Below are 70,249 nucleotides of genomic sequence, written 5' to 3'. Positions count from 1 at the left end.
ATCTACTCTGGCTCTAACAGTCGATTGGATGGATTGCACTAGAAAGGATCTATCAGAGGTTACAAAGATTGAGTACTTCTCACTCAAGTGAGTGTAGTCACTCTTATGATCTAACACTCTTAACAACCTCTAGAAAATTATAGAATTGAGCTCACACGAAAAGCAAATGTGTAAGATTGAAGATCACTTGAGACTTAGGAATTATAAACTTCAGAATTTTGGCTTCTTGTTCCCTTTCAGCATATTGACCTTCTTCTATAATCCCCATTGTTCGAGCTGACTATTGGACATAACCTTTGAGGATCGCTCATCCAATCTACCCGTTGGACTTGAATGTTGCTAGAAGATCTGATTGCTTTAGAGTTGCCAAGATTGAAGTCTCTCGTTGATTCTATTGCCCATACAGCAGGTAGAGTTTCCATAAGAAGAGTGCTTCACTTGAAAAGAATGTTTTGCCTTACGTAGATTAATTAATCCAAATCTTACTATATTCTTGCAGCATTTCTTCCTACAACTCCAACAAGGGCTTCTTCTTATGATATGCTTGAATTGGATTCACTATCTAAGTTCATTGCCTCCTGGATATCAATCACAAAGGATTTGATATGATATATTTTCCTTCTTGGATAAATCTCATATATGTAGTGAGGAATCCACCAAATTACTAGCTGTTAGCATAAGGTCCGATCACTATTCTTGTTCTTGTCGAGATTGGATCTTAAAGAATAGGATCTCCACTCCATTTTAAAGTCTGACAAGTAATGTCTGATGATTCTCCATCAGAGTTTCCACTTGGAATTTCTTATCATCAAAATTGAAGAAAGTTTTGTTAATCATCAAAACTAATAAGTGAATTTTTTTCAACACAATCAGTTAACATTTCCTGTTGAGAAAAGAGTCCGCATGATTTACTTGGGCATCATTTTCAGCAATTGTTGTGTAAAATAAAGGTGGTATTACGTAATAACCGTTTAGGTTTGATTGCATAAGAAGTATTTGACAACAGCGAAGGACAATCTTATAGTAGTGCCATGTAGCAAATATGTGCGATTTATTTATAAGATGCAGCAATGTGTACAAGAACCAATATATTGAGCATTAAGGCATGGCTACTGCAATAATAAACATATAAAGGGCAAATCACATGTCATTCCAGAAACTTATATACGAGTAAAAGGATGAAAGAAAAATCATCTTTACATAAGTGACTAGGCACAATAGTTTCAACAAGTTTCAGATTCCCAGTAAAGATGGTACCCATTAGGAGCAAGTTATACATGAGACACTGATATTGCATAAAAATATAGCAAGTTAGAAAAGAGAGCGATGGTGATCTATTCAATTTAGACCGAATCATTTAGTAGAGTATCTTGCCAATGTCAGCATTAGAAACATGTTGCAAAATAGAGCATGCTACATGATAAACTTTTTGAGAAACAAGAGTGCATGCCAATTTACTCCTCACATTGTAAAGGCTACCTCACACTAATAAGGGCTAAATGATATCCCTATTTAATGTCCTTTCTGAAAGGTAAAAGCATCAATAATAGGCTAGCAAGGGTGGGTGCAAACATATATATAAGAAGAGCGGAAAAAAACTAAAGCCATATTCAAAACAATTCCCAAAACTAAAAGGGAGTTCAACTACAGGACAAATCATGAAAAAAATATGGTTTCAAATTAATAGAGCAATTAAGTCAGATTTTGAGAGGTGATATCACTTTTTTAAAAAAATTTATTTGCCCCACAAAGTTGTCAATAGTCACGGGAAAATATCTTCTAGGATATAACAAAGCCTCAAAATGAGAATATTAGATAGCAATTTTAGTATTTCTCTAGGCTCTCTCTAGGAAATAATTGAAAAAATGGCTATAGTTTTGGAAAGAAGACTAAAATAATGATCTCATTTTTATTTTTCATTTGGAAAACTTACACACACACGCGCGCGCGCACATCAGTCTTAAAGAACATAACCAACTTTTTGTAAAAGGTTGTAAACTGAACGAATGTATCCTTTCGGAAAAAAGTTACAGAATGAACAAAGGTGTTCATTCGAAAGAAATTGAAAAATGAACAAATGTAACCCTTCAGAAAGGTTGCAAACCGAACGAGTATCATTTTCAAAAGTTGTTTTGAAAAGACACAAATATAAAAATTTGAAATAAATTATTATTATTATTATTATTATTATTATTATTATTATTATTATAAAATTTCGAATTTTCATAATTTCCAAAAATTCTCAATAAACAAAAATAACCTTTGAACTAATTAAGTTAATAAGACAACTGTACGAAATAAAATAAAAACAAAGGTGTTAGTGCCAATTAAACATCTCACATGCAAGCATGCAAAGTGCTAAGTGTGCCTAATAATTGCGTATGGTGGGGTTTAGCCCACACCCAATCTTTTCTTTGGATACACCAAAAAAGCCTCACGCTCATTAACTGACCTCCTCCTCTCACATTTTTTTTTTTTTTTTGTGAGACAAGGAAACACACATTGTTTTACAAATAAACTTCCAACACCATATCACCCGACGTTTACATCCCAGGAGTTGGTAATGACCAACGGGTGGTTGGTACGTAGATTCAATATCTAATATATAGAATGCAAACCAAATTCTACAGGAGTTCTATATTCATAAAGTGGCAGGCTTCAACCAAGACAAGCAGATATGCTCAGAAGCAAACATGGTACCAGGAACCATGTTTCAGCATTTTCAAATCATATTTTATGAACGTTGAAAACCAACCGAGTGAGACTCTTATTTAAAAAGTTTGTAAGAATTTATGCGATTGGGGTAGATGATGAACCTGACCTAGCTAGCTCCTACTAATAACGCATTATATAATGCTCAAACACAAAGTCGTCTAGTATGCCAGTGATTGCAACAACATCTGAAGGAAGGATACGCTTTTAAATTCGAGCAGACAGTTCAATCAAATCACACGATTTTGGTCTCGCCAAAAGGGAAGCAAAGAAACGTCAACTCTGTATATTTGCTTCGACCGCATCCTAAACGTCATCGACGAAGGAAACCCCTTTGTTGCTTCCCATGCTTACGCAATGAACAATGACTTCCATTAGTTTGTGTTATCTCCTCTATCGTCTTTAACTCAACCCTAACTATTACACAGCAAAAGCATTAGATTGTTGCATTTGAAGGTTGTTTCTTGAAGAAGCAAAAATTAGCTACAAGTAACCATGTCGCTGAGACTTTTCCATAGACTCGACACCGCCAAGACACAGTACTACCACTTCAAGGCCGTCATCGTGGCAGGTAATTAACTTGTGTGTTTTGCTTCACAATCCCAGTGATTGATGCACGCAACATGGGTTGTTTTATTTCAGGAATCCGTTTTAGTTAGTGATTCTGCATTTCTTATATTTGATTATCTCTCTTTCGGAAAAAGCATCATTCTTTTTCGTCAATCTGATTCCCAATTTCTGTCTGTTATTCTTGACAAAGGAATGGGGTTATTCACCGATGCGTACCATCTCTTCTCTATCGCACCGACCATGAGACTGCTCGGACACATATACTACGACAAATCCCCTGGCCACCGAATCCCACATAAAGTCGAATCAGCCATGCTGGCTGTTGCTCTCCTTGGCACAGCGATTGGTCAACTCATCTTCGGCAGGCTCGGCGATCTTGTAGGGAGGAGGCGCTTGTATGGCCTCGCCTTGATACTTATGATGGCTGGCTCCATCGGGTGTGGATTCTCCATAGGCACTTCAAAAGGCTACGTTCTAGCGAGTCTAGGGTTTTTCAGGTGATCGTAGCAGTAGAACTCACCGTGTGTCGCTTTGTAAAATCAGTCTGCTCAATTTTTCTCAGTTTTCATAACACCCGAATATCACTCTTTAATTCTTTTTAGGTTCTTGCTTGGGGTAGCGATCAGAGGAGATTACCCGCTCTCAGCGACCATCATGTTTGAGTATGCTAACAAGAGGATGCGTGGAGCATTCATGGCAGCCGTCTTCTCAATGCAAGGGTTTGGGATTCTGGCGAGCTCGGTTGTGACAACGGCAGTGTGCAAGATATTTAGCCGAGTACCAGAAGAAGCTGATATTGCCTGGAGGCTGATATTGATGCTAGGTGTTATTCCAGCCGTGATGACGTTTTACTGGCGGATGAAGATGCCTGAAACGGCAAGGTAATTACGCGTCTGGTTTTGCTTAATTTATTGTTTAAGTCGTTTAGTTAAGTCATTGGTTTATTTTCTTGAGAAAAAGTGGTTTGGTCTATGGTCTTTACTGCTATGATCAAGCATGACTTTCTTTGGTTGCTGGGATTTGTATTGATCCTTCTGGAGACATTGTCCCCAGAATCTCTTAGGAACAATTCCTGGGTGCTGTCGAATAGGATAACCGAAAGAATGAAACCAGAGTTTGGCTGGTCGTGCCAAATAATTCGTGTCAATTGAAAACTCTAGATTTGCGTTGAATATGCTAAAAAGGGTGATGCATCTAAACTCATGTTTATTCATGCAAGTTTCGAAATATTTGCTAGTCTCAACTTCCATAGACATGTCAAAATCGAGCAATAATTTGGTGTTCCCTTAAGAAAACAACGGTGCCGAATGGGTTTTGTAAATTATGTGCATTATTTTAATAGTAAGAGAACTTCTATAATGACTCATATCTAAATTTGTACGAGATAGACAAAGTTAATCCTTATGATATATCTTTTGGGTCTTATTAGGTACACCGCTTTAGTGGAGAAAATATCCTCCAAGCTAACCAGGACATGGAACTAGTCCTAGACATGTCACATTGCCAAATCGCCGAGGGCCATTTCTTACAGCCGAGCAAGTCATCCTACCTTCTCTTCTCCAAGCAATTCATCCTCCGGCATGGCCGCAACCTCCTTGCCTGCTCCACCACATGGTTCCTCCTCGACATCGTCTTCTACGGCTACCCCCTCCTCCAATCCAAGATCTACCTCAAGTCGCAGCACGGCAAAGACACGAACGAAGACACCGCCTTTGATGCCGCCTTTAAGGTCGCAAGATTACAGGTCATCGTGGCATGCTCCGCCATGATCCCTGGGTGCATCGTCGCCTTCTTCCTCATTGACCGCGTCGGGCGGCTCATCATCCAAGCTGTCGGGTTCGTCTTCATGGCCATCGTTTATTTCTCCATCGGAGTGCCATATGACGGATATTGGGAACACCACCCCAAAGCGCTGCTCATCCTGTTCGCACTGACATCCTTCTTCGCCAACTGCGGGCCCAACACAGCCACCTTCGTCTTGCCGGCCGAGCTGTTCCCCGCACGTTTCAGGACGACATGCCACGGGATCGCCGGGGCTGCAGGAAAGGCCGGGGAGATAATCGGCGTCGTGGGGTTGTTGATGCCCTCATTGGGGACGGGAGTTACATTGATCATATGGGGTGGGATTTGCGTGATGGGGATGGCGGCAACCAGCATGTTCGCGAAGGAGACTAAGGGAACATCGCTTGACGAGAATGAATGAAGATTAGTTTGTTCTAGGCGAGTGATTCCCTACTTCTTGAGTATATATGACGTACTAATATATAATTGATATGTTTATGAAGTAATTCTGTAATTTTATCTTTATATGTACTCTGACTATAATATTCACTCTTATTAATTCACTCAACTTTAATTTGAGTTTAGACACCATGAACACTTAGTATTTATTTACTCTTTGACTCTAAAATCAACATGGTATATGTACATGTCTAGTTTTTTCTTCTCTATCACATACTTACGCACCATCCAAATTTTAAGATAAGTTTTGAAACTTAATTGCATTTTCCAATAACTTTAGAATTCAATTGCACTTTCACGCCAAGTTTTAAGGTTTTTAGTGCATATTATTTCTTAATAAAATTAACATAAGAAGAGGGGAGTTTTAATTTCTCATTGATGAAAATAGGTTTTCAGAAGTTGAGAGATATTACATCGAATTAAATCTTGAGCCATGGGAATTCAATAATTAAAAAGATATTTTATTAAAACGGAACTCAGGGCATTCGTACTTTATAAGCAATTTAATAAAAAAGGTCGTTGCTCTCATAATATACTTAATTGATATTTTGAAACATGTTTAATAAATGCCTGGCGCATTCCTCGATAAGGCCTTAATTAGAATTCAAAACTTGAGCAAATTTGTTCGTGGTTTTAACTTTCGCTTGGTTTTGATAGGAAAAGAAACCATTTGAAATGATGCCCCGTAGACCCTCAGGCGTTCCAGTATTCCTCTTCCTCCTGATGTGCAAGATATTTCCCCGAATTTACCCTTCGTCACCGGAAGATCCGACACCGAAGGAAGCTGATATCGCCTGGAAGTTAATATTGATGTCGGGTGCTATTCCTGCCGTGATAACATATTTCTGGCGGATGCCGATGCCTGAAATTGCAAGCTACGTCGTAGCTTGCTTTTTTAATAGATTGTTTAAATTGATTAATTCGTGTCATTTCCAAGAATTTGAATTTTTGTTGAACATGCTAAAAAGGATTGGATGGTGTAATTTGCGATTATTTGCTAGTATTAGCTTTAATAGATTAGTCAAAATCGCATAGCGATCAGTCCCTCCCTAGATAAAAACACCAGTCTCGATTCATGTGACTTTCTATAATTTGCTAGTATTAGCTTTCATAGACTACTTTAAATTGCATCGTGATCAGTCCTTCCCTTGATTAAAACACTTTTCTCGCTTCATGTGACTTTCAATAATTTTCTGCAATCGTATGAGATAAACAGAGTCAATCATTAGGACGTATCTTTTGGATCTAATTAGGCACACCCCTTTGGTGGAGCAAACCCGAAACTCAATCAAAAACAGAAAGAAGGAAAGCAGAAGGGGGAAGGTCTGAGGAAGTCAGTGATTCCCGGGTCCGCAGCTGGGGAAGAAGCCGAAGGTGCGAAGAGAGCATGTTCTTCCTCCACCAAGGTCGCGACCTCCTTGCCTACTCTGCCGCATGGTTCCTCCTCGATATCATCTTCCACAGTAGCAACCTCTTCGAATCCAAGATCTACAACGAGTACCTCCACGGCGAAGATGCTGGCAAGGCAGTAACAGAATTTGAGGCCGCCATCAAGGTCGCTAGCTTTTAAGCCATCGTAGCATGCTACTCCACGATTCCTGGCTACTTCGCCGCAGTCTTCCTCATTGACCGCGTCGGGCAGGTCCAGACCCAAGCAATCGGGTTTGTCTTCATGGCTATCCTTTACTTCTGCATTAAAGTGCCATATGACAAATATTGGAAGGACCAAACTGGCATGCCGTTCATGTTCCTGTACGGCCTAAGCTTCTTCTTTGCCAACCGTGGGCCCAACACGACCACGTTCATCGTGCTAGCCAAGCTGTTCCTTGCACGATTCAGGACAACGTTCCATGGGATCGCCGGGGCTGCAGGGAAGGTTGGGGTGACGATCGGCGCCGTGGTGTTCTTGATTACCTCACAGACAAGGGGGATGGGAGTTACGTTGATCATATTGGTTGGGATTTGCTTGGTGGGGATGGCGGTGAGTCGGTGACCATTGTTCACGAGGGAAACTATGGGGAGATCGCTTGAGGAGAATGAGAATCAGTCAGTTCAAGGCAAGTGCTTTCCATGTTCTTGATTACATAGTTATTATAGGGTTTTTCTTGTAATTATATTTTTATCAATACCCCGACTTTTTTTTTTTTGTCGATCTTATTCTATTCCCACTCTAACTCTCACACTTAGATTTTTACCCCGCCTCTTTGTAGAGCGTGAGAGTCGAAATCCACTCTTGAAATGAAATCATCCCCACCCTAACTCCCTTAGAGAATATGGGGATTCGAACTCAGGTGGGAATTCGAACCTCCTACCTCCCATTTCCATGTTGGAAAGGTGGCCACTGGTGCAAACCCCGTCTTTAAAAACCTCTTTTGTGCGTACATATAATGCAACCTTAATTATGGTTTACTATAAATACTCAGTTGTTATTCTCTCTCTAAATCTAAAGATCAATATGGTATCCGAGTAGAAATAGGCATCAAATTCTTTGACATCTCCATTTTCTATCTCAATAATGTGTAATGCATCCCCATTTTTTCTTCTTCGCTGCCACCTCTTTACCCATCATCTAAATTTTGTCAAACTTTGAATTTTTAGATTAGGTTTCCTACTTACAGTATTTGTCTTTGATTATGAAAGCTTTCTAGTTACTGTCTTTAAGCTTTGTACTTTGTCTGTACACTTCTTGATCACCATTAAGAAGTTTATGAACGTAAAAGTCATCTGTTTTGACTCAAGGAATGAAGTTCCTTGCAATTTCCTTATTTGTTCTCAATTCACTGCACGCAATATTCTAGCACTTCTGGTTTGAGAAAGTTCTTGAGACTTCAAAGCATAAATCCATATGCTCTTGATTGGACTTTAATCATTGAAGCCATTGGGTTTCTGAATATCGCAACTTGACAAAAACACACACAACACCTATATGGTTACTTGTGTCAGACTAAATTCAAGTAAGATTTCGACAAAGGAAAAGGAAATGCATAATTGTAAATTGAAAAATGACACGAAAAGGGGGAGAATTCTAATTTCTGGTTAACGAAAATTAATTTTCAGATGTTGAGAGATGCCACTTGCATTGAATCAAATCTCGAAAACTTGGATTGCAAAAGTGGTGGAAATATAACAGTTTATATGGATTCCGTTAGGAAGTCATATCATGGCACTCGTATTTGGTAAGTAGCTCCATTGACACACACACAAACAAAAAAAAAAGGTAATTATCCTTACAATATACTCAATCAATATTTCAAAAATCGACTATATTCTCATTAAATAATAAACAAATACCCGGGACACTTCTCAATGAGGCCTCAATAAAAACCTTAAATGGTGCACAATTTTGTGTTGTTTTTTCTTTTACTTAGTTTGGATAGGATAAGATGCCATCTTATTAATGCCACATAGACCCTCAAGTTAAGATAGCATTTTATCTGGATTTGAATCAAAATAGAATAACAAATTACATTATCCAATGTTTGATGACGTCATCCAGACCGAATATATATGAATAAAATACTAGATAAAAATCTAGGATAGGAATGGAATAAACTCAAATTGGATAAAAAAATTGAAAATAACTTAGGGTGTGCATTATAACTATTTTGTTTCTGGTCAGATTTATTTTTATGTTCCCGAAAACGGGTTCAAGTAGCAATCCATTACCATAATTTCATTTTTCTATTTCTAGAACAAATTTTATGTCCAAAAATAGGTTTGAAATAGAAATGCAAAGTGAATTTTTTTACTTTTCTTATTTTTACAAATAGCAACTCTTCTAATCGCTTACCCTCATTACTAGCCAACTACTCACTTGCCGCCGCTTGCCTCCCGCCACCACCGCCACCCTAGAAGAAGAAATTTTTTGTCTTTGTAACGAATTTCTATATGGAGGGCAGAAATTTTATGTCATTATCAAACGAGTATTTTTGTTTAGAAACTTGTTCAAGCAATAAAATTTGAAAAATCTATATTAAAAACAAAATAGCTATTGTTTGCGCCCTTAACAAACTCTACTATCTTTCAACAATAAAGTGACGAATTGCTTTGCTGGCCATTACACGAGATCCAGCACCGCAATAGCCAATCGTCGTCACTTGCGACCACTGTGTAATCGTCAGATCATCATTGCCGGCTAGCTGATTGTGTTCTGACGACTTAGGGTAAAATGTAGTCTGAAGATGATCATCGCGCAGGGTTTGCACATATCATTGTCGACCCCAAACTTCCTTGCGTGGCTCCCAAGCTGGCTGTTCACCTGCTGGTCAGCAAAGAACGGCCAGCACACCATCACCTTCCTATCGACCACAATCTCGACCATCAAGTACCACCAATGCGGGTCAAGAATGTCACAACGGCGTCCTGGTGCAAACCTTCTCTTGCGAGCCCACTCTACGATACACCCCCTCTCCGACGTCGCCTCCCTCAGCTCCTCCGAGACGATGCCGCCGCCTTCTTTCGCATGGAGTTGGGCCACATGACCCACAAGAAGCACCCCTTGCTGTTCACGAAGCTCTACCAGAACTTTGTGAAGTCATGCCTGCTGAGGGTCGTGATGCTCCTGAAGGTCAGGAAAATGACCGACTTTGCAGGTTTTTTGTCGAGCCACGAGATGCAACTACGGTCGATCTTCTAGGTTGGTTGTCGAGAAGTGGGTTTAAATTTGGGAAATGGCAGGGTCCTCTGATTGATCGAAACTATTGAGGATGAGGGCTCAGGCGATTTGGAGGGTCTGAATCGTCACATATTCAAAGCCGGTCAAGTTGGCAACTTGGCAGAAATGACGGATTATTTTCTAAGATCTAATACTATTTTCCAAGGACAGGACATTTTCATTGATTTTCAATTCCATCCTAAATTATATCAAATAGGAGTTTTTATAATCCGAATGATATTTGATGATTATAATCTGATTTTATCCTATCCTATTCAATCTAAATTCCCAAACACAGAATCGAGCTTTCCTGAGTTTGTCTTCATTCTAAGTGTCCCTCTTCCCCATTTTGGGCCCCACGAGTTCTTCACTACGATGTAATACAAGCCCTTAGATGAACCGTGTCCAATGGCTGCCACCCCATGATCCAACTCCCTACCGCGATGTCCATTAAAAACTCCCTACCGAGTATGAAGAAATTAATAATCTCCATGTTTATAGCATAGGCATCGCAACTGTCAAATTCAACTATAATATACAAATAAACCAAGTTTGATCGAGAAATTTTCTTTGCTTTCACCAAGCCTATACTATATATGATAATTATCCAATCAATCATAAACATATTATACAGTTGCCACTTCAGTCTTACACTTTCTAATACCGTCAATGTAGTCCTAAACTTTTGTGGAAATTTTTAATATAGTCCTTACGATTAATTACTACTAGAAATTGTTGACGCGGTGTTCAATCATTACCAGCCATTGTACATAACATGCTAAAGTGGACAACTTATGGATCATCACATTAGTGATTTCTGGTGGCAACTAATTGGAATGGCTACATTAGAATGTCGCGCAAAGATTTAAAACTACATTGAAAAATTAAAAAAATTAGAATTAAATTGGTATTTGTATAGTAAGTTTATAATTGAATTGAAAATTTTGCCTCCACAAACCGAACATATTGTGTGTCCGTGAACATTCAATGAGACGGGTTGTGCGGACCATGAGCACATCACTTCAGCATTGACTATATAGGTTTGTAGCTCATTAACATCTGTTTTTTTTTTCAAAAAGAACCTAAGGAGGACGAGCCACTTCGATGGCGACCGTCTATATTTTAAACCATTCAATACAATAGATTTCATTTGATGAAGTGGCTGCAATATACCCACCTCAGAAAGGACCCTGAACTAATGATGAACCCTGGTTTTGAGGAATACCATGACCAAATTAAGGGTGTCTAATCGGTTAAATGATGTAAGCTACAGACTAACCCCTCTGCTTCGATGGCCACGCTGAGTGCCTGCTTTGCGAGAGCCTTTAGGAGGCTCTCTTCGTTGTTCCCAGGCACATCATGGTAACCATCGATTGTCGCTACCGCCTTTTAATCTTGTGGATGGAGACGAAGATGAATTAATGTCTTCGATTATTCCCAACTGTCGCTCCATTCAACTTATACATGTTTGTGTGTTTGCAAGTATATATCTTGGTCATCTCACAGGTACCCTTCTCCATGATATAAGGGTAGTCCTCTTCCTTGTATGTTCCACCAATTAAGACGATGCATAGTCAGTAAGACCGCCGTTACACCCGTTGTCGTTTGGTTTGTCAGTCAAACAGCTCTTGCTCAGATGACGCTGTCCAGTTTCCGGTCACTATTTAGTTTATGCTCTCTACCGCCGCTACAATGGAAAATGCCCAGCAACTACCGACGATGTGCTCAGATTTCGTCTAAAATTTCGTAGAGACATGTCAGTCTAAGCATAAGAAAGTATCGAGTGAGTCATAATTTATGCTTCATTTGGAAATTTTTAACACGAGGATGTATCTTGAGTTTTGAAGTAAATCCCAATCTCGAGGAGCAATTGCATTCATCGATTAAAAGTAGGCCTCGCACATGAACCATGGTTCTTGACATGAGCGACGGCTCCTTTCTTTCTCTAATCCACAGACTTGGGTGAATCCACGACATCCTCGCGAATAAATTCATTGCGGGAATCTTCCTTCTTGAGTGACTCGATCTTGCATCCTGGACACACCCCCATGAACTCTTCCTGGGCCCAATTGGCAAAATTTATTCAAATCAATCCAAGAGTTGGTCACCTTCTTTTAAGTGTTTTCGATGTGCTTCGAGTTCTCCTTGAACGCCTCGAATCTCCACATCTTTTCCTCAGAGAGATCGAGGAGCTTATCAATGGATTTCAAATCATCCTCAGAGTAGCTCACGATAGAGATATCGCTGGCTGAGACCAAGATTGCAAAAAAAGAGAGAAACGAAGGGAGGAGCGCAAAGAGTGCAGGAGCAGCCATTGTTTCTCTATTTCCCAGAGTAGAGAAGGGAGGATCGAGTGGGTTAAACGGGATGAGGTGTAAACATAATGCGTTTTTCACGTCAAACGGAGTCTTTAAGATTAGTTCTTTTAACAGGCTTTGGATCTACTCATCATCGTATCTAATTGTGGCCTGCCAACTAACGAATGACCAATTTCAAAGAATATATTCACCTAGGACTCCCCTGTTTTGCGAGGGGTAGAGAGACCATCAAGGAATTATTTGCAGGGAGCCACAACTTCCAGTTGAGTAAGAATCATTCAACTTAACCTACCGGAAAAAGCAAACAACAAAAAACGAAAAGTTCAGCTTTCATACACGACCACACTAAAACTAATGCAGCACGCACATCATGGCACATACGATAAAGGTACTCTGCTATCTTCGCCTTGGCCACTCAGATACGCTGACTGAAGACGTCGTAACAAAAACATCAAGCAACAAGAAAAGATTAAGAACTCAGAAATGGATACCTACACGATTTTTGGAATGTCTCTGCAATTTATGGTGATCACAAGCCATCTGAATTATTAAGTGTCATATTACACAGAAATGTGAAGCGAAGTTTGCCACAACATCAAAAGTCTGCATGATGGCCCGGACTGCCTGCAGTGAAAAGATGCCAAGCCATCACCCAGAAGCAAAGCATACATCCATCTTCCAAAGATCAACCATGGAATGCAGACTCCATCCACCTTCATCCATTATAAAGAACAGGATTATGTAATGACTAAACATTCAGGTGTTTTGACCAAAAAAAAGAAAAAAACCATGCAGGTGTAATCGCGCAAGTCATACAACAGCAAAGGACAATAGCAGCGCTGTGTAGCAGAGAGATGCCATTCTTTTATAAAATACAGCAACGTGGACAAGAACCAATACAATGAGCACTAAAGGCATGGCTACTGCAATAACAAACGTATAAGGGTATATCACGATTAACTGCAGAAATTCATCAATCTGCAAAAGGATGAAAGTAAACCATCTTTAGAAATGCAATAACACTTCCACAAATTTCATTGTCCCAGAAAAGTTAGGGTAAATGATATACATCCCCATTAGGTGCAAGTTATACGTGAGACAGTGATATTGATTCAAAAAGAGCAGTTAGAGTATCTTGTGAATGTTTACATGAGAATGTAATTCAAACATAACCAGCCTACTAAAAACTAGACAACCAAAGAAAGCAACATTTTTTATGACATACTCACGATGCATGATTTTCCCACAATTAAGGCTACATAATATGAACTAATGCTACATGATAAACTTTTTGAGAAGCAAGTACACACAAATTATTATAGGTTGCCACACAGATCAGGGCTAAACGATGTCTCTACTTGACATTCTTTTTTAAGGTAAAAGGATCAATTAGGGCAGCAATGGGGTGCAAATCATATAACTAAAGAACACAAAAACACTAAAGCCATATATAAAACAGCTCCAAAGACCAAAAGGAAACTCAAATACAGGACAAATCATCAACTATGTAACCCAAGGCATTTACATCCTAAGAGTTGATAATGACCAACACATTGTCAATCTGAAGATATCGTTCAATATCAAACGTATAGATGAGAAACCAGACTCTACAGTAGTCCTACATTCATAAAATGGTAGGCTTCAACCGAAATAACGCGATCCACTTTGGAGTTCATTTCTTCCATCAAACAACAAGGATGTGTGGACTGAAGAAAGACCCCAAAAAATCCCCATGTCAATTACCCGAGCCAGATTACACTAGCCTCTAAACTGTATCACACACTTCCACTGGGATGTGAGAAGCTGTCCACATATTTCATGAGTAAAACAGGGAAAAGCTCAAATTTCTGAGCCCCAATCACCTAAGAGGAAAACCATCGACTCAAAGCAAATAAAAGCCACCAATTTCATGCAATCTACAGCCTCACAGTCCTCCCTCACTTTCATTCATCAATCAAAAACCATTTACTGCCACGTCTGAAATAGAGTACCGATGCTATAACGCCGTAGCCATCATGCCGAATGCTGAAAACCTCAATCAAACACTCATCGGATTATCTTCTTATTTAGAAAATAGAAAGCATCTAAGCGTATCCTACGCTCCTCAGTCCCCCGAATGGGAGGACTCAAAAGAAACTGCCAACCGCGACAGGCTCCGTCCTCCAAAATCTGGGATTTCACGAATCGATAACAACCAACGGGTCCACAGTCAGACACGCTGAAAAAACATCCGCATCACCGATCGGATGCCAGAGGTTCGATTCGGAGCTCGGTTCGAGAAGGAATCAAAACGCGCGAAATCGAGGCGGGAGTCGAGAGCGCGAACCTGCGAAGAGAGAAGGGGGGGATTTATTTGGTGGATTTGCTTTCCTTGTTGGAGGAGGAAGCGTAGTCGGGAGGCGAGTAGATGACGGCGGCCGCCATGGCGCCGGGAAGCACCACGTACTTGGCCAGCGCCGCGAGCTTCGCGACCAGCGGCTCTCCTCTCGTGAACAACGCCATCTCCTTCTTCTTCCTCTTCTTCTTCTTCCTTCTTCTTCTTCAAGATCGATGAAATTGACTCGATGGACTGCCGGCGCTAAAACGCAGAGGGATTTGAGGTTCGATCGGGAAAACGACCGTACGACGACGGTGCGTCGTCGTTTCTGGCTCCTGCGCCTTCGCCTGTCGCCACGTCTCGCAAGCAGCTTGCGGGCTTATATTGGGCTTTGAAAGGGCCGGGCTCATCAGGGTGCGATCCAGTTTCGAGCGTCGGCTTCTAATTTTTCTTTCTTGATAATCTGCGGTTCATGCATTTTGACTTTTGTCCAATCCAAAATACTCTTGACATTCACTCATATGTATTTTGATATACGATTTCAAGATTTAAATACTTAAGGGTACATTTTTTTTTATCAAAAACTACAAGATGAATGGAAAATATTTTCTATCAAAATTATTTTCAACAAAAACAGGTAGTTTTCATTTAATGGTGTCTCATAGGTGGTTGTCGACCTCTCAAAATAGGTCAACAACACATTTTTTAACCCATATTTTGTGGGTTTGGTTGTTATATGATGTTGTTATATTTGATAAAAGGGTCATAAAATGGATTTAGAATTGTAAAGTCCAAAATAATATAGATGTTAAATGGATTTATAAATTACATAAATTCAATCCACTTTTATGACTCTCTTTTCATTCTCTCACACCCTCACTCGATCTTACCCTCAATCATTCCATACTCTCACATCAATTTAGGTATGAGTTTTTCTAAATTGGGTTAAATATGGGAGTACTTTATTAATACAAGTTAAGTCTGATCGGATATATGTTTGGTCAAAATAGGTCACCAAATTTGTATTCCATAGAAATGGATCAAAACAATAATAGGTCAATGTTGATGGACCATTTCAACTCAATCAACTCATTTAACAAGTCTAATTGTGATGGGGAAGACATGTTAATTGTTCTCATGGGACAGTAGCTTGGCCTAAGCAATTGTTTATAAAAAACATAAGTCTTCAATTGTTAGTGGTGGCTAGGGGTGTCAAAATGGGTCATAGATCCATTTTTGGACTCATATTTTATTTAAATGGGTTACATATGGGTCAGAAATTTTTAAAAACTCAACTAAAACTAAATCATGGGTTGAAATGACCCATTTCGATCCATTTAAGCTATTAAGTGGCCCACTTAATAAAGTGTAAGGGAGTCCTCATCCTCGTCACTGGCCTAAAGCTTCCGCGATGCAAGCAATCGACCACTCACTTTCGCTACTCACCTTTGCGCCGCCTTTGTCACATTTCTCTTCTCCTCACTTAGGTCTAATTTACGTCCCGAACATGACGTTAAAAGGCTATAGAGGCCGAGAACGGGGCCTCGATAAAATATCCGCCCACAGGGCTCTTCGCCACAAACCAAACCTTGAAAGAGGGAGGTTAAGGATCCCACCTGATTCCCGAACGCCTTCCCGGATGAAATACTTTGGCGTGGTACTGGGAAATGAAAGGGGCTTCCCCAAAAAGGGGGAGGTATTTAAGTAAGTCATTTCCATCTCTATCTTCGTTTTTTTCCTCATCTCAATCTCCATCGTCTCTCTGTCCTCAATGCAGATCCCTCTCGCCTCCTGCTTTAGAGCCGCGCCTCCAGGACCCCCATTTGAGGCGGACCGAAATGCTTGATTAAGGAACGAGCTAGATTCATGGTTGTCGAAGCCTCAAACAGGTTTACTAGTAAGTCGGGGTGTTCCTTCGAGTCCGAGTTCGGAGCCTTCCATTTTTTATCGATGAGTCGTTCTCTTCTCATTTCATCAGTAAAGATAGGAAGACCGCTTCTGATTGTCAACATTGTCTCTACCGTCGCTCCTTCAAGATCCCGTTTGTCGGGTTCTTCCTTACCGCAATTAGCGAGCCCAGTGTGATTTCTTGTTCCGGTTGCAGATTTCGCCTCTGCATTAAGATTTCACATTTTTATCTCATCTGGGTTTTTGCCTGTTGCTGAATGGGTGTTCAGAGGAGTGTTCTAAATTGGCGTATAGTGAGAGATTTTAAGCTTTGAGTTGAAATTTGAAGCTAGTTTGAGAAAAAAACATGTTGTGACATATAATTTGCTATATCCTTTGAATGGAATTGAAGATGGAAAATGATGGATGCTTATACTGGTGACATGTAATAGTGGAAGTTGGAAATTTACTTCCATCTCAATTACCGCCTTTTTCAAGTTTGAGATTCGGCCTTCTATCGTATAACATAGTTTCGGGAGTGTAAATCTAAGCATGTTTTATAAATATATATTTAATTGGTTGAATTCTTTATAAATATTTCAATTTATAGGTTTTTTTTTTTTTACATTATTTTTTTATAATTTTTAATTTTTAAAATTTTCTTTTTTAACTTAATTTGAGTTTTTTTATCCAATTAGCATAAATCAAAAAAGTGGGCATGGGTTTTCCTAAAATATTAATGGGTTTTAGCAAAATACAGATCGGGTTTAGTGTGAGTCATTAAATTTACTTTATATGAATATATATTAAAACGGGTTAGATTGGTTAAATATAGGTCGGGTCATTTTCGACCCAACTCAAATCTAACTAGATTCACCCATTTGATGGGTCAAGTGGTGGCAACAGTGATGACTATACAATTGTGGTGGGGGGCTACTGCACGGTCGAGATTGGCTGTCGTTTTGGCAGCAAGGGGGAGGCACACTTAATAGGGCCGTGACTTCTCATCCAATGATGCCTTTTGCGTAGCTATTGGTTTTACGTTACTTCCATGATCCTCAACTCGTGTTCCATCATCCACGAGGGGCATTTGAGTTGTATGACCTGGAGCTCAACCAATTACTGCAGGAGGCCTGTACAACCGCATGGAAAGAGAGTTACGAGTTTGGTGGCCTGGTGGAGCTACGAAGCTGGTGTCGGCCCTTAGACCCTCGATATCTGAATACTAAATAGTTATAACTCAAATTTAACGTTGCGTTTACTAAAACAAGACTCCTATAATAATGGGCAATTGCTAATGTCGGTTGTTGCCTTTTTCCTAATTCTTTTTCTTATAATACAAACATCGATTTGCATATCCTAATGAATAGGAAAAGTATCGAAGAAATTATAAATTTATTGCATTTATGTCAATTCTAACTTGAACTTTTTAATTATACTAGTTGAATCATAAACTTTTTAACAACTTATCAATGTGGTCCATCTAGTTAATTCTTACTGGAAATCGCAAACATGGATGTTAGCCATCTCACGTGGTATGACGAGCGTTGATGCAAACAAATTTACAATTTTTTAATATTACTATCTGAATTTTTTTAGCATCTTCTTTGTTTGTTCATTTTTTTTTAACAACTCTAGGCCAATAAAGGCTCCAAATGTAGGTGAGGACCACAATGCCCTTTCCTAAATTTAGGCGAGGGTGTCACAGTCTTATCCTTGATTTTGGCAAGAGCCCCACACCCTCATGTATTGTTGGCGAGGGGATGAAGGCCCTTGCTCATGGTCGATTGGGAGGGCCCTTTCCCAAACCCTGCTGGTCCACAATTGGGGAAAAAAAAACAGTAGAAAAGAAAAAATTATTAAAATTTGGAACAAATTTAAAAAAAGTTATCAACTTCATTGCCGGACTTGTCACTTAAAATAGTCAACATCCATGTTAGTAATTTTCATTTAAAATTGGTCGAATTGATTATATTGGCAAATATTCAAAAAGCTTAGGATTCAATTGGAATATTTGAAATGTTAAATACTCAATGACACAAATATAATAAGTTTACAACTTTTCTTTTTTTGGGTACTTTACCGCCGAAAAAATCAACGTCTTTATAGCGTGCATGTCAAACACCATAGAAACTGAGGGAAATGTTTTTCCGAGGATTGCTCCTCCATCACACGATTCACACCGTACCTGATCGAATCGTTCATCACGCTCTTGATAATTTCAATCAAAACTTGGTCGCCCAACTTCTGTACTACATGCCTCCCACCGAACTCCAGATCTCAGGCGACGACAACACCACTGTACGAGCCTAACATGAGAAGGCCGTCAATTAAGGAAAAGAGCAGCGCCTCCATTTTCCCTTCTCCCCACATGCTCGATCCCCAAACGGTCGCTCAAGACGATGAATCGGTCGACGCGTGCATGATGGTTTTTGCCTTCATACCTGTGCAGGTTTGATTTTGGACCGGGCAACACGGCGATGAATATGTCTTTCGACGTCTCATGATGATCAGGCTCGATTTTCCATCCAGGTCGCATATTTGAACGTTCTTATTACGTCGTTTCGATGGTACATCGTGTTTGCGATACATTGATTGGTCGCCTAGGTTTTTTTATTAAATGCTGAAGCAACGCCACGGCATAGGACGTGTGAAACATGTCCAGATGTCCGATTTTGTATTTGGTTTTTAGACATATAGTGGTGGACATCGTTGCCGCAGAGAGTGGTCCTAGTCTATTCCGTATGCGTGCTATTTAATGGCGTTCTTCGTTTGACCTCCAAAATTGGGCCTCTTATCGCAAGGAACAAGATTGATTTGGACAGCATAGAGTAATAGAACAACTGTTTTGTAAGAACTAATTGTCTCTCCAACCGCATTCTTGCTTAGACACTATGTGGCTTTATCTTTTTCTTTATTAATATCACGGCGCATGCTTCGCTACCGAATAAGCTAATTGGATATAAAGGAAAATGAATTATTCAAAAAAAAAAAAAAAAACATAGAATTGGGGTTAATGCCAATGGAGTATCGACACGCATGACCTGAAAGGTCAGTATAGTTGATCAAGGCGTAAGGGATTTGCAGCTCGGATGCCAGAGATCGCCCGCTTAGATCCTAATAACTGCATGGCAAGGGCCAGAGGTCTAGGCTTTACCAGTTCTGTTCATAAGCCTTAAGTGGCGTTCCATTAGCAATCCGCAATTAATCTGGCCTCTGTGCTCGTGTCCTAAGATTACGATAAAGAAAACAAAAATCATCGACATGATCACATGAATATAGTTAATCAGATACCTAAGTGTGGTATTTCATATCATATTTTTAAAAGGCATTGATTGGGCACATGAAATAATCATCTCGGACATCGTCTCTATCCTCCACCAACGTGACCGCATCTGATTCAGTGTTGGGTTTTTTTTCCTTGGGCACCCCCACTTGACTGGATTCGCAGCTCCACATGAATCTGCAATGTCCCAAGAAATAAAAATTGGGGACAGCATCACCTCACATGTAAATTTAAAAACTCGATAGCTAATGGTCTTTGCTCTCCTTTGCCCTCAGATCTGGTCCCCCCGGGGACCTTCTCCTTCTTCTCCAAAGGACCTTTGACGGGTAGCTTTTCGAATTGGCAATAATGAAATTGGATTTTGCCATACCAACGAAAGCTGCTTTGATTTTAGTACTTTCTTGCTCTGCCCATTTTTTCCCTTTCTTTATTGTTCTTAACCTGGTAAAGCCCCCAAAAGAGATGGGAGTTCCTTTTGGATCAGGCAAGGAGTGGTTGCTTCCTTCCAAATCGCCTCGTGAAGGGGCAGATTGCAGAGGCGTTTTGCTGTTTCTGTCCGTGGTCCACAGGCATCGATGGGGTAACTACAACCGGTGAAAACAATCTGACTTCATTGTTTTGTGTAATTTGAAGTCGCCAAAGAAAAGTAAGAGGTTGACCGCGGAACAAATAACTAATTGCATACTTTTGATAAAGATTTTACTGGGTCTATTTCTTCTTGATCTTTTCAAGGGGTGCCTCCAAACATATCTTAGGATGGTGGCTAAATGTGGATGATATCAACGTTTATAATTTATCATTCGACAAAGCGAACGGCTTTCAAGAAATGATATGAAAAGGATCGCAATTCATTATTTAAAAGGATAAATGAGAAGAAAATGAATTTCCATAGTAAAGCAAATCAAAGCAATAAGGCCAAATCCAAAAAAAAAATGAGAATCGAAATGATTAAACACACACTTATTTAGTAAAAACCAACTTGTTAAATGAAAAAAAAAAATTTGACGACCGAACAATGAATGTCACATCATCATTAATGATGAGGATATCCGGGTCGAAACGGGTTGAAAAAAAGAATTGCTCCTTTGAATTTTGAGCAAATAGCATGGATGGAGATCGGCCGTCCCTCCAGATTGAAAAGACAAACCGTGGAAGAAGAAGGCCACACTCCATTCCTCATTGGTGCATTGCGCCGAGACTCTTGTGTTTTAGTGGACCCTGTGTTTGTCTCCTTGTGATGACCTCAAAAGCTCTCCGAAACGAGCGGGTCCGGGGGGACCCTAGAGGCCGACAGCTGGCCCTCGACCATTGGCCAGATCGCGAGGGGTCGGCTCCTACTCGTAGCTTTGCAGAAAACGAAGTGGAAAGACCAGGTCGGAGGCGACGAGGGTCCTGTCCAGATTTCATTTTCGTGGTAGATTTGGGCGGGGCGGGGGCGGGGGTAGCTGTCAAAGATGTTAGTTAAAATCGCAAAGTACAAAAGGCTTGACTCGCTTCATCCAATTAAAACAAGTTTCGAAGAACCACGTCACTAACCTTTCGTCTTCTTGATTGATTGGACTGTTTGGAAGTTCTTGGGCTCCCACTCTCTCTTTCTCTCTCCATAACGTGCACCGCTGAAACCATTATTATAGTTTTTTTCCGTTCACTTAGCCACCACCACATCTTTCATCAACTTCTGCAACAGTATTTCAAATTTGATCCTCCCTCTTTGATGAATTCCTGAATTTCTTGTGGTTGTTTTGCTCCTGGGTCGTCCAGAATCAGTCCCAAAATTCATCATTTTCCTGTGTTTGGCTTGAAAAAAGGATAGATGGCCTGGTTTCAAGAGAGGTAACTGAGCTGGCGAGCGAGTTCGGTTTGACTGTGAGTCAGTGTGTGGGGTTTGCAGCGGCCTAGTTGAAGGGTGGTTGGGCGGGCAAAGGTTGGATCTTTCGGTTTCTCCCCCCGAGCACTTATAATTTTCTCAATCTGGCAAGAAATAATTATTAAATCTCGCTCTCAAATCTCAATTTCGGAACTCTTCTCTCCGTCCATCACTACAATACCAAAATAGTCCACCGCCAGTTCATCACGTACTGAGAGAGAGCGCGAGAGATACATTCATGGAATAAATATACAAGGCAAGATCACAGAGAGCATGGAGCTGTCATTTAACCGTCACTAGTTGCTCTCTTCAAATCTGACCAAACCCTTATCTTGCTCTGCTTTGCCATGTATGAGCAGTAGCACATTCATCCTGGTTCATTCTCTTTCCGGGTCTTCCAAGAACTGACCATTGGGCTCTCAATACAGAGGTAAATACTCTTTCTTTTGTGCTTGTGTTGATTGGTTTTCCTTGGTTTCTTCATTCGTCTATCAAAGGATGTTTATCAATTGATGGGTTCTGGCAGACTATGCATTTACTTGTTTTTTGAAATGACAAAACTAGCGGTTCACTAAGAACAAGGAGGAAGATTCCAACGTATAAGTGAATATGATGTATTGATGGGTGTTGTTAGATCTGTGTCCTGATGTAATTTGTCTCGTCTCATTTCTCTTGTTTTCTGATTGGGGAATGCAGTAAAGCCTGATTGGAGATTTGGGATTTGGTTCATAAGTGATCAAGATGAAAGGAGCTGTCTGGGTGGCCATTGCTGCCACAATAGGGAACTTTTTGCAAGGATGGGATAATGCCACCATTGCAGGTAAATTTTACCGGAAAAAAATGCACTGGATTGTTTGTTTTGCCTCTTCATTTATGTCATGATTTATGATTGAGCGAGTGCGCTGATTCATATTCCTTTGTATCTTGAAGGGGCCATCATCTACATAAAGGAGGACCTCGACTTGGGAACAACAGTTGAAGGTCTTGTGGTGGCAATGTCACTCATTGGCGCCACGGTCATTACAACCTGCTCGGGAGCCATATCAGATTGGGTCGGTCGACGTCCAATGCTGATTCTATCATCACTTCTTTACTTTATCAGTGGTTTGGTAATGCTGTGGTCACCCAATGTGTATGTCCTATGCATAGCTCGGCTATTAGATGGATTTGGGATTGGTTTGGCAGTTACCCTTGTTCCAATTTATATATCCGAGACCGCACCATCAGAGATAAGGGGTCTGCTGAATACCCTTCCACAGTTCACCGGTTCTGGTGGAATGTTTTTGTCATATTGCATGATATTTGGGATGTCATTGTTGGCGTCGCCGAGCTGGAGATTGATGCTTGGGGTTCTATCTATTCCCTCGATCCTTTATTTTGTACTCACAGTTTTTTACTTGCCTGAGTCGCCAAGATGGCTTGTGAGCAAAGGGAAGATGCTTGAGGCAAAACAGGTTCTCCAAAAGCTGCGTGGGATTGAGGATGTCTCAGGTTTGTCCTTGAACTCTTCCTTTTCAGTACTAAGTATGCCTTTTCCATTTCATGTTCCATTGCTTCTCCATGGTACTTCAGCCAACAGAAGGCTGCAAATGGACTGCTAATTGGTACGATGAAGACTTAGATATATAATAGACAGAGTGAACATTACAGTGCATTTTCTCAATTAATCTTTTGCTAGGCAATGGACTAAAGAAATTCTTACAAATATTCACCATGTCACCTTATGTGAAACATATGTTTAGATGCCTGCTAGTGCTCCATCAAGTTGACGATACTCTTGGAGAGGAAAAGAGGGTTTGGCTGTCTATAATGAGTTTGTAGTGTGCCTGTAATGTATTTATACACCAAGCTTGGAATCCACATTGGCTTTGTGTAAACTAAGCAGGAAAACATAAATCTATTATCTTGTTACTAATGCTTGATGCTTTTGTTCGCGTATGTCATGAAACTTGGGCAGCACGAAAAGCAGACAATTTATTCTGGTTTTGTGTACTATCTGGCTGTTCATTGTTAGAAACAAAGTGTCGGTTTAAGTTGCTTTGCTTCTTCAGAAAATGGTAATTGCTGGTACCAACCAGTAAAGAGACGGGCATTCCTTTGGTGGGAGATGGTTGGGTTATGCAAAGAAGTTGTACATCTTTAAGTCACTAGCAGAAGATTCCAGTGAAGCTAGATTGGGAAATGCAACAGTGCAAATGTCCTTGGCATTTTGCTTTTGTCAGTTTTTATGTCAAGCATCTCTTGCTTTTGAAGTTTCTCATGGACTGTTCACTAAAGGATCTGAAGTCTTGTGGCAACTTTGGTGTAACCAGGCTGCTTCCACAGCCTTATTTTCAACTGCTTTTTATGTGGGTCCTGAATGTGTTTTTAGTTCACGAAAGTTTTTATGCATAATCTTCTGATTCACTGCAAATTTTATGGTTCCATAGGAGCAGTGTATCCAAAAAAATGAGTAATTGAAGTTACTAATTGGAGCATATGTCGGAGGCTTTTCAATTAACCTGATTAAATTAACCTGTTTCAATTAATCTGATTGAAAGGAGCAGTATATCCAAAAAAATGGTTCTTTAGCTCAACTTTTTTCCTTACAACATTGTCTCGAGTTTTCCTTTGATTTTACATGCATTAACTTTGCCATTTAGAATACTCCATTTTGAACAACTATGGTCCTAGGGACTGTATGATTTATCATCCATTACCTTGGTTATCGTATCTGTACATTGCATTTTACCTTTTGTTGTTTATTTGTGAATCATCAAGGCAGCAAATTAATGAATATTACCATCTATAACAATTGCCGTGCACTTTGAACTTTCATGACTTCTGTGACCGAGTTTGGGCTTCATAGGATCTCCTTGTTTAGTAAACTAGCCATAGAGAAAAGCTAATTTTTCTTGCTCCTGCTGAAAATCATCCCGTCTGCAGGTGAGATGGCTTTGCTAGTTGAAGGGCTTGGAATTGGGGGTGAAACATCCATTGAAGAGTATATAATAGGGCCAGCTGATGAATTTGAAGATGGCCATGACCCAGATTCTGACAAAGACAGGATCAAACTATATGGACCTGAGCAAGGCCTGTCCTGGGTCGCCAAGCCCGTTCCTGGACAGAGTTCTCTTGCCTTAGTCTCCCGTCATGGAAGCATGGCAAACCAAAACGTGCCCCTCATGGACCCACTTGTGACTCTATTTGGCAGCGTCCATGAAAAGCTCCCAGAGACAGGAAGCATGAGAAGCATGCTCTTTCCCAATTTTGGTAGCATGTTCAGTACTGCAGACCCTCATGGCAAAGAGGAAAGGTGGGACGAAGAGAGTCTGCAAAGAGAAGGCGAGGGTTATGTGTCTGAGGCTGCAGGAGGAGATTCTGATGACAACTTACATAGTCCACTAATCTCTAGGCAGGCAACAAGCATGGACAAGGACGCGGCCCATGGAAGTGCTCTAAACATGAGACGCCACAGCAGCCTCATGCAAGGAGCTGGAGAGCAAGGTGGAGCTACAGGCATTGGTGGGGGTTGGCAGTTGGCATGGAAATGGTCAGAGAGAGAAGGAGAGGATGGGAAGAAGGAAGGGGGATTCAAGAGAATTTATTTGCACGAGGAAGATGTGTCAGGATTGAGACGTGGGTCCATTGTTTCGCTTCCTGGGGCCGATGTTCCCCCAGTTGGGGAGTATGTTCAGGCTGCTGCCTTGGTTAGTCAGCCTGCTCTCTATTCAAAGGAGCTCCAGGATCAGCACCCGGTCGGGCCGGCCATGGTTCATCCTTCTCAAACCGCATCAAAGGGGCCAATCTGGGCTGCTCTTTCTGAACCAGGAGTTAAACGTGCATTGTTTGTCGGAATTGGAATTCAAATGCTTCAGCAGGTACTCATGCTGCTAAATTTTTTTTCATGGCATTTATTCTTCTAGTCTTGGCAAATCCTGGAATAACCTTGTAATGTCAGTGTGGAGTCTTCATGGATTTCCCTTATTATCTGATTACTTTCTCTCACGAGATTACAATACTCTGCATGTGGAACTGTCTTTGAAACAAGTTTTTGTCGTAAGTTGTTGCAGTCTATTTAAGGTTATGGGCAGTGATAGTTGGATTTGAGGTGCGTAAAATAGAGAATGAAATGCAGGAACGGGAAAAGTATCGTGAACCTACCTAAATACCAAAGGCTTTTCTCATACATGTCTTTATCTTTGCACTTTTCAAGCCAGAATGAAAAGAAACATTCAAAAGTTTGCCTCTCATAAACCATTCAATCTGCTTTCTCTGATTTGACTGTGTCGTGCCTGTCTCGAGTTCTCAGAAACTGGAAAAGCATTGAGTCATTATATCTGATAGTATTTTAGAATTTAGATGGTTAGAAAGGTGGAATACATTCCCCTACAAAATGACGCTTGTGTTATTTCTTGCCTCAATACCTTTCGCCAGTTAATTCTTGAACTCCCAGCACTAAGTCATTGATTGCAACTCTTACAAAGTGGCAGATCTCTCCATGGTTTTATTGGGGCATATATATTCATCTTAAGTTTATATCCAAATTCCCATGCCATGCACTTTTCTATGAAATATCCTCACTCTATTTGGTTGATGAAACACGTAGTTCTCGGGCATAAATGGGGTCCTTTATTACACTCCTCAAATTCTTGAAGATGCTGGAGTCGAAGTTCTTCTTTCGAGCATGGGCCTCAGTTCAAACTCTGCTTCGTTCCTTATCAGTGCGTTCACAACTTTGCTGATGCTTCCTTGTATAGGCGTTGGCATGAGGCTTATGGATACATCTGGAAGAAGGTATGTCCTAGTTCTACTACTGCCCGGTTCTGTTTTCACTTCCACAGCTGGAACCTCTGTTTCTTCTCTTTATAAATCAAATTTCTTGTTTTAGATAATTAAACCACCTGTTTGGCTAGTTCACATATCAGTTTTTGTCGTATCATGAACCAAACCTTGTTGAGTGTATACAGTATACTATGGGCCAATCATCACGAAAAGTATTATACAATAGATTTTGGCAACTATATTTGCTTTCATTTGTATGGTTTTTTGGAGTTGCCATTGATGACCGGTTGTCAACTTAAGGCAAGAGTTATGGGATCGAAATTTTATTGATGGAAATGTAAGCATGGCCTGGTTTTGACTTATCTGTGATACATTGGGACATTTTTGCAGGACGCTGCTGCTCACTACAATTCCTGTGCTCATCGTGACACTGGTGGTTCTGGTCATCTTTGAAATGGTGACCATAAGTACAGTCGTTAATGCCATAATTTCAACTGCTTGTGTCATAATTTACTTTTGCTGCTTCGTGATGGCATACGGGCCTGTTCCCAACATCCTCTGCTCCGAGATCTTCCCCACGAGGGTCCGTGGCCTTTGCATCGCCATCTGCGCTCTCGTTTACTGGATATGCGACATCATCGTCACCTACACTCTACCAGTGATGCTCTCTGCCTTCGGCCTGGCGGGTATCTTTGGCATATATGCGGTTGTCTGCGTAATCTCATGGGTCTTCGTCTTCTTGAAGGTCCCTGAGACCAAAGGCATGCCCCTTGAAGTCATCACGGAGTTCTTCTCCGTCGGAGCAAGACAGGTTGCGGCTGCCAAGAACGAGTGACCGAATGTTTGTTTGGCACGGTCTGGTTAACATTCTCGAGAAGCTGATCGAGTTTGTGTTCGGAAATTTTTGCAGATTATCCTTGTATTCAAGTTCCTCACCATTCCTTCCAATTCAAAAACGATTATTTGGTTTTTTCTCCTGGTGATCTTGCTCAGAAAGAAGTGAAATTCCATCATTTGAGAGCACAAAATCAAAGAAGTATACTTCTAACCAATTTCCCTTTCTTATTTACTTCCAAAGAGAACAGTCATCCACATTCATTTAATTTGTTCAAGAACTGGATGACATTCTCCAAAATAATCTTAGAAGATACACTTTTTCAATTATGCGGCAGACTCAACAAGAGCGATTCAAAGATGTTCCGGTTCGTTGCTGCCTCGATAGCAAATACGATCGTATTTAGGTACTGATTTTTTTTCAAATGATAGAGATCATAAAAAGTCCATTTCCACCTTATTTCTTAGCCTTGGAAAATTAAATAGTAATCATAAACAGTTCATTTACACCTAATTTCTTGGCCTTGGAAAATGGGAAATTTCAAATAAGGGCCCAAAGTGTCATCATTTTCTCAAAATAGGATCTGAAGTGAAGTTTGTCTCAAATAAAAAATCCAAAGTGCCATCATTTTCTCAAAAGAGGACATGAAGTGAAGTTTGAATCAAAGAATGACCCAAAGTAGTCATTTAGTTTCAAAGAAGGATCTCACTAGTCGGCCGGTGAATAGATGCATTTTTTATGTATATTCTGGTGGCCTGATTTTGGTATTTTCATCTTCTTTTTTTGGTTGCCCTGTTCATCATCTTCTTCATCCCCTATTCACTTCTTCTTGCCCAATTCAAGAACACCAGACTTGGGGAAAGGCCAGCGAGCGAGGGCTCGATGGAGGTGGGGAGGTCGACGGAAGGGATAAAGAAAGCGATGTAGGCGTCCTAGTCGTAGTTCTAGCAGAAGACGAGGTTGTCGGTGGAGTAGTGGACGAAGGTGGGGGAGGTCGCCCCTCACGGCCATCAGTAAGGTCGCCCCTTGTCGTCCTTGGGTGAGGGCTCGCCCACCTCACCGGCCACTGATAAGGGCTGGCGAGGGCCTGCAAGCCCTTGCCCACAACCAGCAAGGGCTCGACGACCCTCGCCGGCCGTAGCCAAGGCCACCCTCCCCAAATCGGCTAGGGTGGCTTGCAAGCCTCGCCCACCGTCGGAAGGGCTTAGTGGCTCTGCCTACCGCCGGCGATGGGCATCCAACCCTCGCCGGCCCTCACCAACGGCCAATGCTCGCTTCCCTTCCTAAGTCCGATGTTCTTTAGAAAAAGACAAACATGGGACGAAGAAGATGATGAACAAAGTGCCACCATTGACCCAAAATAATAATAATAATAATAATAATAATAATAAAGAACAAGACAATCGAAAATTAAAAAAAAAATTGGACAAAAATACCCTAACCAAGCTACCTGAATATGCATCGAAGATGTATCTATTCACCGGCCGGCAAATGAAATCCTTCTTTGAGACTAAATAATCACTTTGGGTCCTTATTTGAGACAGACTCCACTCCATGTCCTCTTTTGAGAAAATGAAGGCACTTTGAGTCCTTATTTGAGACAAATTTCACTTTAGGTCATCTTTTTGAAAAATGATGACTTTGGCCCTTATTCAAATTTTCCCAAAGAAAATTGAGGATGCCTTTTGTGGTGGTAAACTTTTTCAGTATTCTATCTATAAGTCTTTAGAATTTTTTTAAACTGGATGACAAAACTCCAAACATGATTGGATAGTCAAATGGACAAAGCTATTGTTATAAATCGGAAATGTTGCTTTCCTTAAAGAAACAATAGGAGATAGGAGATTAGTTTCCTATGCCTATTTGTGATGCCCCAAGACTCGAGCCTAGGTCCGATGCCCCGATGCCTATTTGTGATGCCCTAGCACTCGAGCCTAGGTCCATAAAGGCCTTGTATGGGTCCATTGTTGCCAAGTCCCAAGTGTCTATGTCCCAATCCTTGGCACTCCGGTTGAGGTCCATTAAGGCTGGACTCGAGATTTTGTTAGCACATGAATAGTGTATGTCAATTTAGGAAAATCAAAGCAAATTTGTCATACTAAACAACGGAAAATATTTTCCAACTCAATTTCAGGTTTTAGCCAAGTATTAAATAATATTGTCATTTTTCCGAAAAATAACTTCATGAAAGTTTTTTTTTTCTAAATAGGTCACATTTTTCACAAAATAAAGGGACCTTTACTTTCCCTATCTTCCTCCGCAAACAAAGCTTCGCGGGAGTCATTGGGAAATTGCTGTTGCAAAACGTGTATCGTGTATATGTCCCCACCAATCTGCGCTGATCGATGAGTTTCATTTCGTGTGAACTACGAGCACTTGAAAAGATCCCTTGGCATGAACCGTTTCTTGCACGCACAAACGGCATCGCACGCGTCAAAATCGTACCACCGGCTCCGGTCGAGCGGGCCCGACACCACCCGAAGTCCAAAGGGTCGACATTTCCGCGCACATGCATTCGGCATACCCAAAAAGTACATAGAGGAAAAGCCATCCTCGAACGCTCGGGCCGAACTCGGGTTTGAGCCCCAACCCCGAAACCCCCCCGGACGGCTTCATCGTGCGAATAAACTAAACAGTGGGGCCATGGGGGCGCCGCCGGCTCAGTCACTAATGGTGTCATTAGCCCTTTCAAAAATGCTGAAGGAGCGTTACTAAAATACTCAAACCATGATCGAAAAGGCAAAGAACGGAACCTTACTACACGAGATGCCCATGGAGTCCAAATAAGTCAACATCTTGACTCTTTGAATGTATGGATATAAATTGAATACTTGGATGGCTCCTGAGAGGAAGGAATATGGTGTTTCCCCCCTAATTTAATGGTCTTAATTACGTGATTAGGAAGCTTATGAACGGTCCGAGAGCCACCTTTAATGGGGGACAGAGAGAGAGAGAGAGACGGCATATTCCTGGGATGAGCATTTCTTAATAATATCTTGAGATAATATTTTAGTAATTTATGCCATTTCCACTAAATTTCAAAGTTCGGTCAGTGGGTTATGTGGAACTTCTGCCGTCAGAGTATTGGCAAAAATATAATATAAAATAAAATAAAAAGAAAGAAAAGATTTATTTGTTGTTTAAATTATATCTCGACCAAACCCGTTTACCTTTCACGGCACCAGGCCAAGCCAACGACCATGTGCCGCCCTGCCGTGACATTTCCTTCTTTCTAGGCACGGAAGGTACACACAGGAGCGACTCCTCGCTTTCTTTCTGGTACCACCATTAGTTCTGGTCACGATACCGACGTCGATGCACGTGGCGAGAGAACCTGATTTCGATCCCTGAAAACGCGCTTCGGTCACTCTCCGTCGCCGTCCAAGAAGGGCCGCCCCATCATCGGTAAACAAAGGGATTAAGGCTCCTAGTCAGCGACGAAACTTTGTCCGTTGTAAATTGAGAATCACGTGATATCTAGGAAGGTTCCGGTAAATTTCGATAAAGGGTTCGAGGGAGATATTATTTTTTTTTTTTTCATTTTACTATTGTTGGTCACATCAAATTACGAGGGGGTCCTCAGATGGACGAAATTCGTCAATTGGCAGTCTCCATCCCGGTGCACTTTATGGAAAAAAATGATGCAACAACCTCAGTGCTGCTGTATAAAAAATTCAAATGAGGTGGGCTTTCGCAATTTGATTTCCCCACTGAAGAAAACGTAAGGAGATGGAGTTCTCCGGGCAGAAGCCAGTAAAGGGTTGACCTGAAGCTGGGAGCACTTTTCAACACAACGCACTCGGGTCAACGGGAGCTAGGGTATTGATTGCGCGTGCGTTTAGTTAGGTATGGCATTCGAATCATTGTGACCCGGCCGTCGTCGTGGCCACAGCGGGACAGGACACATCGGAAGAGCTAAGCGTCGTTTCTGGGCAGTTCATCAAATATATGAGGAGACGTTTCATAAGCCGAGTCAAAATTTTGCCAATTTCTCCTTTATTTCAGTCAGGGAGGGTGGGGAATAAAGACAACCCACGCACATCAGCAGCAGCGGCTGAAAGTTGGTCCAAAACAGCAAAAGCAAAATCAAAGGGAAAAGGAAAGGAGCTGAAGAGCGGCAGGAAAAAAAAAGCTTGTGGGGATCAGTGGAATTGAAGCGGCTCCATCTCTCGTCTCGACAGCTTCTCTCGCTCTCTGTCCACCCAAAGGGAGAGATTCCTTGCTTCATTTGACGGACATGGACACACTCACTCCCTCTCACTCTCACTCTCTCTCTCTCTCTCCCCTTCGTTCTAATTTGACCCTCAAAAGAATTGGGTCCCACGGCTCTGTTTACTCTTTGATTGCAATAGGCCCACCTCCAAAATAACGCCAAACCTCTCTCTTTCTCCTCCCTCTCCCCCACCTATCTATGTTCACCGAGCACCCAACACTAGGAGGACACCTGGACCAGACAAGAGGCGCCAGCCCAACAATTGCAGCAGCAGCAGCCGCCGCCATCGATGGTTGCTTGTGCATCGAGACATGGACGGGCCCGGTAATGTCTACCGCCCGCCAGGAAAGGGAAGGGTCATCAATGGCAAGACCCCATCAACCGGTCCACCGATCAAAGCAGAGAAACAGAGGCAAAAGCACCTAATCTCATGAATTTTTTCATTGAAATTAAGCTTTGGGATTCAACCATTTTCCAGGCGTGATGTGATGAGTCCTGTGACCATCTCACGCTAACCTAAGGTATACTGAGATCAATGAACATCATCTTCATACTAAGAGCTAAGCAAATCTAAGAAAAAGAGGGAGGAAAGGCCTCCGCGGGGAGAGAATTCGTGTTACGGCAAAAATCTGCTGTCCTGATCTTCTCTTTGCTTCATTCTGGACTCCGCCTCGGCTGTGCCTGAGGCCGAGGCCGAGGCCGAGCTCGAGCTCGGGGTCGCGGCCGGCAAACTGCCGCACTTGTCGCACGCGGCGGCCGCGGCGACCAGAATCCGGCGGCAGGACGGGCAGGAGGAGTGCGATCCGAGCCAGGGGTCGATGCAGGACACGTGGAACGCGTGCCCGCAGTGGGGCAGCACCCGGATTTCGTCCCCGTCGGCGAACTCGAGGAGGCAGATGGTGCAGTCGGAGTACCGGTCGGCGGCGTCGGGGGTGACGGTGAGCTTGGGGAGGGAGCGGAGGACCTTCTTCTTGAGGCCCTTGTTGGCCTTGGAGGAGGGCGGCGGGGGCGGCGAGGAAGGAGGAGGGCGCCGCCGGAGGAGAGGAGGAGAGGCGGCGGAGCCAGGCGCAGCGAGCGACGGCGATGAGGCCGAGGACGCATATGAGGGCGCAGAGGAGGGCGGCGAGGATGACCACGAAGTCGGAGTCGACGGCGACGGGGTCCGGGGCGGCGGGGGGCGGTGGCGGTGGCGGCCGACGAGTTGGCGGCGCCGAGGAAGCGGTGGCGAGTCATGGGGGAGAGAGAGAAGGAGGGGATGCCGTTCGGTTTGTGTTGTCCGAAAGGATTAGGAGGAGCAGGCGGGTGTGGCTTACAACTAACAACTAACCCCCGCCCGCTGTTTTTCGGTATATGAGTTGGATTCGGTTGGCTCAGGTCGGGTCGGGTCGGGTCCCCAGGGTGGTTTGACTTCACTGGAATTACTTTCTTGTCCTCCATTTCTTGTGCTGTTGAGGGATAGTCCTTGCCTTCATGAGATATCCATGATCGTGTCCCCTCGCGGATTATGCTGTCTCTTTGCCAATTTGGCCATAGCTTGATGAGGATCCCCCTTCATGTTCTTCGGTTCAGGTGGGGTTTGGCATCACTCAGTGCACTTCCCCCTTTTCTTTTGTCTTTTTCTTTTCTTTTCCATTTCGAATTGTTAAAATTTGACTTTCATTCAATGCCAAACACCTCAAGTTAATAAGAATTACACAATTTTCTTAAATAAAAAGAAAGAGAGAGAGAGACAAACTGCTCGAAGCCACGTGAGGTATCCTCATTTTTTCTTTTTTAATTTTTAAAGTTATAAATGATTTCGAGAAGTCGCATATTTTTTTTTTTTAATTTTAAAAGTCATAAATGGTTTCGAGCAATCGCCCCTGAAAACCTCAGCCCGAGGTTTTTTCCGCCTGACCCAATCCTTTTAGGCAAAACAGTGAATCTTTTGCATTGATTTTTTGTGCTATTATCGTCAAGACAAAGTACCTAACGCAGCAAGAATGTGAGACATGTGGGCAGCGTGTCGCGTGAGTGGGCATGCATTGCATGTTACGAGCCGTCCATTTCGCAAAACAAGTTTTGCATTGGCCCGCCCGATTCGTGCAACCCGCTCCATCTCAGCAATCACATCATGCCGACCCCACATAAGGGTTCGCAACATTTAATGGTCGAGATAGAATTGAGCAACGGCGGTGGTTGAGTGCCAGCTTCCCATGCCGAGAAAAGCTTTCATGGCGAGAAAACAGGCAACATGCGAAAAGAGCCTGTCCTTCCTTTTTTCAGGAACACTCCCTCAATCAACGGACAACAGCTTCCAACCGGCATCTTTTGCCTTTGAAATCAGTCACGGAATTCGGCTCAACACATTCACCTACTTTCAGAAGGAAAAAGACGCGTCTCCAATCTGAAATCACGTGACTTCAGATCACATCTACATAAGAGCTAAAAAAGCCCCTTAATACTGCTGAACCCATCCTCTTCATCCACGCCAGAATGTCACGGGGGGGATTTACTTCTTCCCCGATTTCCATAGAGAGCAAAACTTAAAACAGGCAATACCTTATTGGCCTGACGTCCATTGTCTCACCAACCGGATAACCAGTGGTAGATTACGATGTCGATGAGTAAAACTAAAACGAACAATCAGACTTCCCATACCACATCTTCATTCAATTATGTAAGAAGCAGCTTAGAGATCCTGTTCAACGATACCCAAAATGCCGCGACAAATGGGCAGTCTTTGAATAATGGGCTTCCCTAGAAATGGATTAACATGCTTCACCAGGCACGAAACAGCCCCTTTTCCATCTGGGCAAATCTCAATTGAGCCTGGCTTAACAAATGGAACTTCAACACAACATCCAACTCAAATTCGTAAACCTGACTGCCTCCAGACCCAAATAAACAAGACAAGCAGTAAATGAAACACATTTATTAAAGAGCTGCTCATCTACTCGTTGACTAATGTAGCTCACCAGGTATCCAGCAATACAGAAAACCAAAGGATATGACTTTTGGTGTCACAAATCTTAACAAAAAAGTATAGATCCAGTTCCCACTCCTTCATAATCAAAGGTCATACCTCACATTCCACCTACCATTTGTATCTGCATTGAAGGTCCAGTTGTTTTCCCTAACCTGCAGATATGGTACCTGGAAAGGTTTCGAAGCCAGAGTCAACAACCGCACATAATTTTGAATTTCTTTGGAAGCATTAGGTTCAATGCGGAGCTGGGCCACTCCTTATGTGACCTTATACAGATTACAGAGCACTTCTAGATGCACATGCACACATCTATCTAAGGACATATACCAATAAATGGTTAATTAGAGCGGAGAGGGTGGATGGAAATATCCGACTATTGCGTTATGTTTTGTAAAGTTCACAGAGGCCTTATGTATATCATAAGAATCACTTTTCCCCACCACGCCGGACATCCACAACTCGTCCCTTACCCCTCCACTTCCAAACAAAGTAGATGCCATTGAAGCACCATCTATTTGGGTTATAAGCTCAGTTCTTAGAGCAAAAGTACTTTCTAGGTAGAGAATCAAACATACATGGCAGCATCTCTCTTAAAGACCTAGTAACACTTACAGTATCAACAACACCCAATTCTTTAATCCAAAGGGGGAAAAATTATAAATGCTAGTCCAGCATTAACTTGAAAAGAGAACCCAATCATTGTACTTAGAATGGCATGCTGCATATGAACATTTAAAGAACCCATCAACTAAACTGTTGTAGTCGTCGAGAATCATACAGACTTAATCTAACACAAGACTTTTCCATCCACCAACTACAATCTAAGATTAAGCTAAAAGGTCGCAAAAACTGAGCAACATTGGACAACCAAACAACATCAAAAAGGTACATGACTCCATGGTTCATACCTGGTCGAACATTTCAAATCCTAGCTTGAGTCTAACGTCTTGGTCCTTCTGAAAATTCAAAAGGCTCCAAGAAAATTCTGCACCTCCCCTGGACTTCCACTGTTATAATAATAAACATGAGTTGCAGTGAGAATCTGTAAAAGGCATAAAGTTCTCACATTGACTAATATAATTGCAGAGCAGAACATATGGAGCAGAAGAGCCTGATAAAACAATAGAAAACTGCTATTGCATTAAGCACTGAATTTGTTTAAAGGTGTTTAGACATCAAGAGGATAACCGATCAATCAACTAGGGAATCTTACCCCATATCTAATCACACTACACCAAAGTCATGGCAAATGTAAATAATCACGAACCTGCTTAAACTCTTTGTCGACATCACACCGTCCTTTCACGTTGAAGCTCAATAGTTTATTGGTAGTCACGGGAAACGCTTTCTTTGCACGTACATTATAGCGAAGCCTGCCATTTTTATCATATTGCACTCCTACACCGAGGCTAGCAGATATCTACAGGACAACAGTGCAGGTGAAGCAAACAAAGGTAATAAGAAGCATCCAAATGCGCCATAAGAGATGTTGAAACAGGAGAACGATAAATTCACGAGAACAAATCACTCACGTCTGGGTAGAAGTGCCGAATCATCGCGCTAAAATGGCTCGGAGCTCCCAATCTCGTGTCGAGTTCTCCATGAAGCTGACACACAACAAGGGGAGAGAACGTCAGCCCAGATCATTTAAAGCAGCAGCAACTTTTTAAGTGGCAAGCATGAATTTTTCAGGCTTCTTCTCATGCTGAAACCAACATCTTTGTCACTCACAACAGCATCAGCTGCCGCTTGAGCCAAAATCAATTAAGAGTACATTTCCACTCAAACTCAGCCTATCTTCACACTCCTTTTTTATCTTCTCCATCCTGCTCTAATTCCTTCCCGCGGGTTCATAAGACCCGGCACGCTTCGCTAATCAGACACTCGACTACCTCGCGAGACTCGCCCACTCTTGACGAACCGATTCAAGCGCGGACGTCGAAGCACCGGCAATACCCAATTGAATACTAGCCCAGAACCAGAGCAGAGAGCGAGAGAGGAGGTAGGGGAAGAGATTACACCTGCAAGAAGGTCTTGGAATCAATGAAAATCTTCTCTTTGGCGTGGATTCTGAGTGCCTTGGCGTCGCCCCAGTATCTGAGAGACGTCTCCATTCGCGAAGAAATGCGAGGTTATCGGCGGACGCGAGAGCGAAGATGATAAACCCTAACTGTACGGGGAAGTAGCCACCTGCTCGTCGCCGGCCGCCGGTCGCCGGAGAATGTGACGTCGTGTTATCGCTATCTCGCAACGCTCGGGAGTTTTCCCGTTGTCTCCACACCGGGAGGCTATATATGCCTCGCGGGGATAAACGCGCCTCGCTTGGTCCAATGCAGAGGGGACACGTGTCCGTTGGGTCACGGGCTTCTGGGCCTCCGTACGCTTCCATCTCGCACGCGACGGGCGTTCCTCTGGAGAGGGAGATTCCTATGACCGTTCGTTACGGCCGGTGACGCGTCAAATAAGACAGAAATTCATGACATATGAGCGGCTGTGACCGATGGATCGATCGCATTTTGTCATCGTCGTCACGTGCTGTATTCAACAGATGAAATGTTTTTTTCGATTCATCATAGTAAAGGATAACTCCGAGAGATATGCACGGGGTGTGTTAGGTACTTAATCAATGTCCGAGCATCGACGCTCGGCTTGATTGGTGGGTCGCGCGATTGGGATGGTCTCTTTATGTTTGGTATGTCCGGGTCTCGGGGTTAATGTGATTTTTATTTTCCTACTTTCGAAGACGTAAGAAGTTGTGCTTTTCTCCAAAAGTCATGTTGTCAAGCGTCTCAGATGTAAGAAGTTGCGCTTTTCTTAGATGATTCAAAAGTCATGTATCAATACCACGCATATCTTACCGAAAAATAAATGGATATCTCATCTATAAAAGATTGTGCTATTTATAGAACACAAGCAAACCCATGTGCATTGTTCTACTTTTGAAAACACCGCTATCCATCTCAGATAGATCACGTGCCGAAAATGACCAAATTGCCCTAACTTTAGAAAAGGAAAATCTCCAATCCTCCCCCAACGTAAATTCTAGCCTGCTTTCCAACCCACCATATGTGCAAGAACTTCGGCCTCCTCTGTCCACCCCAACCCACCGTCGTCAAGCGCACTTGTGGCGGTCGAGTGGAGCCATCGGCCAGAACTTGGCTAACCAGTGACCACAGGGCGGTTGGGTTAGAATTTTCCAATCAAGGTTTTGCTTTGGAGGGCTGGGAAATTTAGAAGATGGGCAGGGGTAATTTGGAAAGAAAATTGGTGATTTTGAGAATATATCTAAGTTGTCAACTAATGACGGAAGCAATGTAGTGTCCAACATGAAAGCAAACGATGCAAAATGGTATTATAAATAGTAGAGGAAGGAAAGTTGTTGATTTTGACCGATCTACTTTTGAATAGAGCAAGTAATAAAAGGAGAACCAAAAGGAACGTTTGCAGTAAGAACACAGAAGACGTTCTACAGTAAAGAAACTTTATGAGTTAAAATTCCCTAGATCACAACAAAATTTCTCCACTGTTCTTAAATATCGCCGATGAGGCCCAAGCGCACAGAGAAAGGTAAGTCTCCCACCTACTTACTATGGATGTCGAGGAGAAGACATACTGATGAGTGATGGACATAGTTGCAACGGGGATGATCATAATTCATCGATAAAGTCCAGAAGATCATCAACCTCCTGTCTCAGTGCAGTTATCTTGTTCTGCTGCGAAGCTATCCGGTTCTCAATTTCCCGTCCCGAAACCTTCTTCTCATAACACTCTACCACGGTTGTGTGCTTAACCATCAGCTTATCTTGCAACTCTTTTTCCTTGACCACCAGTTCTTCGACCTACATCAAGAAAATCAGAACATATTCCTTTTAATGCGACCAGACAGTTTTCCCTCAAGAAACACACTGGACATTCTTCGTTTAATAGAATACAACTATGACCATGTATATACAGGACAGCTTTGTTTTATCATCATATGTTAAAGATACGAGTATTTAGAAAAGAAACTTGATTTGCTGGAACCATTTCTAACACAAACTCAACAGATCTGAAGATCCAGATCCGATTTTTCTCTTGGTATTCTCAATCGCTCTGCTCACCCTAACTGTTACCCCAGCCCAATGGAACTCTACTGTGGGCCAACCACAGGAAACCCCTTTTCATACCATGACAGTGTGTCAATTTGATGGCTCAACCATTACTCAAACCAGTTCAAGCAGTCTCAATCAGTTGGTGTCCAGCTCTGTAAAAACATTCTGTTACTAAAATTTGTTCTTTTTTGGGCTTGCAAGGGGGGTTTTAAGCTCTTGGACAGCCTTTAGAACGGATTATGATCCATCAACCGAATGTACAAATATATTCACTCAATTCTGATAGCTGCAGCAGAATAACAACATTCTGCCGGTAAAAGCAAAAGGCTGCAATAAATTATAAGGTGAAACTGTAGCAGATTAATCCTGAATTTTCTTGCTGTAACAGGTCTGAGAAGATATGGCATATCTAACCTTGGGCAATATCTGCACAGCCTGGGGAGAAGTTTGCAAAATTGACAGCGAGGGCTTTAATTCCTTAGAGAGCTCTTTCAATAGACCATCTGCGTGTTTGCGTGCTGTCTTACAAGCTTGAACATCACCTGTCCTAGAAAGATCACGCAGAGATGCATCCAGCTTGTCATGTACCGTTAAGCATCGGTTAATGAGATTGTTAACTTGCTGAATCACAGATTGGACCTGCAAAAAAGAGACTGAAGTCTTTACTGCATGCGCTCTCTCACATTGCAAACAAAAGCACGAACTAGAGACAAACTCCTTACCTCTTCCCATTGAACCTTTGCCAAATATGATGCAGATGACTTGGAGATTGATAAGTCAGCATGCACGTATACAATGCAAGCAACAAAAAGGAAAAAAAATCCAGAAATCAACATTATTGGCTCCCTGAGCATTGAAATACTGTTGAACTTGTAATAAACCTGCAAAGCAATTGGAACAATATCTTATTAGATGGACATTCCAAATAATTCCACTATTTTGTCTGGATGCTCGAGAACCCAAAGAAGCAATGCTTGAAACAAGGAATTCATTCGTTGCAACTCTCACTATTCACTGCACTAATATTTTGATGAGACCTCTCCCAAAAGAAGAAAATGCATTGAGTTCCCTATAGTTCATAACAAGGAGAGACTTATATCACAGAACTGAATAATCCGCATGCCCAAAGTGAAGGACTTACAACGACACTAGCGCTGATTTTGCTCTCCCTCACCATACTAATCTCATTACTCAAAAACGTGTTCAAGTGGCAAAACCTAAATCTTAATCAATGGAAATACACTGCTATGCTGACATAATGACCTGAAAAATACATATGCACCATTACTTAGCATTATGACTTCCATGTGCATGAGAAGGTTTTATATTAAGTGTACCTGGAAATACTGATCATGATCAGGCACAACTTTACTCTTTTCCAATGCTACTACTGGTCTGCCAACAACATCCAAGTGGGAAAATTTTGTCTGCATAAAAAACATGCTCTATCTTTATATTGAATGATCCAGAATGAGAGAACCATAGGAAAGCTACAGAACAAAGAACGAACAAAGGGTGACAACTTAGAAACTAATACCTCTTCCCATTGCTTAACAGGAAATGGTGTAGAAACAGATATATCTCGAGAACCTTCGGGCAAAACAACCTGTACTTCCCAAGCATGTAAGTAATTATAAGAATATCAATGGAAGTGTTCATAGACTATCTCATATCTATCATTAGGTTTAATATGCAAAGACATACTCCTTAGAATCTTCATAATGTATGTGCCCATGTGCAGATGTGACTTCAGAAGAAGGGGGACACAGAGAGGAGTGACAGAGTTTACTGAAACAGGAATCCCATTCAAGTACTGCATACACTATAAGATCCATATATCCTAGGTCCCACTTATTCCTGCCATTTACGCTAACGACATTCTGCATGTTCATTTGCTTGTATTTTTTAATGCAAGCTAAGTATGAAACTGGCTTCCTCAATGACTATTGTCAGTGGGCTTTCTTGATGTCCAACCCTCCATCACCATTCCCAGCTACTGATACTAAGTGCAGAAATAAGAGCAGCAACAAATTTCACCTTTCCAAGTCAGTCTTACTTCATGCTCTTGCTGCTGTCATTTTCTTTTCAATAGTTGGGGATGGTCTTAATTAGTTGCAGACTCAAGGACTTCCGTAAACTAACTCGCTTCTTTTGCCATTTTCACATGTATGAAATTTTTTGTTAGACTATCTGAGAAATTGTGAAATCAAAAACAGCTTACCTTCACAATGAGGGTGTCAATAATGATTTCACTTATAGGAGATCCGAAGGAGATATTGAGGAAGCGTTTTCCTCCTGATTTGAACAAAAAATCCTGAAGAGGCAAGCCATAGCCAATTGTGAACGCAGTCCTCCAACCACCAAACATCGGGTACCTTGGTTCAATTTCCAGCTCTGTCTGTACCCATGATGAAAAATGTGTGAAAATCTCATATTATACCAGAAATTGTCGAAGTAAATATCGTGAAGATCAGATTGTCTACCTTTCTAGCATCACCCCAAAGATGAGAAGTTGAAATGTTGCCAATTGCATCCCTGTAATAGACAGAATGAGCTCTTGGAGGCAACTTTGCAATGAGATTTCTGAAAGCTGCTGCGCCTCTAATGTGTGGTCTGGCCTGGTAATCAAGCCTGCGGGATGAAGGAAGTAGCTTACATTAGGCACAGACACCAAACTTGAGGAAAAAAACTAAGGGAGCACATGAAAAGCATAATCATACCTGGAGAATTCTCCCTTAATTTGAGAACCTCCATGAACAAGATTATAGTTTTCAGTAACCTGCACATTACCCCAGTGGGAAACTTCTATTTCTCGCACCAATTCTCGAGCAACAACAAAGGGTTGGTTGCTCTCAAAATGAACCACTATAGGCGAGTATGAAAAGGGAGCAAGATTCTCGTAAGGACCATATCTGATCTCTGAACCTTGAATCTTTGTGTTTTCTAGTTTTGTGTAAGATTCAACTCTTGGATGAGGCAGTTTAACAGTGAGAGACTGGACCTTGACGGCATAAGGGGAGAGAAAGTACGCACTTTCTTCAAATACAAGAAGCTGAGTATCAGCCTGAGTAATTTTTTCAGGAAAAGGTTGCAGTGAGTGAGTAAACACGGCTGACACGTCAAAAGTAAAGCTCTCCCCCTTCCCTAGTCCACCCTCGGGCAATGACACTGAATAAGCAACCAAGGCCGGAGGCATTCCTTCACTGTTGACATTTTTGACAGGAAGATTGACAGCAGCAGTTTTTGCTTTCCCTTTCCCCGTGCTAGATAGAGCCGTCAGGTATGCCAAGTTTTTGGCCTGGCGTTCAGGAAAGACCAACAGAACCTCTGATACTGAATCCTTTCCCGTGTTCTCGACCTTCATTAAACAGTGAAAAAATTCAATTAAGAGAAATCGATTAAATGAGGTACTAACGAGTTCACAATGATTTTCAGGATACCAAGGAAGTCAGAGCAACTCTCTAATAATGAGATCTAGAAGAAACAGAGCAAAAATGTAGAAAACATAACAATGGCAACACAATTGGAACTTGGATGTGACCGCACCTTTAGTGTTGATGCAATCCGCACGATGTGCGATGTCAAATCAACCTGCAAGAGAAGATGAATATCATTAGCCAGCTTAAAGATTGTGAAATAAGATAACTAAATGAACAACCCGAACTTCCAATTTCTCAGGCTGCACGGACATCATATCTAAACCAGACAAAACCCATTGGACCTTTCGACCAGCAAAAAAATCCTTTAAATTTCGAGGAGTCCATTCACTTATCACAATCTACTCTCATCATCCTCACGACAGGAGGATCGTTAAAACCGACCACTCCAGTAAAGAACCACTATCAGACAGCCCAATCATCCGACACGAGTTCAAATGCTCTAAAATGCAAACAAACCTACAAAACCTACACATCCTCAGAGCCCGCCTCCCCGCATCTGATTCAAACAACAAAGGCCTCACGGCACATCTCTCGATACTCGATTCGCGCATCGGACACGGACGACGCCGATGGCATCGGAACCGGTTCAAACTTCACGGCAAAAGCAATCACATCTTAAAGACCTCAAAACCAGAAACCCCTCTAAAACCTGCTCGATACGAGCCCGATCGAAGAGCTAACAGCCGCGAGCTCGCAGGGAGAAGGAAGGAGGAGGAGAGAGAGAGAGAGAGAGACTCACGCGCCGATCGACCCTGGTCAACACCAGATCGGAGAGCGCCGGAGTCGAGAGCAGGGCCACCGCGAGGACCAGCAGGTTGAGCCGAAACCCCATCTTCGTGCGCGAGTGCTCGATCGTCTCTCGAACTGGCGTGGGAATTTGTGTAAGTGCGGCAGACTCCCATAGAGTGTCAAGACTTTGCGGGTCTCTTGGGGGAAAGATTGCATCATGCCCCCTAGGTTTTTGAGGCTGTCGCGATTTGCCGCCGCGGTATCTCGATTTTTTTGCAATATCCACCCCGCAACACTTTGAAATCAAGTTACAATAAAGTACTTTGCAGGGTGTGCAAAACGGATTGCCCAAACTAGAAACCACCTGGACAAAATCGAATCGCCGGTTGGGTCCAATTCCTGAGAGTGTCAGTCTAGTTCTCATTCCTTAAAAGTGAAATTAGTGTCCGAACAATCTGATTCCTGATTCTAAGAAAAATCAGATTGGACCGATAATATATACTTATTTTTCTATTTTTTCAAAAAAATTAGTGAGTTTAGTTTTTTTTTTTTCGGAGAAAATAAGAGTGTGTAATTTGAGAATTAGATATCCTAATGGAAATATAGGATTTGTCTCGAGTTTTGAATTTATCCATTGTCATGTTTTGGATATAAGATATCCGAATGGAAAAATGAAAAAGAAATAGTAACCAATTCCATTATACTGACCTAAGTGGATCCCAATTTTGAGACTCGAAACCAATCCCCGTAATACCTAGTTATTTGTCAATGTGAATAGTAACTTTCTTTAAGAAGAAAATTATTATTGCCCTATTAATAGTTAATAATTTTCTCCACACCATTAATAACTTTCATACAAAATTTGGGTATGCGATTATACTGAGTAAGTCTTATAACCCGGCTAGTAAGTTTTCACCATGGAAAGTAGGTGTTTTCATTTCAGTGATCACTAATTTTGTCATGATAAAAAGTATCTTTACTTTCAAATTATAAATTTTTAAGGGAAAATTTCAAATAAGAACCTAAAATGAGCATATTTTCTCAAATAAGAACCCGAAGTGGCCATTGTCCCAACTAAGGACTTGAAGTTGCTAACAAGTCTCAAAGAAGGATCTGAACTTGCCGGTCGGCCAAAATGTTCACCGGCCGGCGAGAGTGTGACATTTCCAGTGGCTGGAATATGGGCAATTTTGTCCAAAAAAAATATAGATAGAAATTAACAAACCCTAAAAACCACCCCCAAACTCTTCACGTTCTTTTGACCTAAAAAGAAAAACTCTTCATTTTCTCATGTTTTTCTTCTTCTGCTCTTCATCTTCTCCATTCTTTGTCCTCTCGCTTAGAGCACGGAAATATTCTGTTAATGGAACACGAATTGAAACACAACAAGAAACCCCTACCTTTGTTTCTTCACATCTTCTTCTTTTGTTTTCTGTCTTTGTTTCTTTCCGACAAAGAAGACAAATCTTGAGTAAAGCCACATTTTTGTTATTGAGACACTCGTGTGTAACACAAGGGCCTCGATTCTTCATTATCTTTTCCTTGATTTGCCATACACTTTGATTCACACTCCCATTCGAACTCAGGGAGATAGGGATCTTGCTCCATCAATAGAGAATTTGGGTTCTCCAAACGGGAGGGGACAAAGAACGTTAAAAAATGAAGAGCAGAAGAAGAATAACATGAAGAGTTTGAGGGTTTTCTTTTTAGGGTTTGTTAATTTCTACCTATAATTTTTTGGCACAAAACATATTCCGGCCACCGGAAATGTCACACGCTCATTGGCCGGTGAACATTTTGGCTTGCCGGCGGGTTCAGGCCCTTATTTGAGACTTGTTAGTCACTTCGGGTCCTTATTTGGAACAATAGTCACTTCGGGTCCTTATTTGAGAAAGTAGGCTCATTTTGGGTCTTTATTTGAGATTTTCCCAATTTTTAATAACTCCAGCTTATGGTCACTTTCTATTTAGAGAAGCAAGTTTGAGCGTATCGGCAATTACTAATTTCTTGATTAATCGGTAATTTCTACCTTTGAAAGCTAGTTATCCACGCAATTAACGAATCCCATATAAAGAAATATGGCCGGTCCATATAACTATAGTAAGTCATATGCATATGTGATTAGGTGCTTTCGAAAAAAAAAGGCGATCAAGTAACTTTTCTAAAACGCGAGAATAAAATTTAATGATAGTAGTAGTGCTGAAGAATTTGCAATTACACACCAAGAACAACCCAATACTAATGCAACATCATTCTACAAAACATTCCCAGATAATTCCTGCCCAGCACGTCATGCTAGTACGCTGAATCAAAAGCTGTACATCCTTATTCACCCACCATAGAGCAGTAGTATTGCTTATGCTTGACTGAACATAGCTTTAGGAACTTTAGTTCAATTCCTGGCAGCCCATTCCTAGTCAATCTGCAGAAACCAAGCTTTCCCTTAAATTAGATTTCCATCGGTTAATCGATAGCACGACGTCCTAATGAGCATCATACAAATGAAAAGGAAAAAAAAAAAAAAAAACAAGTCAAGAAAATTTACTTTTGATTCACTTTCACATAACATGGCACCAAATCAGAGCTTTGAGAAAACCAAAAGTACTGAAAAATGTGTAGGCACCCAAGGCCTTGTGTAAGGTTAGATATGTACAGACCTAGATGATGAATAATCATCAACTATGGTCTAAGGAGAAAAGGATGATTGACTCTCTCTTTAGTTATAGAATTTACCTATCCATGTAAGCCCGAAGCAAGGAGTTTCTCCCTAATCCGATGCAGCTGATTTGTAACTCCGCTAATGCTCATTCGTCTTCTAGGCACTTCGTCTCCCTAATCCGATGCAGCTGATTTGTAACTCCGCTAATGCTCATTCGTCTTCCAGGCACTTCGTTCGAACAATCAACTCCAATATTATAGATCATAACTAGACACTCTTGAAATATGTCATGCTGAGGATTATAGGTAGGGGTGAGCGGTTCCCGGTTCCTTACAGGTTCCGCTTGGAACCTGGAACCTACCCTCGGGTACAGGTTCCTCATTTTTGGAACCCGGAACCTACCCGTCGAAACCAAGAACCCGGAACCTACCCCGTCACAGTTCCGGTCGGTTCCGGGTTCCAACAGTTCTTTTTTTTTTTTTTTTTTTTTTTCATTTTCAGATTTGAACTATAACAAAAAGGAAATAGACAAACCAAAGAGAAACCAAGCAGACTAAGAAAAGCTCTTAAGATAAGCTCTCATCAAGCACTATATCATCCACAAGTAAACAGAACCCAAAGAAACCTTTTGCAATAAAAAACAATCGTAAATAGTTTCAAGCAAGAGATTTGACTCCCTATCCCGACATAAAGAATTGCCACATAGGTAAATGAAAAGGATAGATCACATCCAGCAATGAAGAAGGAGGGCGTAACCTTGCCAAAAGGCCACGGAACATAGATTTTCAAGTTTGCGGTGAAAATCTAGTTAAGAAAGATGCATATATTCAATGACTTCCTTTTCTCCCAATATTATGTAATCTCAACATATGGGAAAAGTAAAAGTTATTGTAAAAGAGGAAATTTGGTGTCATTCAATATTATCGATTGTTGTGAGGCAATGACAAATGAAATTTACAAATTCAGCATTAAGCAAGTTAGCTAATCAAAGTTGGATAACATCTTGGGACAGACCTTGTTGAGATAATTCATTTGGGTAACTACACATGTAGCCACCACCAACATAAAGAACCAAGTCTCCGGAATAGATCAACTGATTCTTCCCCTCAAAAGTCAACTTCAAAAAAGTCCCACGGGCTTTCACACTCATCACCTGTAGATAGATCATACAACTTATGAAAACTGAGAAAGAAAAAATACCCATATGCAGAAGTAATTTAGACATGTCCCCACAACAATTATTGTAACTCATTAACTTTGTTTTGACAGGACAAAAGAATCGAAAAGAATACAATTTGTCCCTGGTGATGAGCCTCCCCGCACCCCGAATCAATGATCTACCTAAAGCTAACGATGCAAGGTCAACTCTTGTGTTTAAGTGGAGCTTCCAACAATCTGGTTGGCGTAAATACACTAAAGTAGGTTGGAAGGAAGAAAAAATCCCAAAAGATGCGAAGCGGTTGATTTACCGAGAGAGAGCCCATTAATGAGCGGATGCCAGTGTAAACTAGCACATCCGTGTGCCCATATCTAGGTGAAAAATGGAAACCAGGATGAACACCAACATGATTACCAAGTCGATGTAAAGTAGAAAAGCTGAAAAAGATATGTAAATGCAGTCAGTTATCAGCAAATCAGTGATCGTATAAAGAACACATAAACCAGGCCGAAGACCGACTGGTTGAGTCGCCATAATCCATATTTCTTGAAGAAGTAATGAGACTTTCTTGCGGTGCGTGGATGACAATTATGACAAAACCGACAATGCACATCACACAGCCCAACATCCCTAACTTGTGTAGTTTCTCCTTCAAGATGAAGTGCGCCAAAGACAAAGACTAACTAATTGATCCAAAGTACAAGAATGTGACTCGGTTAAGGGATGCCCAGAAACTGAAGCATAAAGTTAATGGGTCAATTTCTTGGCTTCTTCTATATTATGATTATCACTTTGTTTCCTATAAAAAAAGAACGCAACATGAAGCAAAATAAGTCATTTTAAAACTAACTATCGCAGCCAAAAAAGCAATGCACATGCTCTGAGTTCATTAGATAACCTCGACTTCAGTGGTTAGAATCGATTTAGCGAGCTCTTCAAACCGTAGCGTTACCAGCATTGTTCTCCTCGATAAAGCTAACAGTGGAGTTTATAAGCAGAAGAGTGACAATGCCTATGAAATCTTGCCAATCTGGAGGCTTGCCCTGCAAAGGAGGAATCGGAAACAAATGGATACCATCTTTCACAAAAACTCAAATTTTACCCTAAAACAGAACTAGAGACAGAACAATAGAGGAAAAATTTACCAACCCCTCCATTTGTAAGTGCAATGGCCATGATAGCAAAGAAGCTCCATGACCCGGGACGGGGATTCCACATGAACCCCAAGAACTTCGAGGGTGTCGAGGGAGGTTGGGCGACTGCGAGCACGCGGCGGCGCGACGGCGAAGAAGACACGAGTCTCACGGCACCAACGGCGGCACGGACGGCGCGGCGAAGACGGCGGCGGTCGCGGCTCAACCCATGGCCAAGGGGGGGAAGAGATCGGTTCTGGCGGAGGCAGTGGCGGTTTTGAGCAACGACAGCCCGGACGGCCGAGAGAGCGGTGGCAAGAGGTGGTGACAGTGGCTTGGGTACGGCGGCGATGGCTCACGGCGGTGAGGGGCGGCGCGAACGGCGCGACAACTCGTTGGGCTCAACGGCGAGACGGCTTGTCGGACGAGCGTGGGGCGGCGGGGTGGTGGTGGTTCGGTGGCCAAGAGGTGGTGGTGGTGGTGAGTAGAGCGTGAGGCGGCAAAGGTGGTGGTGGTGGGTGAAGCAACAGCGAGCAAGAGGAAAGGAAGAAGAAGAAGAAGAAGAAGAAGAAGAGAAGAACAGGGGGTTTCGGCCGAGAGAGGGGGAAAGAGGAGAGAGAAGAAAAGAAAAAGTTGGGGGGTAGGAAGTGACGTGAGAGGAAAAAGTGGAGAAAAGAAAGAGAGAGAAAAGAAAGGGGAAGCGGGGGAATCACGTGGGGGAAAAGAGAAATAATGTGTTATAGGATTATTATTATTTTTTTAACTTTGACCGGTTCCGGTTCCGTCGGTTCCGGTTCCCATAAGAATCGGAACCGAACCGGAACCGCCGGTTCTCGAAAAGGGAACCGAGAACCGGAACCGGTCCTTTAGAACCGGGAACCGAACCGGAACCTGCGGTTCGATTCTCCGATTCTCGGTTCTACCCGGGAACCATGCTCACCCCTAATTATAAGGACCTAAATGGCTCTCTCTTTCTTGAAGCAGAGCGCTATCCGTGATTTCGAGCACTTGTTCAGGCAAAGCTTTTGCGACAAAACCATGAAGAGTCAAATTGTCTCTAAAGGTGTTATCGGTGGGACTTAATCCTATGAACATTTCTAGTAAAAGAATGCTGTAACTATAGACATCACCTTCTCTTGAAACCTCACACCCCATTGCATATTCTGCCACACATGGAGATCAAAGTGCAGATCAAATTTGGAGTGTGTATCATCAATCAGAATCTAATGTGCGTAAGACTATAAGAATTATTATTCGCTACCAAACTTCAGACGGGAAGACCATCAATAATTTTTTGGGTAAATAAACTTTCTTTCTAAGAGAGAGAGAGAGAGAGAGAGAGAGAGAGAGAGAGAGAGAGAGAGAGAGAGAGAGAGAGAGAGAGAGAGAGAGAGAGAGAGAGAGTGCCTGGTGGAGTATAACCGATTGTCCCTCTAAAACCCATAGAGCTCATCTGATTAGTTGCGGTATCAAAAGATGATCCATAAAGGAATTTCACCAATCCAAAGTCACCAACATGTGCGACCATCTTAGAATCCAAGAGGATATTGCTTGGCTTTATATCACAATGAATGATGGGGATGTGGCATTGGTGATGAAGATAATCCAATGCAGAAGCAGCACCTATGGCAGTATTTATCCTTTGAATGAAATTAAACTTTCTTGGAAGTCCATTGTGATGAGATGATGTTGCACTTGGGTGGAGCCACCATTGTCCATGAATTCATAGATTAAGGCCTTAAAATCATTTCCTTGGTAATCACTACCAGAGCAAACTGTCAATATCTTCAAAAGATTTCGATGTTTGATGTTCTTTAATGCCTCGCACTCGACATTGAAGCTCTTCAGAGCACTGTGACAGACTAGATGAAGCACCTTCACAGCAACAGTAGTTCCAGTGACCTCAAGTACACCCCTGTAAACCAAACCAAAGCTTCCGGCATCGATCAAATTTGTCGAAGAAAAACCATCGGTTGCTTTTAGGAGTGTTCCATAAGATACGTTTGGACATGAATCATCCCTTGAACTTGAAACTGGTTCCATCACTGTCTTCTTCAACCAACAAAAATATACGGAAGCTAGAATAAGAGCTATTCCAAGAACTCCGAGAATAACACAAGTGGACAATCTCGTTAAATTGATCTTTCTATTCTTGGAGCTTTTGGAGATGCAACTGGGGAGATGAAATTCCGGTAACCCACCGCAAAGCTTATTGTTCCCAATAATAGAAGTACCAGTAGCATTCCTAAAGACTCCTTCACGTGGGAACACGCCTTCAAAGTTATTGTAGGATAAATTTAGAAGTTTCAAGGAACGAAATACTGTTAAAGATTCTGGAATTTGACCCGACAAATTATTGCATGAAAGATCTAATTCTTCAATGCCTCCTAACGATCTGATTGATTGAGGAATCAACCCGTGAAAGAAGTTGCCTCCCATCCTCAGTGATGTCAATGAAGTGCAATCACCTAAACTACTTGGGATTTCACCTACCAATAAATTGTTCGAGATACCCAACGCAGTCAAAGTTCTCAAGTTGCCAACTTCTGGAGGTAGAACCCCAGTCAAATGGTTACGAGATAAGTTCAAAATGATTGTTAATGATGAAAGACTAATAAGTTGTGGGGTATGGCACCACTGAGATTGTTATTGGACAAATCGAGCGAATTAAGAGATTGGCAGTTTGATAGACGCGAAGGAATTGGCCCATGAAAGTTGTTCCCATCAAGGAATAGGAAAATCAACTTGCTTAGATTTTCTAAAGAAGATGGAATAGTCCCTCCTAGGTTGTTATCACTTAAGACCAGCTCTGATAGATTTCGTACATTTCCCAAATTTGAGGGGATAACACCTAAAAGCTTATTGAGATTCATATGCAACACTTCTAGGTTGATAAAATTCCCAATTTCTTCCGGAATCTTTCCAGATATTTGATTCTTGCCTATATTAACTGCCATGAGAGTGCTGGATAAATTACCTACGCATATAGGCAACACTCCACCAAACTTGTTCCCGTTGATTCCTGCGTACATTAATTTGTTGTTGTTGGTTAATGAGCAAAGGAAGTTCAAGTCTTCAGGTTCTCCACTGCCAAGTTGATTACCATGGATTTGAAGCCAACTAAGATTACACAAATTTTCTAAAGAAGGTACTTTTCCAGAAAATTTGTTTTGTCCAAGCTGAAGAGTATTTAGCTTTGTGCAATTCGATATAGACGGAGGAATTGGTCCCTGAAGTTGGTTCCTGAAAATGCTAAAATTTGCAAGATCTGGGAGTTTGAGACCTATGCTTGCAGGAAGTGTCCCCTGTATCTGGTTGTTTGCAGCATCAAACTGAGTTAGGGAAGAGAGATTGAGTAATGAAGATGGAATCGTACCCGACACTCCGTTTGCTGCAAAGCCAATGAATTGCAAGTTTTTCAGGTGGCCTAAAACTTGGGGAATGCTCCCGCTCAAGTTGTTCTCGCTTAAGAAAAGGACCTCCAGTGAAGATAAGTTCCCAATAAAGGAAGGCATACTCCCGGTAAGATTATTACCATGCAAAGCGAACTCCTGTAGCTTCAGCAATGATCCAAGCTCTCTAGGAATTTCTCCAGTTAGTTCGTTCTTCCCAAGCCAAAGGAGGACCAAATCCGAGCAACCCGATATGTTTCTGGGAATTTTGCCAACTAACAAGTTGCTGGTCAATTTCAGAATACGTAGGCGGCGCAACTGGCCGAGCTGTGGAGGGATTTCTTGATTGAAACTGTTGTTTTGCAGCCGCATTTCCCTTAAGAAGCTGAGGTTTCCGATATGAGGAGAGATTGATCCGAACAGTCCTTGTGATCGCAAGTCCAGGACTGTGACCCTCTGATGCCTCCGGCCGCATATAACGCCATACCATTGGCAAAACCCAATGCTATCGTTCCATGAGCTGAACACCCCAAAAGGATCTTCGGATATGCCGGCCTGAAAGGCGAGCAGTGCGAGTCTGTCTATTTCATTGGTGGTGGATGAGATTCGGTCAAAGCACACTGCAAGAGCAATCCCCAGAAGCAAGTGGCATGATCGAAACTCTGCAAAACTAAGGCTCACGGGTTTCATGACTCAAAGGCGAAGGAGGCGGGTAGCCAAGAAAGCAAGTCAAGAAGAAACAAGAGGCCAGTGAATCCCATCTTCATAAAAGTAAAGACATCGTTGAAGTAAATGATCTTCAGTCAGTGGTCATGGAACAGCGAAGCCGCCCAAGCCGATCTTCTACCATTGACTCTGACTCTGGAAAAGACTTTGTCGGCCATAAACGTACGAGAGTCAATCAGATGTGAACATGTTAAAGAAGTAGGAACGCATGTTTCTTTTTCGATATTAAAATATTTCACATTTGAATTAGTGAACATAATTAGTACTGGCCTCCTTATAAAAGATTTCACTGTTTGTTTCTTTGTCTTCGATGAAGAGCCAATCTGATGTGCACATGTTGCAGACTTTTTCGAAGTAGGAAAGCGTGTTTCTTTATCTTCGATGTTAAAAAATTTCACATTTGAATGCATGTTTCTTTATCTCTAGACCGTTAATGAATTGTTTATCCTTTCAATTGCTGGAGTAGATCAAGCCCTTATCAATGTTCCTGGCCGTTCTTGGATGCTCCGACTAAGATCTGAAAAAGAGAATCGCTTCAGGATGGTATGGACTCATGTCTCCAAGGAACTAAAATACGTATAGATACGTAAAGACCTATGAACAATCAGTCCATAGAAACGGGTTTGTCCTTGGACATTTTTTAGATTGAAACTGTAAGGGTCCTCTCACCTCGTGATTTTAGTGCGGCAGCAGATGCAGGCAGTTCTACATCTTCAAAACTATGTCTCATACCAAGGACTGAAAGATTAGTTGGTGACCTATTCATTTAGGACTCCGTTATTCGTCGTGCATATGTGGCTAGGTTTAATTCAGGAACCAGGAGATCTCCTTTCATTTTTAGTAAACATTATTTGACCCACGCGGTCTCTGAATGTAACATGGTTTGCACTTCTGTTTGACTAGGGAAGTCGCTGCCGATCAATACACAGCTTTTGATTAAAAAAACATGCAGCACACTGGAAGTGGCAGCACCACAATGAACAAGTAAGCTAGGAGTGGCTGTAATACCAAGATTAGAATGTTTGTCAAGTTATTCCTCCTTAGAATGCAGCTACTCACAGCTGGATGCTGTCTTGACCCATTTGATTTCATCTCTAATCCCTTCCGTGTTCTTCCCTTCCTCTACTGATTTTGGCTTGGGTTTATCCTCCAAGTATTTCTCTATCAATAATGCTCGAGATGCATTTTGCGGGTCAATTTTGTTGTGAATAGAGCCGACTTTGTTTCATGACACTTGGATGCAGACGAGAATGAAACTGCATAAGATAAACATGATTGCAAGTATTTTCTTCTGGACCAGTGACAGTTGCTTGGAGTTACAGTTCTCCAACTGTAGAAAAGTGGTCTCACATCCTTAGGAGAACGGAAGTGAAAATTGCGTAACGTTTACAAGTATAGGAACTCTTAATTGTGACATCAGACACACGGAATCACGTCACCAGAAGTAAGACTAACTCCACTGCACCATTGTCGAACTGCTACTGACGGAAATTAAGCTTTGAAATATTCTACATGACAAAGCTGAATCCAAAATAGCACTTTCTTATTCCGGAGTATCCTCTCTTTGTCCCAAAACAGAGGATCATTGCTCATTTAGGAAGCTTGTGAACAGTATGAATCCCTACAAAAGAACTTTATGACTTAGATTGACTTGGAAATTTCACAGCAATGCTTAAGACTCTGCATCAAGGGCCTTATGCTGGTGCAATGATACAGATGGGGAATAGTAGTCATTCATTATCTTCTTATGAAAATGATTGTTTCTCTCTGGTTGTGCAATTTCTAAGCATGTCTGTACTCATAAACAACACTGATTATGTATCTGTCAGAGAAGAGAAAACTTGAGAAATTATTATATCGCCTGTCGTAGTTTTTTTTTTTTTTTTTTTTTTTTTTTTTTTGGTAATGTAAGAATTTTATAAACTTTTACCACAACTATACAAAAGGTTCACGGCACCAAAAACCTACACTCATTATGACAACAAGTCATAACGAGTGAAAGGGTGCCGGAGAAAAGAAAGCACAAACAGCCAAACAGCGGCTAAGAAAGCCAATCAGCAGCCAAAAACAGCCAGCCAGCAACATCAAAAGAAAAGGAAGGAGCGAGCCAACAAACAGCCAGCCGGACAGCACCCTCTGAAGCAGGCCCCACCTTCAACAATTCCACGTGTCCGCATCAGCCGAAGAACCTCCGAAAAGCGAGTGAGATTGGAAACCCCTAGAGCCCCGAGTCTTCCCGAAATTAAAGGGACAAATCAGACACCGAAGGAGAGAAAATGGACAGGTCAATATCCCAAAGTCCTCCCGAAATTAAAGGGACAAATCAGACACCGAAGGAAAGAAAATGGATGGGTCAATATCCCAGCTGCGTTGGATCCTTCTATTCCTTGAAGTGTCCGCCACGTTGCTGAAAGTCAAGGCTTTATTCTTGACAGCTTTGATAAAGTGATTCCTCAAGGCCGGAATAAACAAGGCTTGTTCTCGAAAAAGAATGTTGTTCCACGTTTTCCAGATCACATGGCAAATGGCTCCAAAAGAGAAGCGAGCAATACATTGATTGAATCCATTGCCTGAGAGAAACTTCAAGGCCCATTGGAGAGTATCCTGCCAAGTCCTGTTCCGCCATGGGAGGTTGCATCTAGCAGCCCAAAAGGATGCAAGTCCAGCGGTAATATGACAACCAAAAAATAAATGATCTATAGAATCTGGCCTAGAATTATAGAAGGCACAAGAGACGTCATCAATCCTCCCATATGAAAGTAAAAGAACCTAGTTAGAAGACCGGTTCTTAGCAATGAGCCACAGGTTGAATTGATAGTGCATTGCTCCAAATAAACGAGAACCAAGGAACTAAGGTTCCTTTTGGCCGAATGGTTTCCCATGTCGAAGCTACTGAGAAGTTGCCTGAGGTACTTTCGATCCATCGGAATCGATCTGAATTATGAGACAAAACGAGGAGGGGGAACTCCCACGTCTCTAAGATGGCTTTGATCTCTTGGCCTGCTGCAGAGAACAAGTCCACAACCGAAGCCATCCTGGGTAAACCCGACTAGTAGATGTAAGTGTCTGAGAATAATAGATTAAGGGGGCCTCTAGGATGCCAATGATCAAACCAAAGAGACACAAAGCAGCCATCCCCAATACTCCATTGAAAGGACCGGCTAAAATCTCTCCTAAGGTGGAGTATCTTTTTCCAAGCCCAAGAACAAAGAGTTGGCTTGTTAGAAACCCAGAAATTCTTCCTTTTCAAAAAATTTGAATGAACCCACTTGCACCATAAGGATTCCTTATCAGTAAATAGGATCCAAATGTGCTTAAGCATGGCTGCCGTGTTACAATCCCGCAGCCTGTGTATGCCAAGTCCTCCCTCTTCTTTCGGTAGGCAAACGTCATCCCAAGAGACTTTCGCTCCTCCTCTTCCAAGGCCCAGGCCTTTCCAGGGGAATTGTCTTAAAATTTGCTCGATGCGATCCAACACAGTTCTAGGTAATATAAAAACACTAGCCCAATAAGCTTGTATTGCGTGGAGGACCTTATAAGTTGAAGGCGGCCTGCAAAGGAAAGAAAATGCTGAGCCCTTGATTGCACTCTTGTAGTTATGCGGTTGACAAGAGAGATACAATCCGCCTTGCCAAGCCTCTTGGTGATAATGGGAATGCCCAAGTAACAAACCGGTAGACTTCCTTCCTGGAACCCAAAGGTATGAAGTATTTGGGTCCAAGAGAGGGTCGTCCCACCAGCAAGGAAAACTTCACTTTTGTTTATATTGGGTCTCAGCCCACTCCAAGTAGAGAAGGTTTCAAGGCCTTCCTTGAGGAGAGATACCGATGCCAAGTTTGCTTCATAGAAGAGAAAGACATCATCAACAAAGAATAAGTGAGATAAGCTCGTTGTTTTACATCTCTAGAAGAATTTGAAGCCTGGTTGCCTGGATCGAAGAAAAATTATCCCGGAAAAGATCTCCATAACCAAAGTGAATAGGTAAGGAGATAAGGGGTCTCCTTGGCGAAGTCCACGACCGCTCGCAAAGAACCCATGAAGCTCCCTTGTGTTTTTCGTTGGAATTACCAGCTGAATTCGCATTGATGTCAAACACCAGTCGTAGTTCATCTTGTCCATACGGTAGAAATTATTAGGTCACATGGTGCTTAGTCGTACATCTTGTATATTATCTGATGTTATTTTCTCGGCGAACAGTTTCAAGTAAGATCATGCACGTATGCTCTAATGGAACCCCTGATTGCATGCTCATTCTTGCAACCTATCGTTAGACAGCAATGAAAATTCAAGCAAGCTGAAAGTAACAGCAGCGTGAAAATAGTCATGATGCCAATCCAGATTTGCTGCCACGCTGCAACATACCATGCACTTATCTAATGAATTAGCCAATTGAGAGGCCACTTCAGGTCAACTTTGGTATGACCAGATGTCATTAACCAATTCTATGCAGTTCAATAAGGTTAGAAACGAGCCTTTCTGCGAGCGGTGTACTCTTCCAAACCAAGCCTCTGCCGGGAGATCATTAATTTGTCTCTCTGCAAGTACCCGACAGAAAATTCAAAATATGAACTCAAGAGTGAATGCCATTCTGATATCTCCATCTATAGATTTTCACTAGATTAGATCAATTTTCAGGTACAGCTTACTCTGTCAACAGGGAAAATGCATTAGCAAGCCACCTTTGCCTTCTAAGTTCAACTGACTCTGCTTGTTATGTGAGAAGGAACAGAACCAGAGAACTAGCAAAGACAAGATTAGATTTTTCTTCTTTTTTTTTTTTTTTTTGCCTTCAAAGAACTTGACAATTTAAAAACCCTAGATCTTTATTTGGACCTAGCAGAGATTGGAGGAGCAAAACACCCTTAGGACAAGCTCCGTTGTTGCCCCTCTGGATTGAAAGAACCTCCACGCCAGAAACCATGTAGGTGAAAAATCCTTTCAAGTTTATTGTTCTAAAGCCGAACATTCATCTGCTATGATATGGCCTTAAAGCAGCAAAGTTTGGTAGGTTTTTTCCCCTTTAGAGCTAGATAAATCCTTCAACTTTCTCCATTTTAAGATATCAGTGCTTTTTTCCACCTAAGAAAGTTCCCAATCCCCCGATCAGTAGCTGATACAACTGAAAAGTCGAAAAGTTTGACTAGGTGGTTCCTGTTGTGAAGGGCAAAAATGTCCAAAATTCAGGAGAATCATTACGCATTTACAAATTACCCCCTGATGTTGATGTTTTAAAACTTTCGCAATACGCCCCCTGATCTTTGGAAATTCGTTGGAACACTTCTCTTTATAGTATTTTTAATATCAAAAGACATAACTTATGACTAAACAGAACAAAAGAAAACTAAAAAAAGATAATGAGGAGAGGGGGGAGGGGGAATTGATTTACAACTAGGATACTTGGGCATTTGTCCTTTCTTCGGTTTTGTCACCCCAGAAAGGATTGATCGTCTCTCGCTCGATATGACTCTTTTTTACGCAATGGTATTCCAAGCAAGAGCACCTAAATCACTAACCATTGTCACTCCGAGCACTGACCAAGCCCGAGGTAATAGGTATTGCCGGTCTCCATTAGCAATCACTATCCACTCTTTTTTTTTCCCTCTATCTCATCTTGGTTCATCCCATTTCATCAAATCTAAAATGAGAGATACCATGCAGAGTGTTCGGTCAACATTGCACTGAATTTCAAAATGCTTGGATCACATGGAAAAATTGAGTTATTAAGGGAAAATTGCCACAACCGAAAACCTAAGGGGGTATGATGTAATTATCCCTGATTGTATGAGCTGTTTGTCTGGTTGCCTCCTAGGCATTTCAGAATATTTCATTAGCATACAAATAATTAAATTATGTGAGAAACAGAATTAATGTGAAATGTTTTCATTTTCATGCTGATTTAAGCTCATATTTTCTTTTAAGCTGACTATTAGCGTAAATCCTTAAACTTGTCAATTTCATGTACTTAAGTTCTAATACTTTCATTCCTCGCATTTGAAACCTAGAATTTGTAACTTTCGGTTCAATTGGTCCTTCCATCAACTGAAGGAAGGTCTTAAAATTCATCAAAATGGCAAGTTTTAGAATTTAAATAAATAAAATAAAGTCTTAGCACTTAAGTGCCCGAAACAATATAATTTTAGGTTATAAGTATCCATTTTCCCATTCATTTTCAAACAATTTCAGCCTCGTGTTCTGACTTGTGATAGTGAATTTTTTCATAAAAGTGAACAATTGCTGATAGTTAATTATTGAATAAACTGGAATCGTGTAAACCAGAACCATCTAATTATGAAAATACACACGAATCAAATATAAAATGAAACGATGCTTATGTATGGTGTGACTTGTCTACAAGATTATTGAGGAATCTCACGTGTTGGAGTTTATGTATGGTGGATTTTTTCAATATTAAAGAAAAATGCCAGCAATTCAAAAGAAAAAAAAAATGACACAGTGGACTACTCATTGTTTTGACATAATATGCAGTTCTTTTGCAACTTGCATACTCCTCATCCTTCTAAATTTTGCTTCTTCATTCAACAAATGTTCAAGGTTGATGGAATAAGTATGCTAGATTCACAACTGCAAATATGGCAGAGCACAAAAACACTGTTCCTAACTATCATCCAATGTTCCTATCGATATATCGTACGCCTTGCCTATTGCTTTTTTCTCATAAAGAAGTCGCATTGTGCGGCTTCTTATGGGTGTCGTCACCTGCCGCATGCTTGTGATGATTAGCTGTCTTGCGCGTGAAAGTCTTTCGCCCGATCGATATATCGTACGACTTGTTGGTGTGGTGCTCGTTTTCGATGAATGTGCAAAAACTTGCGACGAAGACTAGAGTACGTGATGGGCGTGTGCTACCACATTAGCATGACTCACGGTGTAATTCTCACTCGAAAGGTTCATCTTGTCATGTTGGAATGAATCTGCCTGATTGCTTGCTGAGCAGAGGTTTTGGGCATCCTCTATTTAGACATCGGCATCTTACTCCCTTTCTTGATTTGAATCAGATGATATACAAGTTATAGCTGAACACCTTTCCTTAACTTCTGATATGATAGGACGTCATTCTACATTTTATGGTTTATGTTGCCATAATCTGACTCCCCGATTTAGAAGAACTTTGTTTCTTCTCTCATGTTTGACTGGCATTATATATTTAAGGCTTGTTGTGCTTAGAGCTTCGACTTATCATTTAGTTAAGCGGACTTATGCTGTTTATTCCGGAACATATTGCCAGGTTGTCCGCTCAAGCCATCGGTCCGATGCCTGGGAAGTGTACGGCGTACAAACTTGTTGTTCGCTACAAATCAAACTGGAATGCTGCAGCTCCGCTCGTCAAGGCAACTCACTGTCAGTGCTGAGTATAGGTAATGCCAAGTATTTTGACTTAGTTGTGATCTGATGTTGAGGTACTGGAATTTGGATGCAATTACTAACTGGAAGCTTAATCAGCAGTCAGTTTTTCTTCTATTATTGTCCCGTCTATGTCAGACCTGTATAGACCTTATCTTGCATAAATGGGTATTTAAAACAGAGACACATTGAATGCTTGTCAAGATCTGGCAAATCTGTAAAATGTTGTGGGTGACAGGGAAAGGAAAAAGTTGAGGGGAACGGAGCCGAGGGAGGAGAGAAAGAGAGAGCCAGGACATATTTTATGCAGTATTTCCTTGTCCTGTTTCTCTATTCCTGGCTTCCTTCCATTGATGTGCAGACATAGTTTAGTTACTCTAAACTTGTATATCTGATCAGCGTGGAAAGTGTTTTTCTAAATCTATTTGGGCAACGATGGATCTGGAAGATTCGTGCAGTGGAGGCAAACGCATTCCACAATTCTAAAAATACCAATGATATTTATTTCAATAATAAATTCTTTTGTTTTATGCTTGACATGTGAGATAGGTCAGCCGATGAGAAGAAATTTCTGTTCATAATACGAAACTCATTTCCTAAAATTTTCATAATTCTATCGAATTGTGACATAATGGCTATAGTCCTAGTTGTGACTAAATGTATCTGATGCTAATCTTTTGCTTGTTTTCTTATGCAGAGATGGTGGAAGGCCGAGCAGTGCAAGCATCTTTGTTGGCGGCTTTGTCTTAAGAGGAATTATAGTCGGTGCCCTTGGTTGTGTATATGCACCTCAGGTACTGACATTTTCTGTAATATCCTACCTATGGTGTAGGAATTCACTTTCCTTTTGGTTAGATTTTGTTTGAACTATTGAACATTAGATTTTCAGTATTCTTCCCAAAATTCTTTTCTGATAATTTTAGTCAAGCAGTTCATGTAATTGTCAATGAATATCATAAGCATCATGGTTCAACTGAATGCTTTTTCAGCTCCATTATTCCACGTGATAGTCTTGCAGATTTAGATATGGAAACCCTCTACCCTGAAATGAGTTAATCCTTTTCTCATCATATCTAAACCAGACAAAACCCATTGGACCTTTCGACCAGCAAAAAAATCCTTTAAATTTCGAGGAGCCCATTCACTTATCACAATCTACTCTCATCATCCTCACGACAGGAGGATCGTTAAAACCGACCACTCAAGTAAAGTTGGGATGAACTTCGAAGGATCAGCTATGTAAATACCTTACCTTGGATTTGTGCCGGGGACTTTAATGAGATCCTTTATCCGTGGGAAAAGTTTGGTCGGCGTCAGCTTGATCGATTTCGTCTAAACTCCTTTCGCACTTTTGTTAATGATTGTGCCTTCATGGAATTAGACAGCAAGGGATGCGCCTTCACTTGGATGAATAATAGAGCCGGAGATGAATTAGTAAAGGAACGTTTGGACCGTGTTATGTGTACAATAGAATGGCGTCTTCAATATCCGGAGGCAGAGGTGTACGCTTTGCCGGCCCTGGGATCGGACCATAGCCCACTACACTTATCTACATCAGAAAAACACCAGAAATGCCGAAGGTCGTTTATTTTTGAAGCTTTTTGGAACCAGCATCAAGAGTGCCAAGAGATCATCAGTACTACATGGAACTCATTTCAGGTACGAAATTCTAGCCTTGTACATAAACTAAGAAAGGTTTCTATTGCCTTACAAGATTGGAGTCGTACGAAATTTCAAAACGGCCACCTGAGAGTGCAAGCCTTACAACACCAGCTTCAGGGTATAATCAATAACCCCTACAATACCGGCACTGAAAAAGAAGACGCAAATAAAATTCGAGAGGAGATACGACACATTTGGCAACAAGAAGAGCAGTATTGGGCTATGAGAGCTAGGATTAATTGGCTGAGCTGGGGAGACAAGAATACCAAATTTTTTCACGCAACAACTATCCAACGACGGCAAAGAAACAGAATAGGTATGTTACAAGATGAGAACCAAAACTGGGTGCGGGACAACAAGGCGCTTAAGGAACTCGCATTGGAATATTTCTCAAAAATGTACACTACCGTGGGTCAACGTAACTACGGTCCCATTCTGGATCAATGTACACCGATTGTTTCTGCAGCAATGAATGAGCATCTAACGAATCCAGCCACTGATGAGGAGGTGAAACGAGCTACGTTTGAGCTGGGGAAAACGAAGGCGCCAGGTCCGGACGGATTGAGTGGGCTTGTTTACCAATCCCACTGGGATATCATTAAGGAGGACTTGATCAAATTAGTGAGAGACTTTTTTAGTTCCGGGTTGCTGCCTAGCGACCTCAATAAGACGGTAATAGTTCTCATTCCCAAAATCAACCACCCTGAAAGTCTAGATCAATTTCGACCAATCAGCCTCTATAATTATGCATATAAGGTTATATCTAAGGTTATGGCAAACCGCCTAAAACCCTGGCTTAGTGAGCTTATCTCAGCAGAGCAGGCTGCCTTTGTAAGTGGAAGACAAATACAAGATAATGTTTTAATCGTCCAGGAGACTCTTCATCAATTTCGTATAAGGGAGTGTTGCGACCTCTCTTTTGCCGTATAGGGAAAAAGAAAGAAGGTTTAGGGGTATTTGCCTAAAGAGGCGGACCAACAGTCCTAAATTAGGCGCGGGCTCTCCCAAGCCCATACCTCGCGTGACATTGGATTTTGAATTTTAATTTTTAACAACTTATGTATTTTTAGGAGCTGCCACTAGCCTATTAGGGTCGGCTAGAAACCAATCAAGACGCGGGAGTGTTGTCTCGATTCCTACGCAACCAGAGATTTCTAGGACCGGGGACTTGTTTACACCAATGTTTCTATTAGCGCCCTTACGGTACCACTAACTTGGAAGGATGTTTATCTAAATGGCCACACAATCTTAATTACCAATTATAATCCTTATAAAACCGCTAAGTGTCCATGCAAATGTTTTTGTAGGTTTGTTTTCCTTAATGTCTAGACTAATCCTAACATAATTTAGAAGAGAACTTTACACTCAAATTAATGAAAAGCGGTGCGTAAGTAAACATCCAAGAAATTGAAATGACTTGAAAATAAATGCGGAAAAAGAAAAACCCGATACAAGTTGGGCAAATACTATTACATGGCCTTGTTATCACGCCCTGGGATAGGACCCCCATGAGTGAAATGAGAATTCAAATATGCATGAAATTACTCTATATGCATGAAATTACTTTAAATAATTTTAGTCTACGCAAAATGGATTATTTACAAAAATGGTTATAAAATACCAAAATAGCATTAAATTAGGAAAATGACCTTTTAAAATTAGGAAAATTTAATATATGTCATTTCTATCCTAATTTGATGATATCTAACATTTTTTGATATTTTTGAAATTTTCAGATTTTTTTTATTATTTTCAAAAAAAATATTAATAATAATTCCTTAAACCGATCTATGCTAACATGGAGTAACACAACACATGAATATCACAATAATCAAGCTCAAATCGACCGTTTCAAGATCGAAGCTTAGTTTGGGTATTTCGTCGAACATTTGGTGTGCATTAAACTAGCCCCAATAGCTTCCTCGAGCCATGTTTGCGGCCTTCAATCTCCACTCATAAGCAATCTCATGTGGAACTAAAATATCAAGGTTATACTACCACATGCAAAGAACAATATTAGATAGAAATCATAGCTTAAAACACACTAGAACCAAGCTAAAATCATCCTCAGATATGCGGGTTTGAGCTGATTTTGCAAATTTGGGTTTGAACCCAAGTTAAGCAAACGGGTTACATGCCCATATTGAAACCCCAACACTCATCACATGCAAGATCTAAGGGAAACATTACTTAATCCGAGTGAAATTAGGTAACATGGGCTTCAAATGCAACAAATATCATAGAGAATGACCAACCGAACACATCAAAAGACCTCTCCAAGAAGCACACATGCAAAGTTCACACATGCAAAGTTCAACCAGCCATGAATTAATGTGGATAGGCTTGGTTTTTGGCCAAAGTTTTAGACAATCTCATAGTTCACACAGGAATTTAAAGACCAAACTAAGCTGACCTATGCATCATTTGTACTCCCAAATGACATTCATCAAGCTCATGAAGATAAAAAATGCATACAAAGGGGAGTAGCAAGTCAAACATGTATGGCTCTTGAAGAGGCTTCAAACACCTAGAAAAATTTCAGCCTCAGAAATCAGATTTCCGGGCCGGTCTTCCTCTTTATTTTTCATGGTTGAAACATGCTCAAACTCGATCATAAATACATCTAGGATGCTTACCTTGCTTCCTAGTTTCTTTTGCAAGTGACTCTTGGCCAAGGAAGCCGAGAAATTGTCCTCTGGAAGCACGTGGAAGTCGGTTCCTTCAAACTAGAAAATGAGATCTGCAGAGAAAAACTGACAACAAAGGTTTTTGTTGACATCTAAAATTAGAATTCAGGACCTCTTTTGTTAAAAAAATTAATACCAAAACAAACTATATGTATTCTAGTTTTTGGTAAAAGTCAATATTTTCCTCATTTGCCTATCAATTTTCTCAAAAACACTCGCCTTCCCTCACCCATGACCAACCGGGCTCAACACTTCGAAAATTTTTTGGACTTTCTTGGCCCACCAGGAGGGTACTGTTTCGGGGGGATTTAGGAGACCTTCCTGAACTCCATTTTGGACGTACAACCTATGGATGGAAAGATCTTTGAGTGAAGTTTCACTCTCTAGTTGAAGGTTTTGGCTAATTTTGGCTGCAAGTTTGCGAAAAATTCCATTCTCTCTCTGGAGGATGATCTGGAATTTCTGGGTTTGCTTTTCTGGAGTTGCTTCTGAGGGCCTCTTTTGGGGACGACCGTGAGCTCTCTCCTCTCCATCTCCTCTCCTCTCTCTCATCCCTCGAAATACCTTCCTTCAGTGATCTTATCCCCTCAATTAGAGGATTTTTGGTCTGTATTTTGTCCACCTACCAAGCCTGTCAACAGGGTTACTTCACCCACTCTCTGACTGCAGCTGTTGAGTGTCCGGATTTGGTGCGATTTTCCCGTGCCTTCAGTAGCTTATCTCTGACCAATGTTTGTCCACTTGTAGTACCAATGATGGTCTTCCATCACGTGCAGATATCGGGCTAGTTAAGCAGCTGAGGAGGATATCGTGGGGCCACCAAGTTGCTTACTTAGCAACTTCGAATTGAGACCAACTCGTGGACTGAGTTTTGGCTGCTGATTTGAGTACTTTAATCATCAATTTGGCTGCGGTTTTTTTATCAATTAGTAAGCTCATGTATAGTAGTTTAAGATCTCGACCAGATTTTGCAATTGTGCCCACCCAATTTTGCAAGAAAGTCCCTCAAAGTTAGCAATTTTCTTATCCGAAAATACCCAATTCAAGGCAAATTTGGTCATTTTGGCCCAATTTGATTGATCGACTAGGCCCAAGTTCAATTTCAACTTAATTTGTGACCAAGATGATGATTTAAGGGTTCGGGCGAAATTTTGCGAAATTTGCGAATTGATCTCTCAACTTTTGAAAATTGCATTTTGGCCCCAACTTGCCATTATAATTCCAATCTGACCTCCTAGGCTTGGCTAGTCACATTTAGATCATTGGCCCCAACTTGCTTCTCTTTTTTTTTTCTTTTTTTTTTTTAAAGAAAAACATCTTTCATTTAAAACACTATATTAAACACCTAGATAATCTATATGCAGGAATTTGACATGAAATATTTTTGGGCAAAAATTTTGGTGTCAACAGGGAGAGGAAGCGGAACTTCAATGTCCTACTCAAGACGGACATGCAAAAAGCATATGATAAAGTTAAATGGGATTTCCTACAGGATTATCTACTGCGTTTGGGATTTCAAGCAAGTTGGGTTCAGTTGGTGATGCAATGCATCACCACGTCATCTTTAAGTGTTCGATTTAATGGCGACCAATTATCATACTTTCGGCCATCTAGAGGTCTCCGTCAGGGCGACCCTCTTTTGCCTTATATCTTCATTTTACTGGCGAATCTTCTTTCGACCCTTATCCACCAAGCAGTTCATATCGGTCATCTCAAAGGTATACGGCTAACCGGGTCATGTCCGATCCTTTCACATCTTTTTTTCACTGATGACTTAGTTTTCTTCCTCAAAGGTACTACGCTTGAATGTCAAAATCTTGCCAATATCCTGAATCAATATTGTATGGCAACGGGACAGATTATTAATCGGAACAAATCAGGCTTATTTTTTTAGTAAAAACTGTCCATTGAGTCTTCAGGAAAGCTTAGCAGGTGTGTTTAGAATGCTAGTTCTGCAGAAGTATGGTAAATATCTAGGTATTCCTTTAGAGTGGGGTCGATCAAAAAAAGAGATGTTTGGTTGGTGGCTAGGTAGAATAACTGCGAAACTTGAGGGTTGGAAAGAGCGATTACTGTCCAAAGGAGGGAAAGAGATCCTGATCAAGTCGGTAGTTCAGGCAATCCCCCAGTATGCAATGTCCATCTTTAAGATTCCTTCAACTCTTTGCAAGCTCATTGAAAAGAAAATATCCAGTTTCTGGTGGACGAATGATACTAGTAGGGTTAGGGTGCATTGGCAGAAATGGGAAGTGCTTAAAACAAGAAAGGAAGGTGGAGGGCTAGGCTTTCGGGACTTAATGGCTTTTAATAAGGCGATGCTTGGCAAGCAGGCTTGGCGGATAATTATAGATCCTAATTCGTTGTGCAGTCGACTTTTTAAGGGGCTGTATTTTCCATCCAAGAAATTCGACTTAGCAGAGAAGGGCTCCTGACCTTCCTGGGGTTGGCAGAGCCTTCTTCTTGGCAGAGAGACCATTCTACCTAATGTACAATGGTCGGTTGGGGATGGTAAGCACATCAAGATTCAGGAGGACAGATGGCTGCCTATAGGGACTATGGCGGGGCCAGCCGCAAGAGAGGAGCCAACGAAAGTGGCTGACCTCATTGATCATGTCCATCAGACCTGGAAGCTCCCTCTCCTTCAACAAATGTTTGATGATACGGTAATTGTAGAAATCACTAAAATCCCTATTAGATATTCCTACGCTACTGATCAGTTAGTCTGGACAACGACTAAGGATGGGATCCACACAGTAAAAAGCAGTTATCACACCCTAGTCAATACAGCATGCAGAGCAATTGATCAAGGTGCCTAGACATCGCACCAACCCTCCAGAATTCTATGGCGCAAGATCTGGACTATGCACACAGCACCAAAGATCCGTACCTTTTTATGGACAGCTAGCCACAGTGCCCTTGCCATTAGAGCTAACTTATTTCACCGTCATATTTCCACTGACCCTATCTACCATCTATGCAATCAGTAGTCCCCAAAAACCATAGAACACATTTTCTTCTTCTGCTCATGGACAAACAGAATATGGACTCATCCTCAGCTCAACATATCAGTTTCACCATACACAATACATCGATTCGATGGCTGGATCACAGATAGGGAAAAAAATGCTCGACTCTTACCTCGACTGGAAATGATTGCGCAGGTCTTGTGGCAAATTTGGTGTATGCGCAACAACTGGATCTTTCGCTGTAAGCGTTCCGACCCGGATCGGGCTATTGAAGATGCCATTGCACAACATCGTATACAGAACACTCCTGCTCAACGCCAAACACGATCACAGGTTGCTGCTGTCGAAATGGGGACACCTGTGGAGACCACCAGATCGCGGACAACTGAAATGCAACATCGACGGATCTTATCATCCAGGTAACCGAGAAGGCACCATGGCGTGCATTAGCAGAAATCATCAAGGAATCCTCACAGATGTATATACTACGAGCTTTCCTGCAGCTACAGCGTTCCAAACGGAAGTGCAGGCCCTCACCTTTACTCTGCATCACCTACTGCATCTTGGTCTCAATATGGCAAATATAGTGATTGAATCTGATTGCGAGATCTTGATCAACACGATTCGACAGAGAAAACGGCTGCCATGGGAAGAAAGGGCGCTCTTTGAAGAACTGGAAACGCTACTTGCTGTTTACCCTACAAAGGTGCAACTCCACTGCTGAAAGGGAGGCCAACGGAGGCTGCGGGACCGGGCCGCAAAAGTCCATGGCTGATCTGACCTAGCCCGCAATTGGAACATCTTCACTCCTTTTATTCTGTAAGACCTTGTAGCGGCTGACGCTATCGCATGTGGATGTCATGTTAGTTTTTGTGGTAATTCTGCAAACTCTGGCTGTAATGTTATGACTACTTAAATAAAAATATCTCTTCGACCAAAAAAAAAGAAGTAAAGAACCATTATCACACAGCCCAATCATTCGACACGAGTTCAAATGCTCTAAAATGCAAACAACCCTACAAAACCTACACATCCTCAGAGCCCGCCTCCTCTCATCTGTTTCAAACAACGAAGGCCTCACGGCGCATCTCTCGATACTTGATTCGCGAATCGCACATCAACGACACCGATGGCATTGGAACTAGTTCAAACTTCACGGCAAAAGCAATCACATCTTAAAGACCTCAAAACCAGAAACCCCTTTAAAACCTGCTCAATACGAGCCTGATCGAAGAGCTAACAGTCGCGAGCTCGCCGGGCAAACAGAGAAGAGGAGAGAGAGACTCACGCGCCGATCGACCCTGGTCAACACCAGATCGAAGAGCGCTGGAGTAGAGAGCAGGGCCACTGCGAGGACCTACAGGTCGAACCAAATCCCAATCTACGTGCGTGAGTGCAAGATCGCCTCTCGAACCGGCGTGGGAATTTGTGTAAGTGCAGCAGACTCCCATAGAGTGTCAAGACTTTGTGGGTCTCTTGGGGGAAAGATTACATCATGCCCCCTAGGTTTTTGAGGATGTTGCGATTTGCCGCCGCGGTATCTCGATTTTTTGCAATATCCACCTCGCAACTTTTTAAAATCAGTTATAATGAAGTAACTAGTAGGGATGTGCAAAACGGACGCCTCGAACTAGGTACCACTCGGACTGGACCGAACTGGCCAGTTGGGTTTGATTCCTGAAAGGGTCTAATTCCCATTTCTTAAAAGTGGAATTGGTGTCCAGGTAATCTGGTTCCCAATTCCAAGAAATACCGAATCGGACTGATTACATATACTTATTTTTCTATTTTAAAAAAAATTAGTCGGTTCAGTTTATTGTTTCCGAAGAAATAAGAGCCTGTAATTGGATAATAAGATATCCAAATGGAAGTATAGGATTTGTCTAGAGCTTTGAATTTGTTCATTGTTATGTTTTGGATAATGAGATTTCTGGATAGAACTATGAAAAAAATAGTGACCAGCTCTATTAGATCGGATCGATGGTTCCCGATTTTGAGACTCGAGAACCAATCACCCATAATATCTAGTTATTCTTCAATGTGAGCAGTTTCTTTAAGAAGAAAATTATTATTGCCCTATTAATAGTTTATAATTTTCTCCACGATATTAATAACTTCCATACAAAATTTGGGTATGCAATTATACTAAGAGGTTAGCTCGGAGTGCTGCTCTAGCAAGAGAGTATTTTACTAAGTAAGTCTTTTAACTCGGCCAATAAGTTTTCACCATGGAAAGAAGGCGTTTGCATTTCGGTGACCACTAATTTTGTCATGATAAAAAGCTATGAAGCATTGACACTCTCTCCAAGAGCATTCGTGTCGTGTCGAACATTTCGACACGTCCCCGACACTCTCTGACACTTTTCAACACTCCGTCAACACATGTCGGAAAATCCGACACTTGGTCAACTTTCTCGATACTCTCCGACACTCGAGTCAGAATTTTGATATCGAGGTCAATTTTAAAAATTCAACAAATGAGAGGTCAATATATATATATACCATAAAGGGGTTAGGATCGGAGTACTATATGAGAGAATAAGGAAGTATAAGAGATTAACAGATCTATAAGAACAGAGAGTGTATAAAGACTGTAGATAAACTAAATAAAATCGCGAGAATTAAATATAATATAAAGAGCAAAGGCAATATATAAAATATAAAGTAAGAGTATGCATAAACAAAAACCAACCATGAAGGTGGTATGAACTTGTATTATATAAAGCTGAAAAGCTGAAATTACATGTATTGAAGGATGCAGAAACTAAAGCATCAAGTCATCCACTAGGGCGGTAATCCACACTCCAGGAAGTATTGATGTTTGTAATACAAGAAATGGTTAACCAACTATCATGTAAGTTGGTAACCATGTATAAAACTATGTATATGAAAAATTAACTTACTTTGAAACCAGGGGATACAAGGTAAGAGAGCTTGGAGATGGAAGAGATGAGGGTGAAGATGGAAGAGATGATGGTTTACAAGTGGGAGTGGGAGGAAGAAGAGAGAAATCTGGAAAAATTTCGAGTCCCCCTTTCTTGTGTCGTGAGAGTGTATTTATAGTGGGTGCTACAGTAAAAAAGCTACAGTGCTGAACAGTGTAAAGTGAGCAGTACTGAGTGAACAATGTAAAGTGAATAGTGTATGAACAGTATATGCCTATTATGCTACAGTGTATAGCTTTTGCGCCGCTATAACAGTGTCGGCATGTGATGTCTTGATTTTAATCTCTGTCTAGGTTGATTCCGTAGCAGTCGTCTTCATTGGTGTTTTCACTATGATGTGACTGTGAGGATTCGTCTGTTTTGTCTTGAGATTTGGAGGATCCACATTGTGATCCTTCCGCTTCAGAGAGCATTGTTCTGAGGATGTTGCAGTATTCCTCCTTGCTCTGACTGCAGCCAGTGCTGCACTTGCAATGGATTTTTCTTGTAGAAAAGATGTATTTGATGGGACTGTGGTTATTTGATTTTTCTGACTATTTAGCCATGGCTTAACCGCAGTCTCGGATCCTTGTTCATGTCTATTAAATCCATCCCACCATTTGGTCTTGTATTTTTGGACAAGTATTGATATTGAATTGGTGGATGTAATGTATTCAAATTCCCAGG

At 41.5% G+C, this 70,249-nt stretch overlaps 6 protein-coding genes, 2 long non-coding RNA genes and 1 pseudogene across 9 annotated transcripts; 2 read left to right on the top strand and 7 right to left on the bottom strand.

Moving 5' to 3' along the window:
* Positions 1–3,207: 3,207 nt before the first annotated feature.
* On the top strand, positions 3,208–5,485 carry LOC104451712 (probable inorganic phosphate transporter 1-8). Its single transcript, XM_039314992.1, is given in 5 exon segments — positions 3,208–3,283; positions 3,473–3,779; positions 3,885–4,163; positions 4,712–4,728; positions 4,731–5,485. Coding segments are annotated over 5 exon segments (1,434 nt in total).
* A 4,173-nt stretch (positions 5,486–9,658) lies between these two features.
* Positions 9,659–15,154, bottom strand: LOC104448952 (annotated as a pseudogene). The gene is made up of 6 exons (XR_726462.3): positions 14,822–15,154; positions 12,073–13,208; positions 11,670–11,887; positions 11,457–11,574; positions 10,578–10,692; positions 9,659–10,024 (listed from the first exon to the last, which is right to left on the bottom strand). The product of XR_726462.3 is annotated as a cysteine protease XCP2-like (transcript).
* A 6,379-nt stretch (positions 15,155–21,533) lies between these two features.
* On the top strand, positions 21,534–27,639 carry LOC104448951 (monosaccharide-sensing protein 2). The gene is made up of 6 exons (XM_010062912.3): positions 21,534–22,282; positions 22,549–22,672; positions 22,783–23,343; positions 24,778–25,712; positions 26,441–26,628; positions 27,007–27,639. Exons 2-6 carry the CDS (start codon positions 22,594–22,596, stop codon positions 27,449–27,451), a joined length of 2,208 nt encoding a protein of 735 aa, XP_010061214.2. The 5' UTR covers positions 21,534–22,282; positions 22,549–22,593; the 3' UTR covers positions 27,452–27,639.
* A 4,440-nt stretch (positions 27,640–32,079) lies between these two features.
* LOC104451711 (RING-H2 finger protein ATL80) lies at positions 32,080–34,246 on the bottom strand. Its single transcript, XM_010066311.3, is given in 3 exon segments — positions 32,080–32,661; positions 32,663–32,845; positions 32,847–34,246. Coding segments are annotated over 3 exon segments (819 nt in total). The 5' UTR covers positions 33,102–34,246; the 3' UTR covers positions 32,080–32,280.
* Positions 34,247–34,385: 139 nt separating this feature from the next.
* On the bottom strand, positions 34,386–36,908 carry LOC104448950 (outer envelope pore protein 21, chloroplastic). Its single transcript, XM_010062910.3, has 5 exons — positions 36,654–36,908; positions 36,165–36,239; positions 35,900–36,052; positions 35,541–35,639; positions 34,386–34,799 (listed from the first exon to the last, which is right to left on the bottom strand). The coding sequence occupies exons 1-5, from the start codon at positions 36,744–36,746 to the stop codon at positions 34,716–34,718; spliced, it is 504 nt and encodes a 167-aa protein (XP_010061212.2). The 5' UTR covers positions 36,747–36,908; the 3' UTR covers positions 34,386–34,715.
* A 1,107-nt stretch (positions 36,909–38,015) lies between these two features.
* On the bottom strand, positions 38,016–43,069 carry LOC104448949 (dolichyl-diphosphooligosaccharide--protein glycosyltransferase subunit 1A). The gene is made up of 10 exons (XM_010062909.3): positions 42,903–43,069; positions 42,270–42,314; positions 41,444–42,081; positions 41,207–41,354; positions 40,945–41,121; positions 40,261–40,329; positions 40,061–40,150; positions 39,446–39,604; positions 39,138–39,362; positions 38,016–38,471 (listed from the first exon to the last, which is right to left on the bottom strand). The coding sequence occupies exons 1-10, from the start codon at positions 42,993–42,995 to the stop codon at positions 38,280–38,282; spliced, it is 1,836 nt and encodes a 611-aa protein (XP_010061211.2). The 5' UTR covers positions 42,996–43,069; the 3' UTR covers positions 38,016–38,279.
* Positions 43,070–46,359: 3,290 nt separating this feature from the next.
* LOC120294653 lies at positions 46,360–47,150 on the bottom strand. The gene is made up of 2 exons (XR_005551885.1): positions 47,021–47,150; positions 46,360–46,704 (listed from the first exon to the last, which is right to left on the bottom strand). It is a non-coding gene; the product is annotated as an uncharacterized LOC120294653 (long non-coding RNA).
* A 269-nt stretch (positions 47,151–47,419) lies between these two features.
* Positions 47,420–47,891, bottom strand: LOC120294714. Its single transcript, XR_005551952.1, has 3 exons — positions 47,860–47,891; positions 47,609–47,753; positions 47,420–47,509 (listed from the first exon to the last, which is right to left on the bottom strand). It is a non-coding gene; the product is annotated as an uncharacterized LOC120294714 (long non-coding RNA).
* Positions 47,892–48,785: 894 nt separating this feature from the next.
* LOC104451710 (probable LRR receptor-like serine/threonine-protein kinase At3g47570) lies at positions 48,786–51,925 on the bottom strand. The gene is made up of 3 exons (XM_039314439.1): positions 50,669–51,925; positions 49,610–49,895; positions 48,786–49,006 (listed from the first exon to the last, which is right to left on the bottom strand). Exons 1-3 carry the CDS (start codon positions 51,923–51,925, stop codon positions 48,786–48,788), a joined length of 1,764 nt encoding a protein of 587 aa, XP_039170373.1.
* Positions 51,926–70,249: the final 18,324 nt, after the last annotated feature.

This window comes from Eucalyptus grandis, chromosome 6 (genome assembly GCF_016545825.1).
Source record: "Eucalyptus grandis isolate ANBG69807.140 chromosome 6, ASM1654582v1, whole genome shotgun sequence".
Lineage (NCBI taxonomy): Eukaryota > Viridiplantae > Streptophyta > Magnoliopsida > Myrtales > Myrtaceae > Eucalyptus > Eucalyptus grandis.
Note: the sequence above shows the minus strand (reverse complement) of the source record. Positions and strands in the feature narration are given on the sequence as shown.

Bases quoted from the DNA above. Each gene is read 5' to 3' on its own strand.
- LOC104448951 (XM_010062912.3), top strand. From the start codon at position 22,594: ATGAAAGGAGCTGTCTGGGTGGCCATTGCTGCCACAATAGGGAACTTT. The intron at 23,344-24,777 runs GTTTGTCCTTGA...TCCCGTCTGCAG, and splicing joins TGGGATTGAGGATGTCTCAG to GTGAGATGGCTTTGCTAGTT. The intron at 25,713-26,440 runs GTACTCATGCTG...TGAAACACGTAG, and splicing joins GAATTCAAATGCTTCAGCAG to TTCTCGGGCATAAATGGGGT.
- LOC104448950 (XM_010062910.3), bottom strand. From the start codon at position 36,746: ATGGAGACGTCTCTCAGATACTGGGGCGACGCCAAGGCACTCAGAATC. The intron at 36,240-36,653 runs GTGTAATCTCTT...GTTGTGTGTCAG, and splicing joins ATTCCAAGACCTTCTTGCAG to CTTCATGGAGAACTCGACAC. The intron at 35,640-35,899 runs GTTCGTGATTAT...TTATTATAACAG, and splicing joins TCGACAAAGAGTTTAAGCAG to TGGAAGTCCAGGGGAGGTGC.
- LOC104448949 (XM_010062909.3), bottom strand. From the start codon at position 42,995: ATGGGGTTTCGGCTCAACCTGCTGGTCCTCGCGGTGGCCCTGCTCTCG. The intron at 42,082-42,269 runs GTGCGGTCACAT...TGTTTAATGAAG, and splicing joins GGATTGCATCAACACTAAAG to GTCGAGAACACGGGAAAGGA. The intron at 39,605-40,060 runs GTACACTTAATA...ATTGCTTTGCAG, and splicing joins ATCATGATCAGTATTTCCAG to GTTTATTACAAGTTCAACAG.
- LOC104451710 (XM_039314439.1), bottom strand. From the start codon at position 51,925: ATGAAACCCGTGAGCCTTAGTTTTGCAGAGTTTCGATCATGCCACTTG. The intron at 49,896-50,668 runs GTACGAAATCTA...TGTTGGTTGAAG, and splicing joins TCCCCTCAAATTTGGGAAAT to AAGACAGTGATGGAACCAGT. The intron at 49,007-49,609 runs GTAGTGATTACC...CATGTGTGGCAG, and splicing joins GATATTGACAGTTTGCTCTG to AATATGCAATGGGGTGTGAG.